This window comes from Lactuca sativa, chromosome 8 (genome assembly GCF_002870075.4).
Source record: "Lactuca sativa cultivar Salinas chromosome 8, Lsat_Salinas_v11, whole genome shotgun sequence".
NCBI classification, from domain to species: domain Eukaryota; kingdom Viridiplantae; phylum Streptophyta; class Magnoliopsida; order Asterales; family Asteraceae; genus Lactuca; species Lactuca sativa.
This window is the reverse complement of record NC_056630.2, coordinates 42,066,291-42,138,379: the sequence shown is the minus strand read 5'-3', so window position 1 is coordinate 42,138,379 and position 72,089 is coordinate 42,066,291. Positions and strand designations below refer to the sequence as shown.

Sequence of the window (72,089 nt, the reverse complement as noted above, 5' to 3'; positions counted from 1 at the left end):
TCATCCATGACGCCCAGAGCCTAAATGTGCATTCACCATCACAACACTTAACCAATAACCTTTTACTGTCATTTTTTTCAATGGAATTGATACCTATTTGCTACAACATAATTACAAAGCATGAATTTTAATTGTTTAAGGTTAGTGAACCTCATACCTAGAATTGGCAACTGCTTCTTCCAAGATATGTCTTCGTTAAACATTGGTTTTCCTTTCACATCTAGGTCATTCTCATCTTCATCGTTTTTTTATCACCTTCTGTGGCATACTTATTTCCATTTGTCTGACTTACTCCTTCATAAGTTACTCATTCCATATTGCTCTGTTGTGGACTCATGAAGTCAGTTAGGTCAATATTGTCTTCCCCTTCGATTGACATGTTTGACTTCACCTAAAAATTATCTTCATTTTCATGTTCCTTAGTTGCGTGCACAATAGTACCAAAATGGTCCATGTAAACAGGCAGTTGTACTCTACATCGATAAGCAATGTCTATAAATTATTGATATTGAAGTTCATTAGAAATCAAGCTTAAACCTTCTGGGATTTGTAAATCGGGTTCACAATAATGAAGTTTTTCACACTTCTCTTGTGTGAATCGTTAATGAAAACTCACATACTCGTTATATGACATACCAGTAAAATAGATATTCTCGAACATATGATGAACACCGTCAGAATAACAAAAAGGTTTGTTGATGAATACACCTTGGAAATGAACTTTGATTGAGAAGAATATAGTCATCGATCTTACTCTGGTGGGACGAGGGGTTTCTTCAATGAGGAGGAGGAGTTTATTCAATGAGGGGAGACGATTTTAGAACACAATCGGTTTATTTAAAACAAATTAATATAAATGTACTACACATGTCCATTTCATTAAGTGACCTGACACTGACATTTCCTTCGTGGCATGTATATTACCTTTTAACCTGGTTTCAGGTAACATAAGGGTGTTTTAAAACAGGGAAATAAGAGTTTATTCTTTTAACGTGCAAAAAAAATAGTTTAGTGATCTTTTAAAACAAACACGATAAGTTTGATTAGCTAATATGACATTTGCCCTTATTAATTTGAGTACCTTATGCTTAAATGAACTTGTTTATTTAAGGGTAAAATCGTTATATTATGTTATAAATTTATGCCCAAACATACTTGTTTATTTAAGAGCAAAATCGTTATATTGTGTTATAAATTTATTTAAATTTAATTTAAAGTTTAAAAAGTAAGATAAATTTAGAAATTATAAACTGTTAGTTAATCAATTGCATTTTTACTAAAATGATATATTAATAAAAAACGGTATGAAATATTATTATGTTAACCTATAAAGTTGTTATATTGTGTTATAAATTTATCTTTTATGATGTAAATAAATTTTAATATACATAATATAATGAGATTTGAAATATTAATTTAAAACTAAAAATTTTAATAGTAAAATATTGTTATAGTATTAATTGTTTTAATAAAGTAAACTATAATGAATTCTACATTTAAGTTGGAAAAATTAAAATTTTGATCACATATCTAATAAATTTAGTTTACATTTTAAAAAGGGAATAACAGAGTTAAATAGAACTCAATAACTAAAAGAAAATATTAGGATATCATGTGTCAATTTATAAATAAATTGAAAATTAAATATAAACTTTAGAAAAATAATATATGGCATATAAACATTTTTATTTATTAGGTAGTATAGATTATAAAACATACTATATTAAAGGCTTGTTTTAGCCCCTCCCAATATCCATGTTAGCATCTAAGTTCCACATAAGAGATAAATCACGAAATGCTATTAATATTTCAGGTGTGTCATGATTTAAATCATATATATTTTGTATGGAACTTCGCATACAAGGTCAAAGCTAAGATTTTAGAATAATTAAGGTTTAATATGGACGATGAGCTTTAAATTATAGTAAATTGTAGATGGTTATGAACTTGTAGTTCAATTTAAAAGATAGATTAGAGAGGGTTCAACACCCACATGTCTCCCTACTAGATCAACCATTCTTGGCACGTCAACTATTAGGCTCACATCACATATGTTACATTAGATATGTCTACATCTATCATATTTAATAGCATGTTATATGCATATATGTTTTATAATAGAGTTCATTCAGTTGATGTTGTAATATAAATAGTTGTCTTCTACCGTATTAATTTGATTTTTTAAATAGTATGAGCGAGTATTGAAATGTATACGTCCAAAGTTTATGATATCGATCATGAAATCAAAATTGTTGGTTCTTGAGCCGATCACAACGACTCTTTGGATTGATCATACAATGGATATATTTTCAAATATCAATTAAGAACAATAAAGAATAAAGATATTCAGAAAATGGTTTTATCGAACATTTGTTTTCTCTTAAATTCTATTTTTCATACGACATGGGATAAAAAAAAAAATTTAGAGTCTTTACTTTTTTATATGTTTGTTTTGCCTTTAATTATGTTTTCTAGAGAATATGAGATTAAAAGACCCAAGGGAAATAGAGAAAATTTGTGAAACGACAAAAAGGAGGGGTTTGAGAAAAATGACCAAGAATTTTTGTTTTTCGGAAAATGACCATGACTTCCGCAGAAATGAGCTCTGCGGAAGTCCTTATCTTCTGAGAAATGGACTTTGCTTTGAGGAAATGACGTGTCATAGAAAAAAGACAAAAAAAAAATCATGGTTTCTCAGAGGGTACATTGGTTCCGCAGAGATGCCCTTTGCGGATCTGTTCTTCAGATGTACTCCTCTGAGGAAATGTTCTTCGCAAAATTTTTCAGGGAAGAACATTTCCTCAGAGGAGTACCTCTGAAGAACAGATTCGCCGAGGGCATCTCTGCGGAACCAATGTACCCTCTGAGGAACCCTGAAATTTTTGTCTTTTGTCCATGACACGTCATTTCCTCATAGCAAAATTCATTACTCAGAAGATAAGGACTCCCGCAAAGCTCCTCTCTGCGGAAGTCATGGTCATTTTCCGAAAAACAAAAATTATTGGTCATTTTTTTCAAATCCTTCCTTTTTTTTTGTCATTTCACAAAATTTCTTAGGTAAATACCTTATCTAAAACATCTTATATATGTGGGAAAACAAAAGCCGGAGAGTGGAAATCACAATGCATAACATAATGCGCCAGTTTGATTGTAATTGTTCATAGTATTAATGTCAAATATACAAATTTGCATCTTGGTAAAAAAATATGAAGTTCTTTGTAGAACATCTAATAGTTTAAGGGACTAGTTTGTAATTTAATGATAGTATGGGATGTTGTTGAAAATCTCCGGATAGAAGAAGTACTATATCAATGCTCGTTCTCGTGTCCCCTATTGCGGTGCCACCTTGTTTACCCCCGTTTTAATATTAAGAGGTGCATAACAACTATATTTTCAATTTCATTAACTTAACAATAAATACACTTCTTTATTTCAATCTCAATCATTATTGGATCATTTAATGTTTTATAACGTATAATTTATCATGATTAGTTATGTTAGATTATATAGATTCTATCAACTTTGATCATAAATCCTGTCAATTTTATCAATATATATTTGTTCATAACTATACAAATGACCGATAGTTGTTGCATAAATGTGCTCTAAATGCTAGAATTTGTGTAAATAACATAATTCGATTAATGTCCCACTCAAAAGTGATAAATGCATATAAGGTGTTGCGACCAATGAGATTCTAGCATGTGTTTTTCCTCTTTGAGGTCGAAATTCAAGTCTCGTCTAAAACATAGGTGACCTAACGATATTAGTAGTTTAGAAATAGATTGGATTTGTCGTTCAAAAAACTTATGTATTATGTTGTAAAGCTATATAGTAATTATTTATAATCATTTTTACACATATGACCCAACAAAAATAGTTTAAATGCACGAATATCTACACATATATCTCAATATTATGCACGTATTGGACATTGCTTGTATATGTAAACTATCTGGTTTCTACTTGTGGATATATCGTGATTGTTTTTTTAAGCGATCAAATGATATTTGAGCATTCAATCATAAATTAATGATATAAAAGTGTCATTACATCCTATCAAACTAGAAATTTGTTGGTCTTTATCATTTAGTTATATTGCTTATTGACCAAAAGTAATAAACATCACTACTTTCTTTTTATAATTGAAAAAACTTTTGACTAATCTATCCTAATAAATGAAAATGTTATTGCCACTTGTCATTCTCTCATTTAATTTGCCACATGTCATTTTGTTATAATTTTGAAATATATTTATTTTCCACTTGTCAATTACATCATTATTCATTTCCACTATATCATTAATTTAGTTTCTATAAATTAAACCTACTATAATAACTATTAATTTCAAATTTGAAATTTGAAATTTCAATTTCAATTTCAAATAAATTTACACTTTAAACCATTGTATTTAACATTTTATTATAATAACTCATTTAGTACACGGGTCTAACAAGTAAACACATAATTTTAATTAATTTATTTTTTGCATGTTTTTTTTTCATAATTTTCACTTATTTTATATTTCAAACTCAAATAAACTTCTCACTTAATCGCTCTTATTTAACATTATGTTTTAATTAACCCGTATAATATACGGGTTTCACAACTAGTAATCAAATATTGAGAAACTTATTAATAGGAAGAAATTTGTGGATCAATAATTAATAACTTATAAATGATTTAATTTGTAAAAGATTTATTTATCGAAGTCATTAAATAGTAACACATCTCTTTAGTTTTTATGATTAGGTGACTCAAAACACTTAATGTTATCTTTGGGGATTAGCTGAAAAGTCAATTGATAGGTAGCTACAAAGTTAGCTAGCTTGTAGCTGATAAAAAATAACGTCAGAAAAAACTAGTTAATAAATTAGCTAAAATATGTAAAAAGACATAAAATGATACATAAAAGGTTGTGTCTTTTTATAATTAATAAAATGTATATTTGAAAGAATGATAATAAAACTCAATAAGCTCATTGAAAAGTTAGTATGCGTAGCTTTTTAAAAGGCTGATTTATAAACTACTTTTTGGTTTGTCAAACATGACAATCTAAAAAATTCCGGAAAATAAGCTAAAGTTTAAGCTAGTTATGGTGTGTTAAACATAGACTAAGTTTTAATTTTGATATACCGTTTTGAATTTTATTTTTATGTGACTTTCAACGAAAGTTCAATGGTCTCTACAAACTTTTGGCAAAAATTATTGAAATATAGAATAAAATTGATAGTTGTGTTGCAACTAATGAGGAAATTAAGGAGCTTTTGGTCATTATTAATAAACATGAGTTTTAAGTTGCGGGTTGTGGCGAGAGTTTAAGTAACAATTTTTGTGGTATGATATGTTCGGTTGATGTATTAAGACATTACATTTCGAAAACATTATACATTTCGGTTTTTTTCTTATTAAGACATTACACTCCAAAAATCTAACATATTTATATATTGAATTTCTTTTTCATATTTAGGCACTAAATGTTGAAACTCTAAAAAGATTATAATGATGTACTTGGATTTAACCTATTAAGATATTATTCTCTTGTTATAACCAAAATACATTTTACATATATAAATCACATTTATAGCATCACACTTTCATAGATTATTATTCATGGGTCATACAATACACTAATGGAATCATACTTTCATTATTTATAACTAAGAGAATATACCTTTTAAAAATACATAATCATCCAAATACAAAGAAAATTTTATTTTCATAATTGGGTGGATTTTTCGAAGTATAATGTCATAATAAGAAAAAAAATACAAATTATATGCTATAACTGGGTGGATTAAAAAAAAGTCATAAGGAAAAAAATGAAAGTAAATTGTTGTATCATAAATAAATAAAAGAAGGATACTATCATAACAAATAAACAAAAATATTTTGTTCTTTCTGGTTTTAGACCTTTTTTGTCCTGTTAAATGTAAGAGTAAATTACACGAATGGTCGTTATGGTTTGGGGTAATTTGCGCACTTGGTCCATAACTTATTTTTTAACTCAGAAAGTCCCTACTGTTTGTTTTTGTTATGTGCTTCGTCCCTACTGTTTGTTTTTGTTACACGATTGGTCTCTGTCTTACCTAAAAAGACTATTATTTAAATAGGAAAAAATTGTCGGATAAGTAAGGTAAGATGAGGGGGTTGGGTTTGAGGTGTGTTTATTTAAATATTTTCAAAAATCAAAGGCAAAATAGTTTTTTTTAGGTAAGACGGGGACCAAGTGTGTAACAAAAACAAACAGTAGGGACCTTCCGACTTAAAAAAATAACTTAGGGACCAAACATGCAAATTACCCTAAACCATAGGGACCATTCGTGTAATTTACTCTAAATATAATAAAAGCAACATGTTTTCATTAATTGGTATAATATAACATCAGACTTCTTTTTCTCCTTAATACACCATTTTATATTTGTCATAATTATTTCATAAAACCATTAAAAAAGGATTGCAACATTTTGTAGATGTACATACCCGTTTCTTGCTTTCTTCTATGCCATTGATCTTTTCATTATATTGTCATAATGATTTCGTATAACATTTTGTGATTAAGTACTTGTTTCTTGCTTGTTTTTTTTTCCTTCATGGTGAGGCAAAAGTACAAATAGGGGACATATGTAATATCCTTAGTTTGGGCTTTGAGTTTTTGCCCATTTTTAGCAAAAATATTTCTTTTTGGAAAACAATAAAGTAAAAATAAATAAATGATATAATGATATAATAGATCATATTAGTTAGATTTGACAGGAATTAAAACTTATAGAAAATTAAAGAAATATGGTTTGCAATATTTTGGTTTAATGTGGTATAAATAGATAAAAGTTGAGATTTAACCTTAGGTTAATTTATTAACCATACGGGACTTAAAAATGTTAGAATAAGGATAGGAAAGGTTTATGAGTAAAAATATATATAAAAGTTTTAGTTAATAAATTATTCATATGATGGTCAATGTGCAAAATAAGGAACTTAAGGGGTTGTCAAGTAAAATGTCTCAGTATATAAGCTAGTGATTTCTTCCATCCTCTCTTAAACCATTCATTCTAGAGAAGTGTCTAGAACTATGAAATGGATATTTCTTCTATCATTAGTAATTGAAGCTTCTTTGTTGAAGATCCAACCATTGTTCATCATCATCTACTAGCCTTAAAGGTATAATCTCTCTATAGAACTTTGTATCTTCATGTATAAGGTTTGATTTTCAAGTCAAATCTGATTTGCATGTTTCTTCCATTAATTCTATAGAATTTATAGTTGCTATCTCTTCTCTATAACATCACTTTATCAACAACTCTCCATATAGTTGTTTGATTGAAAATTTGATGGCAAATTTTAGGTTTTTCAAACCCGAATATTCATAAACTGAAATTTAAGGATTCATTTATGATTTGGATTAGGTTTTGAATTTTTTTTACCATACTCTAAAGTATCAATGCATCACTATTCTACCCAGAAAATGGTTGATTCCATCTTCAATGATTGAATGTAGCGATTTGGAACCTTAAATTTATGTTTGATTTGTAATTAAGCTTGTTAGAGTTGTACTTAGTTTATAGATGAAGTTATAAATTCAAATATAGGCTTCTATATGGAGTTATAGAGTTAATTGTCCATCTGTTGTTGATCCTTATGATGATTCCTTAGTTATATGGATATTATGTGAGTAATTGATGATTCTAATGGTGATTCACCATTAGAATGCAACTAAATGGTTTCTAAATCACCGTTAACATATAAAATCATTTTTTTAAACTGTTTAAAGGAGTTAATGATTTCTAGATTAAATGGAATTACATGTTTTAAAAGTGATTAAAAGATCTAGTTGAGCTCACAAATGTTTTATACGAATTAAAGCCTCATAACTCTACATTTGGAATTGGGATCATGTATTAAGCATGGAATCAATAATTTAAAGATTAGATTAGAAGTAATTCAATTTTTAACTTGAACAAAGGAATGTCATATTGAAAGTCATGCTTCTATTGGTGTCAATTGTGTTTTGGTGGATTTTTATCTCCTTGTGTACCATCGAGTGTTAGAACTTAATGATAACTAATGATTAATTCTTTGACCCTTATAATATCTTAATTTATGGTGTTTAAAGTTCTTTATCATGTTTTTTTTTGTAATTTGGTTGAAATTTATAAGTCAAAAGTAGTGGAAATGACAATGTTGAGACCATGTCTCTATTGATGCTTCTATTTGAGTTTATGGAGTTCCTTGTCATCTAATCTCAAAATTAATAGTGATAATAATCATTTTATCATTCTAAGGTTGTTGTTAAAGTGTTATAATCATTACTAAGAGTTTAAGAAGCTATTGGAACTATACATGAGGCGTTAACAAAGTGCATTACATTTATGAGAAAAAAATGTGTGCTTTTGGTACCCAATATGTATCACAGAGAATGTGTGGCCTTCTAGAAGATTTTAAACATATGTTTGATTATTGGTCATTCAGTTTCTCTTTCGGTTACTTCCATTAGTACTCTAATGTTAAGTAATGTATGTTCTATGGTCATTATGATGTTAGAAATTTAGTAATCCTAAATTACTTAATAATAAAAGTAAATGAAGTATTCTTATTTATAATTAACTTGTATAGGTTAAAATAATTTGCTCATCCATTTGGGGAGTTTAATCAAGACCTTGTTGTTATATTTAGGTGAGTACTTTACCTTGGAACACTTGCCCCCACTATATGATGTACTTTAACTTATCTTTTCCTTTTGTGCAATGTTATATGTTTTTAAATTTCTTGGATAATATATGTATAATGTGTGACTTTATTTGCTTGATGTTACAGTTTATGATTTGGGGGTGTCCTTTATTGATTAAATGACATATTTTTCTATATAAGTTTTAATGATCGGGTTTTCCTTTGACTATGATTATAGGTTTATATACTATTTGACTTTGATTATAGGTTTATATACCATTTGATTTAAACTTATTGGTTTATATACCATTTGACTTTGGATTATGTTTGAAATTTGCTTATGATTATAAGCATTTATGCACTAGGTTGGGTTGAGACTATAAAGGTCCATATCTAAGATAGATTTGGATATAAAATATAGAAATTCTAATATGATTGATAATGATGAGAAAGTTTATAATTTGTGTGGAGGTCTTAAGGGATAATGTTGAGAGAGATTTGCGCAAGAAAGTGTGTTGAGAAAGAATCAGTGTAAGAAATCTCTTTTAAGCACAATATAAGAAGACTACAGTATGATGTGATCTTATCAACAATTAGTCATTTTGTAAAATGTGATCTTCCAGACTTTTCGTGTAATTTTAATAATTCCTGGTGTACGGATATTAGATGCATTTTGATTGTTGACATGTAGACGTCGAAATCGGTTTTGATGAAATATGTTTTTACACATTTTCTTATCAAAAACTAAAGAAACAGATAATTGTAGGCCATGTCAACGAAATTTACCAAAAAATTATTTAAACAAGAGATGTCTATATTGAAAGTTGTGATATAATAGATAATATTAATTAGATTTGAATGGAATTAAAACTTGCATAAAATTATAGAAATATGATTTGAAATTGTTTGATTTTATTTGGAATAAATAGATAAAAGTTGAGCTTTAACCTTGGGTTAAATTAATTAACCATATGGGACTTAAAATGTTAGAATATGGTTGGGAAAGGACTATGAGTAAAAAGATAAACGTTTTAGTTAATAAATTAGTCATCTGATGGTCAATCTGCAAAATAAGGAACTTAAGGGGTTGTCAAGTAAAAATGCCTAAGTATATGAGCTAAATATTTCTTTCATCCTCTTCCAACCTATTCAAATGATTCTAGAGAAATTTCTTGTTTGTTATTTGGATGTCGAAAAACCTAATCAAACCGGTGTTTGGAATTTTGGATATATTTTTCCTTATGTATAAAGTAACTATTATGGTTTTAAATGATTTTCACAAATTTAAACAAGTTTTCCATTTCTATTCAATCTTGATGTAAATTCTATTTTTTGTTGTTACCTAATTATTAAAATATATGTTTTTTTGGCTAATGTTGGGTAAAAGAATGTTACATTGAGTGAAGTTGGAAAAAGATACTTGTACCTAAATAAGTAGGTGGGTTAGATTGGATTAGTTGATAGTTGGAGTCGGGTGCTATTTGATACATGTTTACTTTATGTTTAATATATATGGTATCATCTTGATTTTACTTTAGTGTTGGAGATTAATAAAAATAGATGGAATAAAAAGTATTTGATAAAAGTTAATATTTTTGGTTGGAAAGTTTGATTAACGTGTGTTAGATGCAATGGTTTTAAAACTTTAATCATTGGTTGGAGTATAAGAACCCAAAATTTAGAAAGATTTGACTTTTAGTAAAATATTGACCAAAATTGAAAAATGGTCAATTATGAGAATTATGTAAGATTATGAAGTTGTGATTTCATGAAAATGGTCAAGATGAGTTTAAGTCACTTAGATGAGATTAGATAAGTAAGTTTAAGATAAGAAATGCATGAGAAGATGCATTTTTGGTCAAAAGGGTAAAATAGGTATTTTATACTTTTTGGGACAAGTTTATAACATAACAGATTAACACATGTATTAAGTCAATAAGAAATGAATTAACTGAGCTGTGGATTTTCTTCCCACCTTTGCGTGGATATAAAGAATATAGAAAACGGGTTAGAAACGAAGAACATATGAAGGTTTCAAAATTGAAGAAAAATATCCCAATGCTAGAATGGAATTAGCCTTGAAGGTTGTTGTCATACATCCACCACAACATAGTGAGGACTTCACCATAGTACGGGGAAGGAAGATAGTGATTTAGACATAGTTATTCTTCGTAAGAGGAGGGTAACCTACTTTGCACCACAGTGTGGTGTATGGGCACCACGACGCGGTGGATAAAGTATGTTGCTAGTGCAGAAAGAGCCCCACGACGAGACAAGTAGATCGCCACGACGCGGTGGCGTAAGTGCTGCCATTGACCACGGGTAAGTTGGTCACTACGACGCAGTAAAGAGCCTACCGCGGCGTGGTGTCGCATAAATTAAACCCCCTGATCAGTCTTCATTCTTGTTAAAACACTCCGCATTCCTTATAAGGTGGGTCAAGTGGCGATAGGGAATGTTTATGGCTTGGATTAGGCATCAAAAGCGTATGAGGTAATCATTTCCTTCATCCTTAAGCTCTTAGGGCTCTAATGGTGATTTATGGAATTAAATTAGATATGAATGATTACTCTTAGTAAGCATGTTATTGATGTTATTAAGAGTGTTTAGGAGCTTTGAACAAACTATATATATGATTTCCAAGGTGAAATATATAAATGAGAAGTTAGGGGTTGAAACCCTAACTAGTGGTAATGTTGAATTGATACTTTAGAGATTAAAGTGTAATGAATTACATAGTATGTGATGTCTAGTTCAGTGTTTGGATTGAATTTAGAAGTAGAAAATGAAATGTTAGAATTATGATAAATAAAGTGATCATTTTGACATTAAGAATTACATAAGATCTTAATAGGCTAAGAAAAGTTATAAGGAACTTGAAATGTTGTATGAATAGGCCTTGAGCAAGAGGATGAGCCAAGATGCATCAATTGGAGATTTAGATCCAAGTTGTATTTAGTCCTCACTAACTAACTGGTGTGTTTATTTATGCACTAGTTTTAAATTTATAAACCCTAATTTATCACTTCTAAGCTAATACACACTAGGCAGTGAACCTAATCATATAGTAGTATAGTTATGGTTAGAAAGGGTGTTGAACACTAGGGAAATAGGAATGGTTTAGATCAAATAATTCAAATGTTTATTAAACTAATAACAATAAAGTAAAAGGGGGGGGGGGGGGGGGGGTAAACCAAATTAAACTTGGTTTTAACACTCAAGTAAACAAATGAAGTAAATAACTATATTAAAACAATAGATAAGAAGTATTTCCACTAGAATTCGAATCCCTCGAGTTCTTATGTTTTATTTATTAGAAGTGCAATTGACTAATGAGTTGATTACCAAATTGTAATATGACTAATTATCTTGGTCGGATTGCTAATTATCTTGGTCGGATTTCCTAGTACTAGTAATTAATGAACAAATAACACAAAGGTAATGTAATTAGTGAACACAATTAACTGAATAAATTCGAACTATGAACAATATAATCTAGCTATGTCTTGTCAATGGTCATGACCATCAATCGAAGCATAGCATGGTTATCTAATACTCTCTAACAAAATCAAATTTAAAAATTAATATTTCCTAACCCAAGGATTTGATCAATCTCTAGTCCTAATAGTTTAATGGTCATAAACTAATTTAGATTCAAGTTAATGTAATTAGAGTGGTATTCTTAATTACACATAACTCATCAATAGAAGTAGGCGGAAAACTATAAAAATGTGAAAAAAGTAATTTGTGTGGGACATTTCCACAACGCGTCGAGTAAAGGACCACAAGACGGTCTCGGTAAAATTTTGAACTTTTGTCGCGATAAAATCTTCGCCGTGGCGCGCAGTGGGAATTAACGTGTCGCGCTCTTCATATGTTGGGAAACAAGTTGAGATGGAATTGTTAGCCGCGTCGCAGGGTAGTTAGGCTCGCGACGCGGTTTCATGAAAGGTTGAATTCTTCACCGATAAATGAATTGACCAATCTGGAAGTAACTAATTTCTCAATTAGTCTTCGTATCAGTTTTTTCTAATATGTGACAGTGATAGCTTCGTAGACTCCTTGATATCGAACATGCACTCCACACTTATTTTTTTGTCAAGATTCTTGTTTTCTTGTCGTAGTAATCCACCCCGCTCTTGTATTTTTGGCGGAGATTACTGCCAAGTTCAGGGAAATGGCACTTCTCGTTCCTCAGTACGCAACTGATGAGGAATTGAAGAAGGCCCGTTATCATGAGATGCTGCGGAGTGACATCCACCAGTTTGTGAGTCGGTCCAGCTGTAAAACGCTAGATGACATGATTGCTAGGGCGAGAGAGAGAGAGAGAGAGAGAGACCTTGAGATGGAGAGAAAAAGGAAGCCGGAGGCGGCTTCGGGTCCAGGGAGTTCGGGCAAAAAGCCCAAGGTTTCAGATCACAAATCCAGGAGTCAGCAGAGCCACGGTCGGTGTGGCAAGTGTGGGAGATTGCATGACGGGGTGTGCAAGGCAGGGAGTTCTGGATGCTACAAGTACGGTGGGACTGGACATATGAGCAGAGATTGTACAGCCACTACTACCGCCATTGCGGCATCATATCTGATTTGCTTCCAGTGCAATTAGAGGGGACATAAAAAGTCTCAGTGTCCAAGTTTAGCTGCTGCAGGGAAGGTGTCAGCACCTGCTCCTGCTACTTTGAGGATTACAGATGGCCGTCAGGGCCGAGTTGAGACGCCGGTGGCGAAGTGTATGGCTTTTCAGCTGACAGCAAAGGAGGCGTGAGCGACTCCTGACGTTGTGGCGAGTATGTATTTTTTTCCTTATCTCTGCATTTATTATTGATTGTTTCTTATGGTTATATGTTTTGTATAGGGTCGTTCTCAGTGAACGACATTTCAGCCACGGTACTGTTTGATTCGGGGGCTACCCGATCATTCGACTTTCTTGCGCTTAGCAAGAGGTTTAGCAGAGCTCCTGGGGAGCTAGATTGTCCACTTGAAGTTGAGATAGTAGCTAACAGGACCATTAGGGTGGCGAGAGTACACAGAGGATGTTCTCTACAGTTATTCGATGAGCAGTTTTTGGTGGACTTGGTCCCTATTCCCCTGCGAGGGAATAAGGTCATAATAGGCATGGATTGGCTGAGCCCCAATGGGGCGGTGATAGACTGTGAGCTGTAGTTAGTGAGGGTTCGCACTCCCAGTGGGGGAGAGTTAGTGATTCAGGGCGAGAGGCCACATCGCGGACCAGTTCTATGTTCAGCAGCGAGAGTGAGGCGCTATTTCCAGTAGGGTTGCGCCGGTTATATTGCCTATGTTCTAGATGCCCGGAAAAAGGGCAAGGCGACGGTTGATGATGTTCCGGTAGTGCAAGACTACCCGGATGTATTTCCAAAGGATTTTCCTGGAATACCTCCCGAGAGACAGGTCGAGTTCAGGATTGACTTGGTCCCTGGTGCGGCTCCGATAGCCAAGGCACCGTATCGGTTGGCTCCCCCAGAGATGCATGAGTTTTCTACGCAGCTGCATGAGCTGCTAGACAAGGGTTTTATCAGGCCAAGCAGTTCGCCCTAGGGAGCACCGATTTTGTTCGTGAAGAAGAAGGACGGGTCGCACCGTATGTGTATAGATTATCGGGAGTTGAATAAGGTAACAGTGAAGAACCGTTACCCACTCCCGAGGATTGATGATTTGTTTGATCAGCTGCAGGGAGCGTCTTGGTTTCCCAAGATCGATTTACGCTCCGGGTATCATCAGATGCGAGTCAGAGATGAGGATGTGCAAAAGACTGCTTTCAAGACCTGGTATGGTCATTATGAGTTCGTGGTGATGCCGTTTGGGCTCACCAACGCTCCAGCCGCGTTCATGGATATCATGAACCACGTTTGTCGGCTGTTGTTGGATCGGTCAGTGATAGTATTCATTAATGACATTTTGGTTTATTCCAAGACTCAGGAGCAGCATGTGGAGCACCTGAGGAAGGTGCTAAAGATTTTGAGGAGGGAGAGACTTTTCGCAAAGTTCTCCAAGTGCGAGTTCTGGTTGCGCGAGGTGCAGTTCCTTGGGCACCTCGTCAATCAGAAGGGTATTTTGGTATATCTGGCCAAGATAGAGGCTGTGATGCAGTAGGAGGTCCCGAGATCTCCATTTGAGATTCGGAGTTTCCTAGGGTTGGCAGGGTACTACAGGAGATTCATCCATGATTTCTCCAAGATAAGTTGTACCACTCACCCGACTGACTAAGAAGTCGGTGGTGTTTCGCTGGGGGCCTGAGCAACAGGCAACAGTTGAGACCCTCATGCAAAGATTGTGCGAGGCACCGATCCTTAACTTGCCAGAGGGAGTAGAGGATTTTGTAGTCTACTGTGATGCTTCGATCACAGGTATGTGAGCAGTGTTGATGCAGCGAGGCCGTGTGATAGCTTACGCCTCGAGACAGTTGAAGCCTCTCGAGGCTAACTATCCTATGCATGATTTAGAGCTGGGGGCAGTGGTGTTTGCTCTCAAGAATTGGAGGCATTACCTTTATGGGGTTCGTTGTACCATCTACACGGATCATAAGAGTCTGAGGTATCTCATGGATCAGCCGAATCTTAACATGAGAAAGCGGCGGTGGTTAGACGTGGTAAAGGATTATGATTGTGAGATCCTTTATCACCCAGGGAAGGCCAACGTAGTGGCCGGCGCCCTGAGCCGCAAGGCGGCAGCGGCCCCGATCAGGGACATATGTTTGAGGATGACAGTAATTACTCCATTGTTAGAGAAGATCAGAGAGGCTCAGGTCGAGGGCCTCAAGGAGGAGAGGCAGAAGTGTGAGAGGATTGTGGGGCGAGTAGCTTCCTTCGACTATGATAGTTGAGGATTGTTGACCCTTCATGGGAGAGTTTGGGTACTGTACTGGGGCGGAGTACGGAAAGTGCTAATGGACGAGGCTCATAAGTCTCAATTTTCCATCCACCCAGGGGCAACGAAGATGTATAGGGATCTTCGACCCGACTATTGGTGGCCCTGCATGAAGCGGGATGTCGCCTGGTATGTGGAGAGGTGCCTGACATGCAGGAAGGTTAAGGCGGAACACCAGAGGCCTCACGGCAAGATGCAACCGTTAGACATTCCACTGTGGAAATGGGAAGATATCACCATGGATTTTGTCACTAAGCTTCCCAGGACCGCACGTGGAGTGGATTCGATTTGGGTTATAGTGGATCGGTTGACGAAGAGTGCTCATTTTATACCGATCCAGGAGAGCATATCGGCTGAGAAGCTAGCCGATATTTATGTGCGAGAGGTTGTGGCATGACATGGAGTGCCTGTTTCAGTGGTGTTAGACCAAGATGTTCGTTTTACTTCCAGATTCTAGAAGCGGTTTCATGATGAGATGGGTACTTGTCTCCATTTCAGCACCGCTTTCCACCCTCAGACGGATGGGCAGAGCGAGAGGACGATTCGGACTCTTGAGGACATGCTCCAAGCATGTGTCCTAGATTTCGGTGGCAGTTGGGATACGTATCTTCCGTTAGCGGAATTTTTGTATAACAACAGTTATCATGCGAGTATTGACCGCCCTCCCTTCAAGATGCTCTACAAGAGGAAGTGCAGGACCCCAATTTGTTGGGGCGAGGTCGTTCAGCGTGTCATTGGGAGCACCGAGGTGGTGCTCAAGACGACAGAGTTGATCCGGCAGGTTCGTAGTAGACTGCAGACTGCGCAAAGTCGACAGAAGAGTTACGAAGACAGGAGGCGATCAGACTTGGAGTTTCAGGTAGGCGACATGGTCCTCCTAAAGGTATCACCCTGGAAGGGTGTCATCAGGTTTCGGAAAAGGGGCAAGTTGGGCCCCAGGTTCATCGGTCCTTTCAGAGTTTTGGCCCGGGTGGGTCAGGTTGCTTATCCGTTGGATCTTCCGACAGAACTTAGCCAGATCCACAACACTTTCCATGTTTCCCAGTTGAGGAAGTGTTTGGTAGATGAGTCAGCAGTTGTACCCTTGGAAGATATTCAGGTTGATAGCAGCCTGAATTATATTGAGAGACCGGTTGCGATTTTGGATCGAAAGACGAAGACCTTGAGGAACAAGGTGGTTCAGTTGGTAAAGATGCAGTGGCAGCACCGGAAGGGGTCTGAGTGGACGTGGGAGGCCGAGGAGGAGATGAGGGAGCAATACACGGAGTTGTTTCCAGATGCAGCATCAACAGACTTCGAGGACGAAGTAAGTGGGGGAGATTTGTACCACCTGGTTCCTGGTATGTATTTTAATCTAAGTAATTTTTGGCATTTTTCGCTGGGACTCGGCGAATTGTAGGCCCGAATCGCCGAGTAGAGACGAGATTTTGAGCACGTTTAAGTTGGCGACTCGGCGAGTCCATATCCTGGACTCGGCGAGTCCGCCAGTCTGGAAGAAACCCTAGATCCACGGGTTTTGCACCCTATTTAAACCATGTTATGAGCCCCAAACTCACCTCCTTCACCCTCAGAGCATCATTTAGCAAACCCTAGCCATTCCTTGAGCATTTTGAGCATTTTTGTGTGAATCTTGAAGTTTTAAAGAGAAGAAGGAAGCAAGATCCAAAGGAATAGAAGGAGATCCAAGATCTTGCACCCACTACAGAGTATATTGAGGTAATAATCGGATTCCTTCTGTTTCTATGAGTGATTCTCCATTGTTAATCACATTTAGGCCATTTTATCCATTTCTTAGCTTGTTTATAGTAGAGACATCACATTGGCTTGATTAGCCTTCGGATCTAGCCATGTTTCAGTTCCAAAAATGTAGATCTAACACCTTTATGGAGCCATTTTGCATGAAAGCCCTAGATCTACTCTTTTAAGTGTCTTTTGAGCCTTTAAACCCCTTTTCATGCATATGTACACGTAAAGTTGGAAACTTTACGTGGTAAACAAGCCTTAAGAACCCAGATCTATAAGTTGTATGCAGTGGTTTTGAGCAGAATCGATTGTATAGAAGTGCATGCAACTAACTCGGCGAGTCGTTCTTTAGACTCGACGAGTCGGGTCACGAGTCCTCGAGTTTTCCCCCTTCTATGTTTTATGCCGAGTGGAACCAGTGAGTTTTAGGTGAACTCAGTGAGTCGGTGATTGTACTCAATCATGGAGAGACTCGGCGAGTCAATGCCCTGACTCGGCGAGTCCAAGGCAATCTTCATATCTCAAGAACAGACTCGGTGAGTTGTTCATACAACTCGGCGAGTCCCAGTTGGAGTGTTCATATGATGAAGAAGAACTCGACGAGTTGTTCATACAACTCGGCGAGTCGGATGCAGATTGACTAAGCGTTTGTATCAAAGAAGAACTCATCGAGTCTATGCCAAACTCGAAGAGTAGTAGCGAGCAGAATTGAGAAATGAGAACAGGGACTCGACGAGTTGGTGGGCCAACTCGACGAGTGAGGTCAACTGTATGTTGACTTTGACCAGGGGTAAAATAGTCATTTTACCCTCAATATAGTTATCAATATTTGATTGAGTGTATTTATGGAAATTGTAGTCGGGGTGAAACCGGAGCAGCAGCAGACAGATTCCAGAGCAGTTCATTCAGCAGCTAGACAACGAGGTGAGTCTTCCTTCCAATAGGAACGGGTCTACGGCCACAAGTTAGCAGTAGTTCCGGACCTCGGTCCGATGCAGTAGTTAGATTGCTTGATGTCTTTGTGATTCAAGTATGTTTTGTATTATGTGTTCCGGACTTCGGTCCGATGCAGTATGTAGTATATGTGCTTATGCTAGTTGATATGTTTATGTTATGCCATGTTATGCTCAGTCAGTTTTCGGACTTCGGTCTGATGCAGGGGATAAGGTCCCAGTCAGTTCCGAACTTCGGTCCGATGCAGGGGACAAGGTCCCAGTCAGTTCCGGACTTCGGTCCGATGCAGCTTTCGGGCTTCGGTCCGATGTAGAGGGCAAGGCCCTGGTTAGTTCCGGACTTCGGTCCGATGCAGTTTCCAGACTTCGGTCCGATGCAGTGGGAAAGGACCAGTATGTGTTTATATGTTATTTTATAGTATGTGGTAGTTTGGGGGGGCTCACTAAGCTTCGTGCTTACAGTTTCAGCTTTGGTTTCAAGTACTTCAGCAAGTAAAGGGAAGAGCTCGGGATGATGGCATCGCACACACCACAGCTTTAGTTTTTGTCCTGGGAGTTGATTAGCTTTTCATTGGCATGATTTGATACAGTCTTGATACAGTTTTCTTGTGATACTTGTTATGGTTTTGGATACATTTACGTATGGGTTTTATTTTATGGTATTGATCTAATGATTTTAGTAATGATTAAAAAAAATTTGGGTCGTATTTTGGGACGTTACAGTATTAGCCAAACTCACATAATCCTACTAACGAAATTAAAGCAAATTAACGAGGGTTCATCTAAATCTAGTGAAAGTAAAGGTTTTTACATCATAATCAGTAAAGTAACGCAAAAAAACATCACCAAAAGGATGTGAGACACAATCATCAAGCAAACCCGAAATGAAATCACGAAATAACACTTGAATATTTAAATCCTTACTCCAATCGACTCTTTAGCTTCGAAATCAACCATAAGGGGTTTCTAGAAGTCAAAAACGAAGTAAAAGTTGCAGCCTAAGGCTGCCAATGGCTGCACCTCGATTAGGGTTGGAAAAATAGGGTATTTATAGAAAATAGAGGGACCACGGCACGGAAGTGTCTAAATCGCGGTGTGTTAAAATTTTGTATCCAATAAAACGTGATTTTTGATTTTTGATTTTTTTTTCCTTTTTTCTGAAGGGACGTAGCATGCCTTTTAAATGGGTGTGGCGCGTCTTTTGCTGATTTTCGTGTTTTTGTCATTTTTCTTCCTTTTCAGCTTCGTTCTCTTCCTTTTGCATCATAGCTCCAAATTTAATTGTAATTAAACATTTTAAAGCATATTAAGTATCATGTATGAGGTATACGTTTAAAAACATGTATAAGAGCATGTGTTTATCCCTAGAGTAAGTATGGTCAGATATGACAAAGGTATTTGTTAAATACCTAAGAGATGTAAAAGAGATGACACGTGATTATATGCAGCATAATCATATAGAATAGTATGTAAGCATATGTAGATGCTAATGGTATTATGAGTAATGCATGTAAGGCTGTAAGATGTAGATGGGAAAAGAATAGGAATATATGCCTTATAATCATATGTATGTATATATGTATACATGTCTAAACATTATGCTATTGTGTAGAATACTTATATATTAATAGACATAGATAAAAATTATGTACTTAATGAGTTAAGTACTAGTTATTTAGTAGAAGATCTCCTTATGAGATAAAGAGACAAAATGTTCATGGGACAATGTATTATGTGATGGGCCACATAATATAGAGACAAATAAGTGTAGAAAGATGATTCTTTTGGGAATGAGATAAGAAATTTTTGCAAAATTGTTTCGTCATTTGTACCACTTTGTCATTGTTGTTTGACACTCAAAAACATCCCATTAAATTCCGTCATCACTTTGTTGACATTTTTCCACTTCGAGTAAATTTGTTCATTTTTCTGGTAGTCTCCAAGATTCATCTTCGTGAGAAAACATCATGTAATTTTTCGGAAAAAAGTTGGACTATCTTGGTTGTTTCCGACCACCGATCTTTAGAAAAATCCACCCACGCACGAGCTAACGCCTTTTTTCGGCTGTTGTCCATTTCCTTGGAGCCGCCTTTCCACTTTTCTTGGGTTGTGGTCAAATCTCTTCCGGCTCCGATTCCGTTTCGAGGACGACTTCGGGTTCTCCTTGAGTTTGGAATTAGGTTTGGAAATACATTGGGGAGTCGGGAAGATTGTCAAATGGGTTGAATTCATTTTCCATTTGAGATTGGAGTTAGGATGAGAAGTTCATTTAAGGTTGGTTTTGAAATTGAAGTTGTCTTTGAAATTGATGTTGGTTTTGGAATTGAGGTTGATTTTGGTATTGAGGTTGGTTTTGGGCTTGAAATGGGTAGTAACACCACCAAAGTGTAAATTTGGAGGTGAATAAATAGGTTGGTCGTTTTGGATTTGAACGAAATTTGGTGAAGAATGTGAAAGATTGGATTTGTGTTTTGGGTTTTTCTTTTGGTATATTTTTGAACTTTTGGGTTGGAAGGAGAAACCATTTTTTTCACAAAAATTATGTTGTGTTAGGAATTTAGGGTACAGAAAGTCTAGGAAATTCTGAGAATTGTGTTAAACACTTTCAAATTAGAGTATTTGATTGGTACTCACAATATTCTTTAATCGGGTAAGACTCAGAGAGACAAGAACAGAGAATGTTTTGATGATAGTTTCGTATGTACCAGAAATAGAGACCAAAACCGACTTTTTGATCTTTGTCTAAAAATTGTCATATGATAGTTTCAAACTGTCATAAAACCATAAAAACTGACATAAAAATGAAAGTTTGGATAAGGGTCAAACCAATGGTCAATTCTCTGAAAATCCGATTTTCTGATGCATTTTTAATATAGTAACATACCCTATAAAAAAATTGCGCTGACCTTGCAACTCGACCCCATCCAGGGGCTCTGCCCCTTGGACCCCGCCAGGGCTGCCGCCCCTTAGGCCCCACTCCTAGGGGCGCTGCCCCCGGACCCCTGTTCATTTAAGGGCTTCGCCCCTAAATGACAGTGTACTTTGAAACTTGATCAAACTTAAACAAGTGTGTACTCCATACCCTTCCTTACTTGTTTAATATTTATCAAGATCACTTTTGGTCAACAAAGTAATCTCATTACACTTAAATAATATTGATGATAACAAATCACCAACATGTTGTTTGAGTGAAAAAAATGAAGAATGTGAAGTGAGATGAAATATGGTATGTAATGGTATTTATATAGACTAAAAAGATGGTGTTTTTGAAAAACAAAAGATCATTTTGACCAAGGTAACGTTAAAAAATAAATTAAAACATCCAACCACTTTACTCACTCTCATCGGCATTTTTCCACCGAGTTGCCGAGTCCTCGGCCTGTGTTTGCCGAGGTAACAGAGTGGCTCACCAAGACCACTCCATCCGGTCTTAGGACAATTTCACTAAACAATAACCATATTTCAAATTTATTCCAATTGTGAAATATTAAAAACTAGGGGTGTTCACGGGGCGGTTCTGTTCGGGTAGTAATAAAATTGTGAACCGTGACCACGGGGCGGATACCTGACATGCACTAACCGAAACCGAACCAAATTTTGCAAAAAACCGAACCGAACCGATCCGTATGAAGGCAGGTATCCACGGTTTGGTTCACGGGTACCCGTTAAATAGAAAAAAAAACATAACCATTAATTAAAAATACAAACAACTATTAAGTCATCACCAAAGTTGACAACATTTTATAAAATAAATCACGTACATGTTATGTTCGTTAACAATATTTTATGTGTTTAATTTATGTTGTTTTAATATACATATAAAATATTTATTCTGCTTTCAATAATATTTCTAATCACATAATAAAACAATTTATTTGATGAATGTAGAAACACTTTCTCAATTTCAGCCATAAGAATTTACACACACAAAAAGCATATATCATACAGTTTAAAAGAGTCCCTTCGGGGACATCCGATACAGTTTAAAAAAACAATATGTAAAAAGTTTATAAAGGTGTTAAAAATTATATTCTCGAGTTCTAGACAAATACCATACATATAAATAAAGTTGGCATATGAGAATTGAGATGATACAGTTTATTATTTTATTACGTCTATTTACTTCTTTTATATATATATATATATATATATATATATATATATATATATATATATATATATATATATATATATATATATATATATATATATATATATATATATATATATATATATATATATATATATATATATAGGTTCAGTTCGGGTATCCGCGGATATCGAAATATACAAACCGAAACCGATCCGTATAGAGTCGGTTTTTTCGGTTTCGGTTTTTTTTTTGTTCGGTTTATTTCGGTTCTGGTTTTTTCGGTTTCGGATTGACCGGATCGGCTCGATTTTGCGGTTTTTTTGCACACCCGTATTAAAAACCAAGAATTTGATGAGTGGAACAAATTAAACTTTCTCTTCTATTTCATCTATCTAGTGTCTTCGTATTCAAAATTCTCAAACCTTAGAATGGAAGGAACAGTCAAACATCAAGTCCCTCATCGACATTGAACAACCAAGTGGTGATATTAGTATTAAAAGAATGGATATCACTTAATAATGTATGATTAAACGAAGTTATAATATGTTTGCATTAGTTGTAAAAAAATTACACTAAACTTTATATATTTAAAAACACCCCATAAAAGAACAATAATAGAACTTGATTGTTATTATTTTATAGCAAAATAACAATTTTAACTTTTATTAAAAACAAACTTTATATTCAAAAATAAAAAAATATGACACATGAAATGGGTACATGTTTTAATGCATAAAGTACAACTATACATGTTGAAAAAACGGGTATCCTAGATTGGAGGAGTATGTTCAGGGTGGTGTTGTTCCATAAATACCCCTTGCTCTCTATCCGGCGCAAGTTCCAACAATATCAATGACGAAAAACACTCTCAAGTGAAGCCCAACGACACAAAAACACTCTCCATCTTCTCCTCTGATCGACGCTGGATACAACAGTGTAGAAGAACATGGGAAGATCGACCACATCTTGCTTCAAGATCATATCTTGTGGTGGGGGTAGCAATGAATCTGTTGATAGAGATGATATTGATGCTTCTTCCGAGGTATTTAAATGTGCTTGTTTGGTTGTCCACTTGTCTGTGTTTTTAAATCAATTTTTGTTTTGAAAAGGGCGTCTATGTGTAGTATAGTTTATGTAATTTGTTAATCCACAACTTAATTTTGGTTTTAGACATGGAATTCAGTGTTTTTCACTGATCCGTTGTGTGTGTTTGACTTATACGAGATGCGTGCGTATGTGTGTTCAAACTTCAAATTGTTTTTTTGTGTTAGTGTTTGAGATCTTGATTTGTTTTAGGTAGTTGATTAGGTTGAAAATAACTTGAAATTGAATAGTTGCTTCCTTTTTTTGATTTGCTCGTGTATACGATGGAAGTTTGATGTTCTACTTTTGGAATTTTTGCTTCCGAATGTTGGTGTAATCGAATCTAAAAAGATGTTTGACTTTGATTGAATCTATAAACCTCGTGTGTATCGATGTTTTTTGAGGGTTACCACTCGCGATTCGTGTTTAATGTTTGATTAGGTCAAGTTGATTTTGATCTATTATTTAAATATTGAAGCTGATACATTCAATGATCATGTCTAACGGAAATCTGATGTTCCAAACATGGAGATTGATCGGATCTTTACATATTCAGAGCTTGTATTTCCTTCTGCTTTCAAAAAAAAATATATTAATTATTTGCGTAGTCTATTCCTAGGGTTTGAGATCATCGATCTTAAAAGTACTAAATTTGGTTGTTTACATTTGATAAGTTAGTTGATCTATCTGATTGAATATGGATTAACCTTATTATGATCATTGTTTCCCCTTTATTTTTTTTCCATTCAGCAATCATGACATGAAATTATGAATCTTGATTATGGTCCACATGTTTCCTTCACTTTATCCTCATTACAACAACATTTTAAGCATCAAATCACCATTCAAACATTTCAACATCTTTTTCTTTCTCAAGTAACTTAACAATTTACTTAAACACCCTCCAGAACAAAGATAAACGAGGATGGAGTTTCAGAAAAAGATCAGCCAGACATCGAGTCCTGAGCAACACTGTCATCACTGAAACACCATTGGAGAACAAACCAATCTCAGAACCTGTTCCACTCACTTCTGAACCACAACTCAATTCCTCCATATCAGAAAAAACCTGTGACAGCATATGGACAGAAGAGTCACCTCAATTATCAAATCCAATTACAAAAGATGCTGTTACAATGTCAACAATGGCTACTGATACTTGTGAAGATGACATTAAATCTGAACCTGTTGTTGATGAATCAGCCATCCTTGTCATACAGTCTGCTGTTAGAAGATTCTTGGTATGTAATATGTAATACTAATATGTATACATTTTAAATCTGATATCTATCTGTTTAGTGTTTTAGAATTGTGGGTATTTTTGTAATTTTGCAGGCTCAAAGAGAACTTGTGAGGTATAAAAATGTTGTGAAGTTACAAGCTGCTGTGAGAGGGCATTTAGTCAGGAATCATGCTGTGGGAACTTTAAGATGTGTTCAAGCTATTGTCAAGATGCAAGCTCTTGTTCGTGCTCGACGTGCTGACGTGGCATCTGAAATAAATTCGGATCCAAAATATATTTCCATTGAGAAGCTACTAAGTAACAGTCTTGCTCGACAGGTAAACAGAATTACCATTTTACCCTTTTATCATTTTGTTATAATAATTGGAAAAAGTAACATGTTTTTTTTTGTTCAAAAAGCTACTGGAATCTGCACCGAAGAACAAACAAATCAACATCAAATGTGTCCCTTCAAAATCTGATTCCGCTTGGAATTGGTTGGAGAGATGGATGTCTGTGTCTTCACCAGAAACAGTGGAATCACGCACTCCGGAACAGAATCAAGATCAAGATCAAGAAAAGGTCATTAACAACACCGAGAATCAAGTGGAAACTGTGATTCCTGATTGTGAATCAAGGGAATTGGAATCTAATGTTGGAGAAGAAACAGTGTTTTCTGATGAAAAAGTCAACTTGGTCAAAGTCAATACTGAAGAAAAGTCAAATGAAGAAGAAATTCCTCAACCTGAATCCATGGATTTGATTGTTGAAGAATCTGTATTAGAAATCGAACCCAAACGTGTAACAAAAAGACTTGCAACTGATGAAGCAGATTCAGAAGGAAGAAAATCAGTTTTTGGATCAAGAAAACCAATCAATCCATCTTTCATTGCTGCTCAGTCAAGGTTTGAAGAGTTGACTTCCAAGAACAACATCCCATCAAAACCATCCGATTATTCATCTAAACAAGAAAATGACGATTTTACCCCTGAACACATCACCCCATCAAAACCCATCAATACTTCTTCTAATCAAGACAATGACGTCGGTACCCCTGAAGATGACACATCAAAACCCATCAACAATTCTTCTAACCAAGAAAATGACGATTTTACCCCTGAAGACATCATTCCTTCAAAACCCATCAACAATGTAATTTCCTCTGTTACCCCTGAAGAATCTTTAGTTTCAGAATGTGGGACAGAACTTTCCATCACATCTACACTCGATTCACCCGATCCATCCGAAGTTGAAACCAAGAAACTTCCGGAAGATTCCAAAGTTTCAAATCAAGAAATCGATGACACAAATGGTGATAATATTGAAGAACACAACAATGTTGTTGAAAACATTGAGAAACTTCCGGAAGATTCTAAAGTCCCAGAAGACACACCATCTGAAGCCGACATTGAAATTAATCTGGAACCCAATTCCAATTCTGATTCCGTCCATCAGATTCCGGAGTCATTATCTCCAAGAAGCCACATAACAGCTCCGGAATCACAAGGGACACCTAACAGTCAACTCTCAACCAACACCAAGAAAAGTAGTACTAAAAACGTATCAAGTCAAAAACGAAAGTCTTGGTCAACTAGCAAGAAGTCAACCGTTGACTCGGGTTCAAAATTGGAGAGTTTACCGAAGGAAACGAAACCCGGGAAACGGAGGAATTCGTTTGGGTCACCTAAACCTGACAATTCCGATCATGAAGGGAATGGGCTATTACCGAGTTACATGCAAGCAACGGAATCAGCAAGAGCAAAAGCAATTGCAAATGGGTCACCAAGGTCAAGCCCTGATGTGCAAGATAAAGAGATTTATTTAAAAAAGAGACATTCATTACCTGGTAATGGAAGACAAGCGTCACCTCGGATTCAGAGGTCTGTTTCTCAGGCATTGGAATCCGCAAAGGGGAATGGGAATCAAGGTAATTTTTTATAAACTTTTTTTTTTTAAAGTATAAAATGTTGTTGTTGTGCTTATTTATGGATTTGTGTTGTTGCAGAGAAGAAATGGCAGAGATAAAGTAAAGTAGTGATGGGAGTGTGTGGTTTATGTGGTTATTTGTTATTAATTTTTATTTGAATTTTTATTTGTGTTTTTTTTTTTTTAAACAGTGGTTGTGCCATTTTGTTTAATTTTTTTTTTTTTTTAAATATTTGGTTTAAACGTGATATATATAATATTTCGAGCTAGAGTGCCTTGGTGTGGTTTGAGGATATAAGCTAATAAAACTGTTGAAATTAAGTTTAGGCAAGAATGATTTCGTTTCATGTGTTTGATCTTTGATTTTCATCTTGTGAAGCTACTACTCCCAATTTATATTAACTACTGATATGATCATTTTTTACAAAATATAATTATAGTGTAACTATTAAAATAAATAATAAAGTATTATAAAGACATTAGATTATTAAAAGATGGTCATTTTATATGGATAAATTCATAGCAAAACTGAAAAGAAATGGATAGAATTTTGTGATATGTGGTTTATTGTGGGATGTATAGATCCAAAAGTATTTTTGTAATTGTTTTCTATCCAATAGTTTCATTTTTTTTATTATCCAGCTAGAAATTTACATCCCCGCTTCTCACATCGGTAGTCAACTTATTTTCGTTTTTCAGGAGACGTGATCTATAAAAAAATTTTATTAAGCAGTGACTATTTTTCTATTTTTTTTTAAACACATGGATTATTTGTTGTAAAAAAAATTCCTGCACAATGGCCTTTTAAATTACGTGTATAATTTTATAATTTATTTTCTAAACATAAATCAAACTTGCCGATATACGAAGGTCTTATAGTCAAATCAAACTCAAAGAGTACTATTTACACACGTGAACCATTCTTGTAAAAAAAAAGCGTAGGGACGTTTTCTGTAAATTACAAGGACAAATTTTATCTACACAAAAAAAAAAACGGATACGGACATTTTCTGTAAATTACAAGGATATTTTTTGTAATTTATTTTTTATATAGGGACCAAGTCTGCCAACATACAAAACAATTGTGGCAAAAGTCTAATGACCAAAACTATTGTGGCAAAAATATAAAATACAAAAATACCATTCATATATGGGTTACTTTGCATTATATATAATAATTTGGTCCTAATCTATATAAATATGATTATTTTATCGATTATCTACTACTTTTTATAAGGTTGTGAGGAGTAGGTTTGACATGCGTTGAATCAACTATGCAAACACCACCTCTCTGCCTTGGCATGTGGAGAAAATAGTCTAAGTTGAAAAGGGGTTGTCTTTGGGTTTGATGTTTGGCTGAGGTGGTTTTGCAGAAAATAAGATGGCAGAAAATAATAAAATAAAGGGACTATACAAGAATCCAAGTTGAACTGGGAATCTTCAAGTTGACCGAGAATGAAAAATAAAAAATGAAAAATCTCAAATGAAACATAGGGAAGGGGATACAATGTTTCACATCCAATGAAATGTTTTGATACGTACCTACGTCAATATGACAAAAAAAAAGAGTAGATATTGGATATGTTTTTTGTAAATCAATCATGACATAATGATACAGCGAATGTAGGCGATCACAACAGATATATGATTTGGGATGTGTTGCGGGCATAACAAAGTGAGAACTGCGTTGTAGAACCTTATTTACTTGAATAATGAACGATAACACGATATTTGTTAGCAGTGTGTCAGACATAGTCGTCCAATATTCAGATGTCGAAGAACCCGATCCAATGATATCAAAGAATGGCTCATTATGTTAAAATATTCATCGTAAATCATTACGTACTCTCCAAGGTGTGTTATTAGATCGTTGTATAAATCTAACTGAATCTAATGTCAATATTTTTTCACTATAACAAAGAAAAATAACAATAGCCCAAAATCCACAATTTCCACTCCTTTTATATCTTTCTATTCAAACTCTGTTTTGTGCATTGTAAATTGTTTTTTGTAGATACGTTATTCTCATTTCGACTCTTCAACGTCGATAGAATGTCATGTGGGGAGATATTGTTCTTTCTCAATTCTGCAACCATTTGTAATTCATTTTGGATCAACCGTGTGAAACTATTCATTGTCAATATTTTGGATCAACCATCTTCATTGTGAAACTATTCATCGTCTATATATGGTTTTAGATGTGTATAGAATGGTGAAAGCCTTTGGTTTGATAAAAATCTTTTTATCGCAGTTTGATCAATGGTAAAACCCTTTTATTTGTATCATTGGATTCATTTTATTTTATAAGATGAAATTTGATTGTCAATTATATACCCACCGAGTAATCAAATGTCATTCATATAAATCGTCCGTGATATAAAGGGATGAGTGATGAATGGTGAAAGCCTTTGATTCGTATTGTGATTCGATTCGTACTTTTTACTTTTTCATACTTTGCAACAACAAAAGTTATTGAAAAAAAAATTAATATTAGTAATACTTATAATAAATTACTAAAAAAACACTGATATTAGAAGATAATTAAGGATTTTGGAAGTGTATATAATAGCACCCATCATACATTTCTGATTTATGTTGTAACCCAAATAATCCGAGTATCATGAGACACTAAGACCCGATCGAAGTTTATAAACATAAAATGGTTAAATAAATAAAAAAAAAAATTCATACAATCTCTTAATTTATGTAGAAAAATGAAGAAAGCAACTTTATAACTTCGAAAACAAAAACCGTACCATTACCATTAAAAGATACTTGGTCCACCCACACTGTATCCGACCCAGACCCATCAAGGCCACCATTCATATTTCATAAACCTAAAACCAGGTAAGCATCATAAAGCAAAATTTTAAATTTAAAAAAAAAAAGGACCCCATATCTTTGTAGCAAACCCGTAACCAGACGACACGTGTCACATTTACATCACACTGAAAAACTTATGTACCCGTAATCTCCCTACTATCCATTTTCATTCTTTTCGCAGTTTGTGCTTCGGGCATACTCACTCTCTGTTGTGAAACCGAAGAAGTAGAAGAAGAAGAAGAAGAAATAGAAGAATCATGTTGATAAATGCAATTCGCTCCATGCCTACACCCCCTCGTGCTATTATAATAGATACACGTTTTCATCACTTTCCCTTTCGTTTTCACATTATTATTATTCATCATCTGTTCACCTTTTTCTCCACCATGCTGCTGAATCAAGCTCTTGTAATAACTTAAATCCTTCCTCCCCGGACCACTCTCCGCCGGACCAGAAACCGAAACCGCTCCACCGCCTGATCTCGGCGGTGGTGGATAAAGCGGGCCGCCGGAAGAAGAAGACGGCGGTTGGGTCGTGGTGGTGGTGGTGGTGGCGGTGATTGGCGGCAGCAGTGGTCCGTGGGAGGAAACGAGTTTTTCAATTAAGGTTGGTGTGCTGAGGATTTTGATGAGTAAATTAGGATCAATTAGGTTTCCTTGACTGCTTGACATTGCAGTTGTTAAAGCATTATACGCTGCGTTCATTACATCCGGTTCGATGCCAGGTGGCGCCATCCCATTGGACATGTGATTTGTTGTTGTTGGTGGTGGTGGTGGTGGGATTGATGACGTGGCGGGTGATGTGTCTTCGTCTTCGATTGGAGTGATGGGGATGAGAGGAGTGTGGTGGTCGTTGTTGTATGGTGAGTTGTCTGTGTGGATTGGTGATGCGGGACTGAAAAAAAAATGGATTTTGGTGAGGGAGTGAAGTTGTAAGAATAATGAAAGTAGAGGGGGTGTTTGTGTAACTTACTTTGGAGGGATTGCTGATGGGCGTGGGTAGACTGCTTCGAGTATTCTCATTTCGCGTTGACTTTCAAAGTCAACTTCTTTGCTTTCTTCTCCGGCTGTTACTTGCCAATTGGGATCCAGAATGAACTGTGATAATTAATTAATTAATTATAGATTATTTTAATATACTAAAGTTTTTTTTTTAAAAAAAACTAAATAAAAATATACAGTTTCTAGTTATTTGTAGAAAATAAATTTTGTAAACTAACGAAAATTCTGATGGAATCTTAAAGGATTTGAATGTGAGATTACATCATGAGAAAAGTTTTATTGTCAAAAGGAAGGAATTGGATTCCTTAAAATTCTGTATTTGATTGATTTGGTCATTCCATAGGGAATTTAGATTCCTTCATCTTTATAAACAAAAAGACATAAACTCGATATAATTAAATAACAAAGTTAACTATAAATAATTATTATTATTATTAACATTATTTTATTTAAAGAATATATGCTCAAATTATTTTTATAATGCTAATGTCCTTATGTAAATAAAGACTATATGTATTCTATAATAATTACTATTAATAACAAAATGCTAGTTCCATTTATCTTCATACTAATGAATATCAGTGAAGGATAACTTTGTCATTTGTTATTATTGACATTCTAAATTCAATTCCATTTTTTTGTCATCCAAATTAGAGACAGATTTGAATTCCTTCAAATTCCAATTCAATTAAATTCAATTCCAAAGATTCCAATTCCCTAAAATTTATAGAAATAACTTACTCTAGAAGGGCATTTCCATTGTATGAGAGTAATTTGAGATAACTTATTCTGAAACAAATTTGCAGGCTGAATTCCTTCAAATCCAGGTGGCAAATTGTCATCAGAATGCCATGATTCTTTAGCTTGAAGATGATCTTGACCACTTAATCCCACTTGTGAAGGAGATTCATCTGATAAAAACAGCTTCACCTGTAATTCAACAATAGTTTTAGTCAATAAATCTGCCAACTAATCCATGTTTAACTTAATAATACGATTGTTCAACTCTTTAAAAAAAAACTATCAATCATACAATTGAAATATGAGATGTATAACATACGACAAGAACAATATATTGCTCTCTAGTATTTTCACTTCTCAATGCAAAACAAAAGCAATGATCCATTTCTACATGCTAAAAACATGGTTCAAAAGTTATTCTCAGAAGCATGAAAGAACTTTTATTCACCAAGTTGAAATGAATACATATACTTGTGATTGAAGAGAAAAATAAATAGGCATATAGAAACCTATTCATTATCTAAACAGAATTCATGTAAACTAAGCTTGATAAATAGGTTTTTGGAGAAAAAGATCACCATTCACCTCTTTCCAGACTATAAAAGTACAATCTAAGAAATGAGAGCTTATAAATGTCATTACAAAGCATTCTCAATACCATGAAAACAATAAAAACACTTCTAGCAATAAACTAATCCAACAAAATATTTTGCAAGCATCTAAATGCAGAAAACTAACTTATTCAAATAGCTTCACATCACATTGAAAGAACCAGATTTAAACTTTGGTGTCAAACATGGTATTCTAATACTGCAATCCATATGATTTTAGTTGGAAACTCAACAGCATCATTTTCTTATTTAGTATTATAAGTTTAGGTTGTAATATGAATATTCAAGTTGAAAGGTTGCCTATTTGACATCAAGAGTCAAAATGCAGCTCAGTTATGGAATGCGGAAGTAATGTATAGTCCAGCAAATCCCCCAAATTCTCATTTAGATATCATCAGCTATAACCGGATATAAATCGAGTATAATCATAGCTGCATGTATAAATCGAAACCATTTTTACCACGTATATTACGTATACCTGACAAAGATTTAAATCTGACGCCCATGAAACCCTTTTTGATTTCTGCAGTCCTCGCATGTTTAATAAAACAAATATAACAAATTCGATTTCCCCAAAATGGATGTTGTTTTTTGCAAGGATTAGACAACACTGATCCGCGGCGACAAGATTAAGGGATTCCGGTAAACTGAAAACCCTAAATTTACTTAATTTTTTTCTTCTTCTAAAACCCTTAATTGACTAACTTGTACACGAACGTTTTAACGTAATCGCGTGAATCTAAGAGCACGGTGGTTTTGATTTAGGGATTTTGGGGTGGATTGATGAGGGCGGCGACAGGCTGTGATGGGCGGAAGACGGTGACGATGGTTGAATGCTAGGTCAAGAGAGAGAAAGGGAGAGGATATATACGCTTTTTAGCCCCTGATGAATACAAAGAAACGTATTTGAGATCGAGAGTCGGATTTCGATCAAGATTTTGACGGAATCGCTTACATCATCCCTCAACTAGTTCTCAACTTTACGTTTGGTCCCTCATAGTTTCCTTCAAAGTTCTAACTTTTATTTATTTTGTTTAAAATTTCATATTATCTATGTTTTTTTATCTTTTAAAAACTCATGTTACATTTCTATATAATATTCGAATATAAATATATCTATTTATTTTAGAAATAAATAAATAATTAAAGTTCTCAATCACAGGGACATCATACACAAAATCATTTTATGTTTTTCAAGAATGTAAGGTTATAAACCATTAGACTAAAAATTTTGTAAATTGTTTGACATGACATTTGTTTATTTAATATAAAAACAAACAAATATAAACAAAATATTAACATTTCATTTATATTTGTTTATTTATGTTTGTTTGATTTATTGACGTTAACAATTTGATGTTTATTATTGATGTTAATAATCATTTTATGTTTTTCAAGAATTTGGGGTTATAAACCAACGGACCAAACATTTTATGAATTGTATCTGAACCATTTGACAAAACGTTCATTTATTTAGTATACAAACAAACAAATATAAATAAAATGTTTTGTTGGTATTTATGAATGTTTGGCTTATCTTCATTCATTTATGTTTGTTTGTTTATTATCGAAGTTAATAATTTGCCGCATAATATATGGTGATTTTGTATGATAGAGATTAAATGTTGAAGTTTTATAAGTTTGAAATTTTGAGAAGGTATATAGTATTCAACGAGGCTAGGGAGCAGTGGCGGCCCTGGGGTGGTGCGAGTGTGCAATCGCACCAGGCCTTCAATCGTAAGGGGCCTTCGATTGAGAATTTTGTTAATATTAATTACTAAAAAATGTTAGAAGAAAATAATAATAATAAGTTAATTAAAATGGAATTGCATGTCACAAATCTCATTTATATTATAAACAATAAAATTTTGTTTGATAAAATAGTGGACTCTTTTTGTCTTTAACGGTAAAAAATTTCCTTAATAATATTTTACAAAAAAGGTATGAGGCCTTATTTAATTTTTGCACAGGGTCTCCAATATCTCAGGGCCAGGTCTGCTAAGGAGTGGAACTTTTCAAGTTTGATTTTTTTTCGGCAAGATATTTGGATGAAGATGATATTTAGACTTTAGTTTTTAGTTATTTTTTGGATATTGGATGTTTTATTTTCTTGTATTTATGTGTAATTCTTTTATTTATGCATGGTAACTCGTTTGTATGTTTATGTTATTTATGTTCATTTCTTATTATTGTTTTTTCTTTGTTTATGATCATATATGTTTTGTTAGTGTTTGTTCATCTATTTTCTTTTATGTTTGTTTCACGTCTCAATAAACAAACATAAACAATGTCATTTTGGTTCATTTACACACCTAACGATATCATGATTGTAATATCATACTGGTATTGGAAGATCCTAATAATATAAACTAGTCTTCAAATTTTCTCGTAAGGTCCTATTTGTGCATTACTCAACGGAAGTTTGAGTTTTTTTATTTTTGAACGGCGGTATTATTATAAAAAAAGAATAACTAGAAGGAAACTAGTCTACCAAAAAAATAAGAACATCAAGAAATAGCGATAATCAGGTTTTGCACCCAATCAATCCAATTAATATTTTTCTCGCTTCTAGCATTACACCATAAATAAACATGTGTAACAATTTTATCAATAACCTCTCCCACATTTCGCTTTTTGATGCCAAACAGACAATCATTCCTGAAACTTAAATATGTCACCACATCACATAGAAAACTCATTCCAAGTACTTGTTAGCGGTTCCATTAAGTCGTAATGTCGATAACCATCCCGACGAACCAGCATAAAAAAACTAGAATAAGCAGATTCCACCACATGGCAACCTAGATACGGAGCAACACATCCATGGAGCAGATAAAGAAAATGTATGAAACAGACTCACTAGTCTCATCGCAAATAGGGCACAATAAACAAGAAATATCCGAACCCCATCTATCAAGAGTAACTCAAGAAGGTAATCTATCCAACGCCAACCGCCAATGAAAAATATTAACCTATATTTTAATATTTTACTAAAATTACTTTACATATTTTAATATTTCATAAGTTTAACTTATAATCTCCATATAATTATCGAATGTTCATCTAGTGTAAAAGTTAAGGCCATATCTCAATTTGAAGATCTAGTAGTTTCTATTGTATATAAACAAGATTTTAGTTTAAAACCATTAGCTCATCACATTCGAATCATAAAAAGGTTTTAAAGCATGTTATCGTGTCTTTTGACTTGATATAAGTCATTTAGAGACAAAATAGATTAAACTATTGGGCCAAAGAGAATTTATAAGTATGATATCTTTATTTGTGCTTAAATAAGCTTTTGAAGCATTAATACATTTAAATAATTAAGTTATTGATGAATGAAGATGTATCAACATGGTGTAACATCCCAAAATTTAAGGCCAGAATTTTGTTTTTTTTTAAATAATTTATAACATAAAAACGAATGGTATAAAAACATTCATAATGATATCTCATGTCACAACCAATATGTCAATGATCCAAAACATGCCACCATAAAACCATTTTGCCAAAAGTAAAATAAATCAGAGTATATTCCCAAGAATCTCATAATGCGGAAATCCAACGTGTGTGTATGATGTGCAGCTACCACGCCAGCTCATTCCCCTTCGTTGAAGAGGTACTTGAAACAAAACTGAAAACTGTAAACACGAAGCTTAGTGAGTTCCCCCATCGTACCACATACCATATAATCACATAACATGCATATATATTGTCAGGCATATCTGGGTGCCCGACCTACCCCTTCGGTCCTCTCGACCGGATACTGCCTAGCATATCTGGGTGTTGGCCTCCCCTTCGATCCTCTCGATCGGATACTGTGGACTATTTCACCTCTCTACTACTACCACATAACATGTAACACATAATCGTATTCTATCTAGCATGACTGGGTATGACTACCCCCTTTTGGCCCTATCGACCGGAAATCTTGGGGACTATCTCCCCTACTGCTACTAGCATATAACATCATATCATACTAGCACATAACATATCAGGTAGTAGCAAGCCTAGATGAATATCACAAAGACAGTCATCTAAAATACGACTCCTACTGGTGGGCCGGCCTTGGTGCCTTAGACCCACCACTACTGGAAGGTAACTCACCTCGTAAGGTTGACTGCTGAAAAGCTGATCTACAGATGTTTGAGTGCTGCTCCGGTGGTCCTCCAGCTATAATTCCCATAAAATACTTAGTCAGACACTGATAATTGCTCTTAGGGTAAAATCATTATTCTACCCCCGACCAAGTCTAAGTCAAAGTTGACTTTCAGTTGACCTGACTCACCGAGTTGGGCCGCCAACTTGTCGAGTCCCTGTCCTTTCATCAGACCCTCTTCACGCCTCTACTCGTCGAGTTTAGTAATGACTTGACGAGTCCTCCTTCTAAAATAACCTCGAATGAACCTTCATCCGACTCGCCGAGTTGTATGAACACTCGTCGAGTTCATCTTTAATGGGTGGGAAATTGCCTTGGACTCGCCGAGTCCGCTCATGCGCTCGTCGAGTCCTATGAACTCCAGGTCTATGACTAATTCCAACATGTTGGGCCACTCCCTTGGACCCTCTAAAACCCTTCTAACACTCAACTGGGTTCCTTTGAACCTTAACAGAAAAGGAGAGTCAAGCCTCGGACTCGCCAAGTCCTAAGAACAACTCGCCGAGTCGAGGTTGTTCAAGTCTCATTTCTCGATTTCTGATGTACAACACTTGTCCAAATGATAGATCTAGGCTCCTAATATCGATCTAGCACGTAAAGTTACGAACTTTACATACATGCATGGGACTAAGAGCTAAAAAACCCTAAAGAAGCTCTTAAGTTGCATGGGGCTATCCATGGGTGCAAAGGCAGTCCCTTTCTGCCTTCTAACTCCTTAAAGATCGTGGATCTGAAGCCTCAACCCCCAACCATGCTTGCAATCATGGTTGGTCACCAAGAATGGCTTATAAAAGCCCTAAATTTCCCCAAAAAGGGATCTAATGCAAGAAGGAGCAAGGTGTCGACTTTATACCTTCCAAGGACTATAGATGATGTACAAGCTTGACTCTTTCTGGTCTCCTCTTGATTCCTCAAGCTTTTCCTTCCTTCTTGCTACCACAAACCACTAAGAATCACCAAAAAGCCCTTAGATCTACACAACACAATTAGGGTTCGAAATGGAGTGTTCTAGGAGCATAAAGGGGCGATGGAGGCTGTATAAGGTCGTTTAAATAGGGTGCAAACCCTCATATTAGGGTTTTGCCCCGCCAAAGCCTACTCGTCTAGTCTTGCTGCCGACTCGACGAGTCCGTCACTTAAACCCCGGGTCCAAGCCGCTACTACTCGACGAGTTGGGCCATCAACTCACCGAGTCTCAGTCCAAAATGCGAAAAAAATACTTGAATGAAATACATACCGGGAACCAGGTGTTACACATGGTAAATTAAGTTATAGGTCTTATTATCTCTATAAAGATCATTTAGAAGATTTATGGGAGGTAGGGAGCAAGGGGATCAAAGTATATTACCCTAAATTATCAAAACCCACGTGTTATTCTTGTTAGGCATTACATAACCGTGTAATATGCAAGACATAAATTACACGACCTGTGTAATTATCTGTCGTTTTCTTTAAAATGTTATAATTTTTTCTATAGTGATCTATTTGACCTCAAACCACTTCCATTACTATTCTAACCATTTAAGGAACATATTTAGCAAATAAAATAAGATTAAAACAATAAATTTAATTATGGTTTTGACTAGTCAGAATCACTTAGATAATTATGGGTGTACACTTTAACTATAGGTGACCACTAGCCAACTATATAAGCATATATGTGAAGTGAGCTTTGTTTTTTGTCTTAAGGTGAGTTTATACGAGGAGGAATGTCCCTAAACTTATTTTAATGATTTAAGTTGAATTCATTTCATTTGATATTATTCTACGGGCAATGTAAGTACTATAAGTAATTTGTTTATTTTAGGAAATCTACTTTTTTTTAAATATTGCTTACTTTGAGAAAACCTTATTGGACTTGGAAATGTTTTGAGTAACCTAATTATACATTCACATAAGATGGGAGACTTCAGGAGCCATTCATGATATCTATATGAAATTTTACCAATTAGAAGTGATTAGATTTTCATATAATCATCACTATGTAAGATATGTGTACCGTGTATAAGCTCATTAACCATCATAGTGAGTTTGGACCGAGATGAACATTAAGATTGGGAATAAAAGCATATGTGCTTTTTTTATTAGCTTTTGTTGAATTATTCCTTTTTGGATCTATTTGATATTTAGGAAATTATGGAATTTACTAAACTATATAATTAGCAATGTTGAAACTTTAAAGTATTTGACTTTAGACTATGGGTATATAGTACTCTCGACTTTGGATTATTAAAATTCCATAAGTAACTTGTTTATTTTAGGAAATCTACTTTTTTTTTTAAATATTGCTTACTTTGAGAAAACCATATTGGACTTGGAAATGTTTTGAGTAACCTAATTATACATTCACATAAGATGGGAGACTTAAGGAGCCATTCATGATATCTATATGAAATTTTACCAATTAGAAGTGATTAGATTTTCATATAATCATCACTATGTACAAGGCTAGCTACCCATTGTATGGTGCTTGTGGAATGGTTCACAACTTACCCAATTTGGATGGGTCATGAATGTATCATGTAAGATATGTGTACCGTGTGTGAGCCCATTAACCATCATAGTGAGTTTGGACCGAGATGAACATTGAGATTGAGAATAAAAGCATATGTACTTTTTTATTAGATTTTGTTGAATTATTCCTTCTTGGTTCTATTTGATATTTAGGAAATTGTTGACTTTACTAAACTATATAATTATCAATGTTGAAACTTTAAAGTATTTGACTTTAGACTATGGGTATATAGTATCCTCGACTCTGGACTATTAAAATTTTGATCACTATAATCTAAAACATTTGAAGTCCTCCTCGGTTATACTTAATAGAATTTACAAAAATAACACTTATATTTGATGGGTTTTTTAGGTTATAAAAAAAATCTGGTGGCGGAAAAAACACTTAAACCCTTAAGTTCACATGTAACTTATAAAGGATCTATGTTTTTTCTCTATTGATAGCAATAACCTATGAACATCAGAAAACCTTATAGAGAGGCTATGAAAATAGAAATTAACATAAATATTAGGGTTACATACCTTTTGATTATTATAGTAATTAATCAAATCAAATCCTCTTGAAGTTCCTTGGAATGCAAGCACCAAAAGCTTGGATGTCTCTAATGGATCACACCTAAATCCTAGAGCTAAAGACAGTTGAGGAGAGAGGGGGAGAGGAAAATTTCGTTCCTAAGGCTTATGGGAAGTGCATGAATGAAATTAAGGTCAAAATGGGTCCTATTTATAGTTTAGGTAACTTAGGGGCCAAGCAAGATTTGAATGAATTTTTAATCATAATCCAAATCTTTTCTTTATATACATCCAAGAGGCTTCTAGAAACCCCAAGGAGGCTCCCAAAACCGTCCATCCCTTTTATGGTTCTAGAATTGCTTCTTTTGTTCAACTATTGAACAATTACAATTCACCCCTTGCACCTTTAATTAATTTCAATTAATCCCAACTTAATTCCAGATTGATTATGATTAATAATTAATTATTTCTAATGATTTCATATTATTTTATTAACCATGTAAATTAACAAATCAATTATTTTAACAACTAATCACATATTAATTTACTAATCACATAATAAATTAATAAACCAACTGTCAATTTCCAATTAATATATTAACAAATCATTTCCTCATAATTTCCAATTATTTTATTAATCGTATAATAATCTAATAAATCATATTCTCTCTATAAATATCATTCTAATCAAGTTCTAGTTATGAGGGCAACCCAACAAGGAATTTCCTTTAATTACAAGAATATACCAATTTAGTTATTGGCTTGGACACCTTAATCCAACAATATTTTTACATGTTTTCATATAAGTACTTAGAGAAGACTGAAGATAGAAAGCACAGGACTTTAGAAGACATTAAGTTGTAATGTCTATACTTGGGCTATTGTTTTGATATGAATTGTTATTTTTCTTGTATTTTTGAACAAACTTGTAACATCTTGTTTCCTATACTTTCTTATTTCAGGGTCGTGGGTCGGAAGTAGATTGTGTAAAGGATTTGGGCCTTAAGGAGGTAAATTTTAATTCTTGTGAAAGGAGGTAATGATGGTTAATGGATTTAACCCTTGAACTGTGTATTGGGCCGTAGGGTAGAAATGAGAAAGTCATAGGTCGAGTTCTTGCATGAAATATGGATTCTTGTTAGACAAGTTTTTAGTCCAAGATATCTGGATAATATTGTAGGGCTCTTAAATACCTTTCCGTAGATATAAAGATCATCGAAAATGGAGTAGGAACGAAGAAGTTATGATCGTTAGAAGTTAGGAAGGTTTTGGGTTAAGGTGAGTACGTTGGGCGTACAAGGTGTACGTTGGGAGCACTAGGCGTGGCTGATTGCGGAGGTTCAACCTGGTACGCTGGGCATACCAGGAGTACACTGGGCGTACGTAAGCCTAATTCAAAACCTAATATTTGGGTCTTGGACCCTATTTAAAGACCTTAACTCATTTCAAACCCTTATTACCTCCAGCCTCCATCCTCTCTAACCCTAATTTCGAAACCATATCCCCATTTGTGAGATGTTTGAGTTTTTAAGTGTTTTGGAGTGTTGTTGGTACATCTTGGAGAAGAAGGAGCTCATTGGAGAAGTGTTGGATGCATTGGAGCTTTTAGATCCATACCTTGTTCACCTTGATCTTTCTTCTGGAGGTATGAAGCTTGAATCTTGATGATGCATTTATTCGATCTAGCTAGTTTTGGGTGTTATGAGTTATGGTCGCTTTAGTGCATAAAGTTTAGATCTTGAAAGTTTGTGACCTTGTTATAGATAAAGTTGGAAACTATATCCATCTAAATATCATATTGATTCAGATTTGAAGGTTGGAGACTTGGACTTAATGGACTAAGTTGAGAAAGATGCAATTTTGGTCCCTTTGAGACTTAAAGACTAGATCTTAGTTGTTTGGACCATCCTAATGGATAAAGTTGGAAACTTTATCATTATGGAGCTATTAGGAACCATAAAAATGTGATATTGGTCCTTCTATCCCTTTCATTCAAGAATTATGATGGGTTAATGGATTCATAAGTTAGGATTTTAGCTTTTTGGACCTTTTATAGCCATGGAAAATCATAAAGTGGAATTTTATGACTTAAGTTGATGTTTTGAGTCAAGATCTGAGCTCTGGACAAAAGGCATTAAGGGATAAAGTGCTTAATGGAGGAGTGAGAACAGACCGCGTACGCTAGGCGTACTTAGCAGCCTTGGACATTGACTTCTGTTGACCATTGACTTTTTGACCAAGTTTGACTTAAGGGGATTTTTGGGTATTTTGAGTTGTGATTTGAGATTTGGTCACTATTTGTTGTATATACGACCTGTAGAGCTAGTATTCGAAGCAGTGTGTTGTTCGACTATTTCGTCAGACTATGAGGTGAGTTTTCCTCACTGTACATGTGGGTCGAAGGCACCAATGTCAACTCACTAGGTTATGCATTTTGGTATATATGACGATGTTGTTGGATTAATGTCTAAGTCCATAACTATAATTGGTGAGACTTGACCCGACCCGGCATGATCCAGTTGGGTTGCATGGCATCATGCATTTGGATAGACTATAATGAGAGAAATAACACTTAAGGATTATTAATATATTATAAGTTCTAATATATTAATAGGATTATTTAATTAGTATTAATCAAGAATTAATCTAGGATTAATTAAGTGATCAAAAGAAGACTAATTAAATATATGAGTTGATTGTGTAAATCATCCATACTTGTATAGTGGGCTAATGCTCCATGGATTATCAAGTTGGGCTAAAACCCATAGGATGCTCCATGGATGCTCCATGGTGTATTTGAACCCATGGATCCAAGGAAATGGAAAGTCATGACAATTAGGGTTTACCTGTAACGACCCAATTTTCACGTCCAAAAATTTCGTTTTTAAAACATTACTTAGAAAACACTAATAATTAAAACATTGTTTAATTAAACCATTTCACATCGAAAACCAAATTTGAAATCCACAACATTTGAACAACCAAAATATCAGAGTATCAACCCCAAAATAAACTCATAACTGCGGAAACAAGAGTGTGTGTGATAGGCCGCTACCGCGCCGGCTCCTTCCCCTTTGAAGCAGAGGTACCTGAAAACCAAAATTGAAAACCGTAAGCACGAAGCTTAGTGAGTTCCCCCACTGTACCACATACCATATAATCACATAACATACATATATTGTCAGGCATATCTGGGTGCCCGACCTACCCCCTCGGTCCTCTCGACCGAACGTTGCCTAGCATACCTGGGTGCTGGTCTCCCCTTCGGTCCTCTCGACCGGATACTGGAGAACTATTTCTCCCCTCTACTACTAACACATAACATGTATCATAATATCAGAATCTATCTAACATGGCTGAGTATGACTACCCCTTCGGTCCTATCGACCGGATATCTCGGGGACTATCTCCCCCTACTGTCACTAGCACATAGCATCATATCATACTAGCACATAAACATAACACTTGTAGTAGTAATCCCTAGATGAATATCACAGAGACAATCATCTACATACAACTCCTACTGGTGGGCCGGCATTGTGGTCGTAGACCCACCGCTACTGGAAGGTAACTCACCTTGAAGTAGTTGCTGATCTGATCGGGAACTGACTGTCTACTGCTGCTACTACTGCTTCGGAAATCCTCCGGCTGTAATTCCCACAACATACTCAATCAAACACTGCTAACTGTCCTTTGGGTAAAATGACCATTTTACCCCTAATCATGCCCTAAGTCAAAGTCAGAGTCAACTTTCAGTTGACCCGACTCGCCGAGTTGGCTCGCCAACTCGTCGAGTCCCTGTCCAATCGACTGGCCTGTATCCCGTCTCTACTCGTCGAGTTAGGCGTTGACTCTACGAGTTCTCCTTCCAAACTAATGTTCAAGTCCTTCATCCTACTCGCCAAGTTGTATGAACAACTCGCCGAGTTCATCTTCATCCGATGAACACTTATGCTGAGACTCGCCGAGTTGTATGAACAACTCGCCGAGTTCATCTTCATCCGATGAACACTTATACTGAGACTCGCCGAGTTGTATGAACAACTCGCCGAGTCAGGGCAATGACTCGTCGAGTTCCTTCATGGATGAGTCCGGCTTCCAACTCACTGAGTCACACCCCGTGACTCACTACTTTACTCGACACAACGAAAAGGGGACAAACTCGGAGACTCGCGAGCAGACTCGCCGAGTCAGATGAATGACTCGCCGAGTCGTTGCCATGCAACCACTAACTATGCGGTTTTGCTCGATTCCAGTCCATGTCATTCACAGATTTGGGTTCCTAGAGCATGAATCACATGTAAAGTTTCCAACTTTACGTTTAGATATTCACCAATAAGGGTTTTAGGGTTCAAAATGCACCCAAAAGGGTAGATCTAGGGTCTTCACGCAATGTGGGTCCATAAAGGCAATATATCTGATCTCCTGGAGCTCAACCATGCCTAGATCTAAAGGCCAATCAACTTATTACGAATTATATTGCACATACAAGCTTGGGGAAGGGCTCAAGAAAGACTTAATGGAGTAATAAGCATAAAAAGAGAGGGAAAACGGGTTATACCTCAAAGGAATCACTGAGAGAACACTAAGATGCTTGGCTTCCTTCCCTTCCTCTTGATCTACTCCACTTCCTTCTCAAAACCTTCAAGAACACTCAATAATGCTTCAAACTCTCAAGGAAATAAGCTTTGAACGAGGGTTGGGGGCACTGAGGGTGAATGGGGGCTGGCTTGGGGCGGACATGAGGCTTAAATAGGGTGCAAACCCCTAAAACTTAGGGTTTCATCCAACAGCGGTGACTCGCCGAGTCTGGAATATGGACTCGCCGAGTCACCAACTTAAACATGTCCCGAGTCCCGTCTCTACTCGGCGAGTCGGACCTATGACTCGCCGAGTCCAAGGCTAAAAATGGAAAATACTCAAATAAGATTTACGTACCAGGAACCAGGTGTTACATTACCCTAATTGTAACACTATATAAAGATCATACTCTTGGAAAAATCGGCTACTATGTAAGATAGAGAAGGGCTAGCCGATTTCAAGTGTTCTACATTTGTCTCAAGGTTATTCCAAAAGCATATGATGTTGTGTGAACCATTTGAGGTGTCACACTTGGGGCACTAGGCACTCAAGCTTCATGAAGATATTCTACATCAAAGAGGTATGTATTCTATCTTGTTATATTCATTGTTTTGTATGCTAGATTAGGATAATACCTTGGAAGTTCATATTTGCATGTATAATAGAGAAAACATATATCCAAGGTATTTAGGGTTGCATGTACACTTAGGAGTGTTAGAATGCTCAAAACCCAACAGTGGTATCAAAACCCAGGCTTGTTTTCTTGTTATACTTGCAAAAGTAGCTGAAAAATCGAGTTTTGATGTTGTCTGCCCAGCAGACTCGCCGAGTCCATGAAGGGACTCGATGAGTCCAAGGCAAAATACATCCAACTCGCCGAGTTGGTTCGTGCACTCGACGAGTTGGACCCCCAGACAGCATATATTCGACTTTTTTGGCTGGAATTGGACTAGGAACATTACCCTAAGATGTTTTTGGACTTATAAACTTATTTTTGATATATTAATGTTCATGCTAATCCAATTTCAAAGATAATTGTCAATAGATTCATGTTTTGTATTAGTTTAAGGCTTAGACTAATTACATGAAAAAGTTTGATTTGAATTATCTTGTTCTTATGAGTTGCTTAGATTAATAGGAAGTTATGTGAAATTGTTGTTTTCAATCCAAATTAATCTAAGAGTTGATTCTAAAATGTGTTTTTGTAACTTGTCCTCAAGTTATATGAAAAGTCACATTTAAGTTTCATAAAACTCATAAAAGTTGGCAAAGGTTACAAAAAATGAAGAGTCTTGTCCTCAAGTTATGGAGGTTCAAGAGTCACTTCATTAAGTAATAAAATATGTAACCTTAATTAATTCCATAAGTTAGAAAAATAAAGAAAAAGTTACATTCTTTAAAAATTTAAAGTCTTCCATAACTTGTCCTCAAGTTATAGAACTTGAAGAGTTTTTGGATTAAAACTACTTTAAACACATAAGTTATGGAATTAATTAGTTTTGAATGGTTTCAAAACTTGCCCTCAAGTTTTGAAATTTATGAATACTTTAATTCCAAGATTAGCCCTCAGAATTTTAAAAGTTAAAATTCAACCCTTATACTTTATAATATTATAAGTTAATAATATTTATATATATGTACAAGAGTAAGGTCAGTCTTACCGTTAGTAGGCCTCATTCACGAAGCCGGTCTATAAGGGGGGTATAAGGTTAGTGCCTATAAAATGACAGTTTAATGGGTGTCCACTCTCACCCACCGCTTCCTTGACCGGTGGAGGGTCGTTAGCCGAACGGGTAGGACAAGGACTAGAATTCTCCCTTCATTAAAAGTATTAATGATAAATACTAAGTAACTAAACCTTTTATTAATACCCAATCTTAGTTACTTAGGAAAAATGTGAATAAGGTGCTAATCCATGAAATTACACTTTGCACTTTGTTTAAGTCGGTTAGTGGAGCGTGTGTGGTTAATCGGCACACTAACTAGTATTTAACAAGGTAGGCAAAGGGTAACTTAATGTTTATCATAGTATCGATAGAGCGTGTGTGGTTAACCGACACATCGATTGAAGGGTAAACACTTAAGGGTACCAAGTAATTTTCATGGTTACTTCACACCTTGTTTTGTGATCCTCAACATCCCAGTCACAAAACCTGAAGGGCACACTCGAGATTGAAACATGCCATTGAACAGTTCAATGAATCTCAAAGATCTAGGAGTTTCAAAAACAATTAAAACCTAATAATACATTTCGTTTATCTTGGTGGAAATTGGTGAATCGTCATTCACCTACCTTCAAATATTTTATAGCTTGGATTACGGCATCCCTCTTCTAAGTTATAAAATAGTTTGTTGGGTCCTAGCCTTAATATTTCATATTGGGTGTTATATTAAGGACTTTACATCAACTATCTTGAATATCTCCCAAAACATGTCTGGTTTAGACATTTATGATCTTCCCAAATCTCTTGAAACAAGCTTTCTTAAATGAAGATGATGTCCCATGGAAATCATACTTCTTTCACCTCCTCCAATTATTCTCCCTAACCCACAAGTTCTTGAAAAGTTTAAGGTCACTCAAGCCCTATTGGCAAGTAAAGGTCAATGTGTGGTCACATCTTGGAGATGTAGTCACATATTGACAAGCCGAGAGAGTTGGGTGTCAAAGTCTCAAGAAAGTTGGTGGCTCAATCACTTTCTAAGTCACATAGTGAGTTTCTTTGGAACTCCTATGAAATAGACTATGACAAGACCCTTAATGATCTTATCTATTTGCTAAGATCATCTTCCTAAAACTTTATGGACATTGACAATGGTGACATTGGATATCCAGTAAAGCTCTCTCTTCCCAATGGAAAGGGATCGGCCATAGTCAACTCGGTTGACCAAATGGTAAAGAGAAAGGCTAAGTCTGTGATAGTCCCATGCTCCATTACGAAAGCGTCCATATGTTAAATTGCCAAAGGAAGGGGCATTGATTGCGAAGCTGCCAATTTTACCTAAGGATGTTAAAGTCAATAAGTTTGACTCTACTTCAGGTAAAGTCCACTATCTAACTCTGCTAAGTTTCTATTCTGAGATTCTTGATGCATGATGTGACTGGGTCACATGTTGATGTTTTAAGAATCAAAGAAAAGTAAAGGAACTTAAAGAAAGAATATGATGAATCTAATCGCATAGATGGATTTCTATCGCATAGTTTGAAGATTGGATTCTTGAGCTACTTCTTAGGAGTTATGAGATATTGCTTAGGAATAGATAACAACAAGTTTTCATATGATTGTAAGGACAAGTTCTTTCGCAGAGTTTTAAAATAAAAGGAAAATTTTGATTTTATTTATTTTAAAATATCCTTACAATGGCATCTGTTGAAATTTTTGTTGCTTATAAAGTTCCATTAAGAGCAAGAGTGGAAATATGAATTTGATTCTTTCATTTGTGGTAGTGTCTAAATTTACCAAATAAGGAATGATTCTCATCACCCAAGTTTCAGTTGGATAGAAACTTGGAATCATGCAAGGTGTATATCATGATGAATGAGAACTTTCAAGCATTGGAAAAATTAAGACTAACTACTTGCTCACATGGATGTGTGAGTCGAGTAACAGACTAAGGGATCGAGTACACATTCTTGTGTACTGACTAAGTCCACCACAAAAGATCGATAAGATTATTCGTCATAATTTACTAAAGCTCAGTAAATATGGTTATACTTACAAGCTTAAGTGTAATTCTGAGACATTGGAAAAGGTTCCAATGTAAGGCAGAGCGAATAAGAAGAATCAACTTAGGCAGAAAGATAAAAGTTTCTCAAATCTGAAAAGATGGGAGAGTACTTTAGTATTAGTTTTGTGATCATCTTAATGATTAAGAAACCATAGCACAATTATTTCTCTAAGGAAATCTTAGTGCATTCTTATGACTAAGAAGAGGAATCTTGAATTGTTGAAATGGTTAAATCAAGAAGATGAGTCATACTTCGTTCCAATACAAGTCTTAGAGTCATACTCCAAGATTGTAATTTGAGTGACATGTCTTAAAGAAGGTTTAAAACACTTGTCAAGTGTAAAAGTAAAAGTTTCCTACTCTGGTACATTTGAAATTGGTAAGTTGTGATGTTTTGGATAAAACAAAGACCAACTAAGGCCAATTGTGTGAAGTGTTTGTCTTGATTAGAATCCGCACTATCTCTTGGATGTTTGACAAGGGGGTCTTATATGTCAAGAGGACAGTGGGAGTCTTAAAGGTCTTGAAAGTCTCAAGAACTAATCAAGAATAAAACTTGAAGTTCTTCACTAGCACACGACTTGAGATTTAATAACCTATCGTGTTGACATATTTTGTGCCCATTCCAGTTAAAGTTGGTTTTGCATATGAGTTCTTAGAGTTCTCAATTTGTTGCACAACAACTTGGAAGCAATGACAGACCCTTGAGCTGCCAAGTGGCAAGAAATTAAGATTAAGTTCAGTCCATATGAGTTTGGATTTGTCATTATCCTTGTCTTGTGACTATGGTTTTGACAATTCACATGGATAAGAACACATACACCAGTAAATCTAAGTGTCATAAGGTTTCTCTCCGATTCATGAAAATGATGGTGAGGAAACACTTTCACTAAGTAGATTTTAGCTAGATAGCAATTGTGACATTTGCATTCTCAAAGTCGTTAGTGGAGCGTGTGTGGTTTACCGGCACACTAACTTGGACTTGTGAGAAGTGGAAAAAAGGTCTAACCATTATGATTACGACATCCCTCTTCATAATTGTTTAGACACAAAAGTGTGCTATCTAAGAGAAGGTGTATGATTTTGATAAAGTTTTATCAAAACAATCTAGTATCAGAAATCTGAACTTTGGTAAGAAGGTCAGCTGATTTCTGAGTACATGTCAAAGCTAGTGGGAGCATAAGTGTTATGCTAATAATCATCATGTTAGTGGGAGCATGATAATTATGATAAGTATTTCAAGTTAGCAATGTTAATTATAGAAAACAAAAGGTTTCAATTGGGAAAAAGTTGTTTTGCTATAATTAAGGGAGAGGAAATTATACTTCATCTCAAATCTAAAAGCTTAGATTGAGGTTTTAATCGTATTTTGTCAAGAATATATATATATATATATATATATATATATATATATATATATATATATGAATGTTATGTTGGAATGGCTCAACATAAGAAAATTCTATATATGGGTCCATTATTTGCGTTCTAAAATTCGATTATGATTACGGCATCCCTTTTCATAATCTGAATTATGAGAACTTGGCAAATAGAAATGGAAATATTATAGCAAAAGACTGGTTTAGTCTTTATGTGAGACATCATGAATCGTGTCCCATATGCTTCGGATATAGGATCGATTACATGTGCTATATTCATCCTTTCTAAAATTTTCCAAATGCGTGGGGCATTAAGAAGGGAAAAGGTCTAGAATTGGATATGACTAAAAGGATTAAACAATTGTCGAGGACAATCTAAGGTTTACTAAAGATTGGTTGCTCAAGGACAGTTGGAAGTATAGTGATAATTCTGGAAGGACCATATTGACATAATCTGTAAGGAGGCAACTCTTGTTCAGAAGTGATAGTCAAAATGGAATCTGGAAATGTTTCAAAGTTAGAAATTATTCAATCTGTGTAAGATTATGAAACTTAATACAAGAAGGATGTTTCCAAGGAGCTGATCTCCTTTGGAATGCTCTGTAATGGTTGTTGTCAAGACTTTTTGACTTTGTGCATAATCATTACAAGAAGATCAATGCATATAAGTTTAGAATCTAACAGATTTCAGTAAATGGCATGAATTTGGAATTCTTGCATTTGCAGTAAAGATTTGGGACTATGAAAGAGGATCATTGGAGTTATGTTCAATTGATCTATTTCATAAAGTAAAAGATCATAGACAAATATAGTATGCATACTTGGTGTGTGGCATGACTAGTGTTTAGAAAATATAGTGTACATGCTTGGAGCATGGGACAACTATTGTTTTAAATTCAAGAATAAAGTTGAAAGCTGAAACAGTATACAATGAATAATGTGTAATCATATGGTGATAAATAAAATGTGTTTTATTTATATTCATAAGTTCTGAGACCATATTGGATTCGATTATTATTGTGTTTCACTTTGCATGTTTTGACTTCCAGAATAACTAGGTCATTGTTCTGATTGACTAAGTTATTCAAACCATCCAAAGTCGGTCATATGTTGGAAGTAGATATGAATTAAGACTGTCATGGGTTGGCCTGTAGAGGTCTAAGATGTTGGACAAAGGGCTACAAAACTCATGAGTGCTCATAAGTTCTGAGTATTGGATTCAACCCGCGTTCATTGGAATCACTTCATGGATTTTATCACGAGTGATCATGAGACGATAATATCTTTGTTGGGTCAAAATATGGTTCATACTTTGCTTTTCTGGGCAATTATATTTTTCTGTAATATTTTTGGAGTTTACGGCCGTAAACACCTTATGGCCGTAAACCCATTTACGGCCCATGTTATCCGGCCCATGTTCTCCAAGTATAATATAGGTGTTAGGGTGAGGAGTAGAGATTGATGAACACGAAGAGAGTTTACGGTCTAGAGAGAAAGGAGCGTTTGTGTGTGTGAATCTTGTGTAAGGAATTTAATTCATATTATCAATACATTGAGATTCATCATCTTCTTCTTCTCCTTCTCTTCTATTTTTATCTGACATCATCCGTTTAATTAAGATTCCGCACCATCAAACGGATCTGATTGATACACGGGCAAATTAGGGACTTACAATTGGTATCAGAGCCAAGTTGTATCAGTCAATTTTGTCAGATTTGGGGCATTATTTGATCTTATTTTCGAAATATTTTTGCGTTTTTGGATAGATCTCGCAAAAATAAGGGGGGTTTGTTCTTCGTGTTTTTCATAAAAAAAAGGTTTCTGATCGAGTTTTGGAGCTTCAAAGTCAAAAAATCAGTGTATTTAATCGGAGTTTGCGGCCGGCGGCTAGGGTTTCGGAGTTCACGGCCGGAGCTTACTGCCGGAAACAGTTCACAGCCGGCGGCTAGGGTTCCCGAGCTTGCGGCCCGGGGTTCACGGTCCAAGCTTGCGGCCTCGTAGATAGCACCTCGTCCTCGCAAGCACTTTCCTCGCCTCGCATCAAAAATAATACGCAAATTGGAGGTGCCGCGGATTGAACCTAGGTCTCTTGAATCAACATCCATGCATCTTACGGTCTTACCACTTGAGCCAAGCTTTCTATTGTTTCAAGCTTCCGTTTTTTTTACTATAACCACTCCTGTCGCAGCAAGTTTTGTTTTTTTGACACTTTTAACCCCAAAACTCAATTTCTTTTAATTTTAAATTCATTTTTCATCCAAAATTTAAAAAAAAAAATTAATAATAATAAATTAAATTAAAATTAATAAATAAAATTATATTTTAATTTTTGACTTTTATTTTTTGACTTTTGATCTTAAATTTTGACTTTGACTTCCAAGTTTGATATTTGATTTTAAACTTTGACTTTTTCGTTTAACTTTTAAATTTTCAAATTTAACTTTTCGGTTTGACCTTTCAAGTTTGACTTTTGAGTTTAACTTTTTAAATTTGACTTTTAAGGTTGACTTTTATAATCAAAGGGTTTGACTTTTAAGTTTGATTTTGGCTTCTAGTTGTGCTTTTTAATTGATTTTAAGGTCTACGAGGGAGTTAAAACATGAAAGAGAGTCGTCAGGATATGTTAAGACAAAATTTCAACATTTTCGATTATATCCCAGGAGAAACCCTCGAAACTCAGTTGCAGCGATTTACTACACTTATTACCGAGATGAATATAGCTGGGATCTTCTTGTCTAAATCTGATATAAACAAAAAGCTATAGAATTCACTTCCAAAATTGTGGGATATGGACGTGGCTATCATCAAGAAGACAAAAGATCTTAATCGTCTTAGTCTTGCTGATGTAATTGAAGAACTTGATGCTTTAAAGTGTGGAAATACAATGAGTTCTGCAAACATCTCGGTCAATGAAGTTTCAAGTTCTCAATCATGTGAAGTTTCATGTACACTATCTAGTGAAGATACGATTAAATTTCTTCGGGAACAAATTGATTTATTAAAAAGAGAAGTTGAGGACCTGAGATATGAATGATATCAACTCAGGAAACGACAGAAACCCCTGAAGGCTGAGTTAGAAGCAAAAACCAAGGACTTTAGGAAACTTCAGGAAGAGTATAGCAACAAGCGTGAAAATTATGATTATGTTAAGAGACAACTTGCTGCTGTAACTGAAGAACTTGACACTTTAAAAATTAAGTGTGGAAAAACTGATGTCAGTTTCAAAAATTATACTGCGTCAAGTCAGACAGTCGAGTCCTTATATGAAACCCAATTAAAATTCAAAGAAAATCAAAACAAGGGTCTAGGGTATGATAGTGTACCTCCTCCTTATAATCATAACTACACATCCATCCCTATGACACAGGACGAAACTGACAGGGAGCCACATCTTCAATATGGCAAACGAGCTGGATTTGTGTCAGGAGGAGTTATTAATGTTGAAAATACTGATGTTTGTGTTACATGTGCAGGTAAAGTAGCAAAGGATGAGAATAAGGAAAGTTCTTCTGAACAAACAAACAACCCATTAAACTCTAGATTTGTTGCTTCTAATCAACCTGCCATTGGTAAATACACGCCACCATTTCAAGCTAATAGAGTGCCTGTTGCAACTGTGCGTGTGGGAAAAATAAGAGACAAGGCAAGGATACGCCACCAGGGGCAGGAAGAAACAATTTCCCAGTGAAGAAAAAGACTTGTTTTCACTGTGGAACACCTGGTCATATTGCCCGAAATTGTCTAAATCACGCATACGTTCCTTACTATGCACAAGGCTGGCAGAACGCGCCAAGAGGGAGATACTCCAAAAGAAACCCCTCAAGGTCATGTTCAGACCATGGTGACTAGAATGCGCAGAAGGCCAAGAATCAAACTCCAAAGGACAAGAATCCGAATCCCAGGGGCAAGAAGGGAACGTCGGCCAAGAAGCCCAATCCAATAGATGCTCCCATGAAGCCAACATCAAAGTCATCTCAATGGCTGTCTTCAAGTTCCAAAGCAAGTGCCGAGGCACCCATCAGATCGAAAAAGAAATGGGTTAAACCCAACTACAAATGGGTTCCGAAGGCTCAATCTCCCAAATTTTCTAACGATTATAATATTTCTATATCTTCTGTTTGTGATAAACAGGATATGTCATGGGAGAAAGTACCGTGCAAGGATGACAAAGGTCGACCCAGTTTCAAAATGGACTGGGTTCTAAAGACCAAGTAATCCCGCTCTGTGTCGGAGCAGCTATGGAGGCATATCATCAGACTTCGGTTTGTTGGTAGTGGCTGTTCCTGACACTTGATAGGAGACATTTCTCAAATGTACAACACTCAGAACATTATTTGGGAGAATGTGTCCTTTGCGGGAAGGGAAGAAAAGAAGTGATCACTCACGGGGTTAGTGCTTAATGACTTGAAGAATTTTCGGATCTGCTCTGAGTTTACGCGTGCTGTTCTCAGACCTTCTGGATGCAAATTCAATCGGTGACTTACGGTTTGAGTTTTCTTCTCTATACTCCTGAGTTTTTCTTAAGTTGATTCGCTTTAAAGACAAATTTTTGTTTTAGGATAGTTTAAATTTGCACATTTACTTTCGTTTCTCTCCTATGCACAAATTTAGGGGGAGAAATAAAAACAAAACAAAAATTAAAAAATTAAAAAAAAATCCAAAAACATTAGAAAATCAGAAAATACAAAAAAAATTGTTGGTTATGAAATGTGCTTGAGGGAAATGTTTTGGGAAGTGATATTATCTAGTGATAACAGGTAACCTGAGTCTGCGTAACGTACCCAAAGTTGAAGGGTCTATACTCTGGTTTAATGCGTCGGTAGGCACGAAAATTTTTAAATGGACTTGACTAGGCAGAGTTGAACTTAGGAAATTTATAGACTTGACAAATCTTGACCTAGTTAGATCCATTTAGCCTGACAATACGACGCTCGGATAGGTTGAGCAGGGAGATATATATGAGAATCTACTCGTCACATTAATTGAACCCGTACTTGGAACCGTGGTTTAACTTTTCCTCGATGTGCGGATTCTGTCCTTAATTCCGATTGGATGGGGCGACTGGTAAATTCCGATAAATTAGGTCTGTAGAATATCATTTTCTTTCTTTCCGTCTGTTAGTCATATGTTGTCTCCTTTGCGCGACTTCCAATCCGACCTGGTACACAACATATGCAACTCTATTTCTCTGCAGGCTATATATGTGAAATACTTCTTATCTGTTAGTCATATGCTGTCTCCTTTGTGCGACTTCTAATCCGGCCTGGTATATAGCATATGCAACCTTCTTCTTCTCAATCCCTCTGAAGTAGTAAGTAATAGAATTCTAAATCTCTCCTCTCTCTGAATGGTTGTCTGCTCACTCGGTGTAAGGAGTACTCTGGAAGTTCTTGATGGCTGGGGCATATCAGGAAGCGGGAAACACGTTCTAGTACACTTACAAATTAAACACATACAGATTGTATGTAGATCTCGCTGCTCGATTTAGGTGGACAACAATATCCCTGGTCGTCGTCAGATGAATGGTCCTTAAGATATAGTGTCTAAGAAATTAGGATCAGATATAATTTTTAGGAACTTAAGTTCACCTTGTCTTGTAACAAATAGTATGTCCTAAATAAGTCACAATTTTTCGTGTTTAAGTGGACAACAATACCGACGATCGACCAGACAAAGATGTGAATATGAAAGGTACCGACAAGTGGATAAAGGCTGTCTAAAAACTTTGATCCCATATCTCTCTTAAAGTTAGATATCATTTTTATTTTTGTTAAATTTGTCATAGTTTCTTCTAATTTAAATATTAGGGGAGAATTAAAAATTAAAAACAATAAAAAAATTAAAAATCCAAAAATAGTGTTAGTTCTGTTTTATTTCTTGTTCAGAAAAATCAAAAATCCAAAAAAATATTTTTGTTTCTGTTTTAATTTGTGTGCTAAGTTTTCTTTTAGTTTTGTTTTGTCTTGAAAAGTGATTTCAGGGATAGATAAGACTCATGGAGTTTGTGTTGAAGATTTCTGAGCCAAGGCTTCGTCCGTGAGCATCGAAGAATTCACATTCGAAGGAGTAAGAAATGAATATTATTTTTTCGACATTCAATCCTTCAACCCCAGAAGCAAGGTGAAGCTGCAATTGAAGATTATGTGACGGATTGCATTGAAGCCTCCTCAATCAGTCTGCTGCTATCTTTGTACCTGCTGAAGTGATCCAGAAGATTTGTTCTCTCTGATGTTCTCTCTGAAGATTCTTAAGCTGAAAGCACTATCTTTCAAGAATCAGTACATTAAGCCTCCTCACCCAACGTGCGTTCAATGCCAAATTCTGAAGAAAAGCCCAACTACTCAAGATGAAGTCATTCATTGATGATTCATCAAGTTCATCTTGAAGTCGTTAAGAATTTGAAGATTAATGCTGAACCCAAGTTCCCAATGAAGATTATCAAGAAAGCCAGCTACTTTTTAGGGGGAGCTTGTTGGGTCAATTAAGAAAAGAAAGTTATAAACCAAGGGTGAGATTTTTGGGTCAAAATATGGTTTATACTTTGCTTTTGTGGGCAATTATATTTTTCTATAGTATTTTTGGAGTTTACGGTCATGTTGACGGTTGAGTTTACGGCCGTAAACACCTTACGGCCGTAAACCCATTTACAGCCCATGTTATTCGGCCCATGTTCTCCAAGTATAAATATAGGTGTTAGGGTGAGGAGTAGAGATTGATGAACACGAAGAGAGTTTACGGTCTAGAGAGAAAGGAGCGTTTGTGTGTGTGAATCTTGTGTAAGGAATTTAATTCATATTATCAATACATTGAGATGCATCATCTTCTTCTTCTCCTTCTCTTCTATTTTTATCTGACATCATCCGTTTGATTGGGATTCCGCACCATCAAACGGATCTGATTGATACACGGGCAAATTAGGGACTTACAATCTTATATTCTTCAAACCTAGATATATGAGTTGTTACTATGAGTTGGTTATACATTGATTGCACGAAAACGCATACGGTAACTCGGTGTTATAAAACGTGCCTTTGTGTATGATTCAACAAGTAGTAGAACAAGCCATATGAGTCAAAGTTTATCCATTCCTTTTATCTTCGGGATAAAAGCGATATTTGTGGGCCCCTCGATGATTTGATGATGACAAATGGAAGTGCTCGGCCGGGCCAGGACTGATTTGATTTGTTCAATTAGTCAGTTGTCATAAATCGGAAATCGGGAAACAACAAATGGACAGAGAGAATGATTATAATCCATGTCTCAGTCCATATGATATCTAGAATGGAGGAATATATGATCCCTTATCTAATGGACAGGTCATTGACAAAGGTCAGAGTTCATCTACAAGGTCAGAGTTCGACAGAAGCTTTTGAGAGCTACGATTGCCAGTCGGTTCTTGAAGTCACACGCAATAATAGTTTTAGACTTATCTAAGTGGGAGACTGTTGGATTAATGTCTAAGTCCATAACTATAATTGGTGAGACTTGACCTGACCCGACGTGGTCCATTTGGGTTGCATGCCATCATGCATTTGGATAGACTATAATGAGAGAAATAACACTTAAGGATTATTAATATATTATAAGTTCTAATGTATTAATAGGATTATTTAATAAGTATTGATCAATAATTAATCTAGGATTAATTAAGTGATCAAAAGAAGACTAATTAAATATATGGGTTGATTGTGTAAATCATCCATACTTGTATAGTGGGCTAATGCTCCATGGATTATCAAGTTGGGCTAAAACCCATAGGATGCTCCATGGTGTATTTGAACCCATGGATCCAAGGAAATGGAAAGTCATGACAATTAGGGTTTACCCTAATTGTAACACTATATAAAATCATACTCTTGGAAAAATCGACTACTATGTAAGATAGAGAAGGGCTAGCCGATTTCAAGTGTTCTACATTTCTCTCAAGGTTATTACAAAAGCATATGATGTTGTGTGAACCATTTGAGGTGTCACACTTGGGGCACTAGGCACTCAAGCTTCATGAAGATATTCTACATCAAAGAGGTATGTATTCTATCTTGTTATATTCATTGTTTTGTATGCTAGATTAGGATAATACCTTGGAAGTTCATATTTGCATGTATAATAGAGAAAACATAGATCCAAGGTATTTAGGGTTGCATGTACACTTAGAAGTGTTAGAATGCTCAAAACATAACAGTTGTTATGTGGTGATGATCTGTTAGATATGTATCCTGGTAAATAGGATGTTGTATGTTGTGATGATTTGTGACATATGTATCCTGGTATATAGGATGTTGATGTGTTGTAGTGATTTGCTAGACCTGTGTATATATCCTTATATGATAGGATGTTGTAGTAGCGGTATGTTGGTTAGAGTGCTAGTAGACTGGTTATCATCTAGTAGAGTGCCCTAAGGGATATATGTAGTCATGTAGGATAACCTGAGAGCTAGTGATCTAGGCTTTCTTGCCTATTCCTTGTTTGGTTGTGGCTCTAGAGTAGGATCATCTGTTTGGTGGCTATCTCACATCTGGTTACTTATGGTTACGTATTTTATGGAGGTTAACTGGTAGCGAAAAAGTGTATTGTGGGAGGACTAGTAGGAGGTAGTGAGTTTTATGATTGATGTTTGCGTGTATTATGTGCCTACTTGATCACTAATTGTTTATATGTCGACCTATGGTGGTAATGGGTCGAGGCAATGCTGCTTTGTGAGGATGGAAACAAACTTTGGAGCAAGTCAGGCATAATTTGTGGGCGCGAGAGGCAAGCCAAACTTATGATATGGGCTCGAGAGTAAGCCAGACATGAGTTGTGCGCTGGAAGGCAAGCTAGACTCATACTGTGGACTCAGGGGTAATCCAGTATGTTAGATGTGGACCCAGTATGCATGCTTATATATTGATCGTATGGGGTATTTTGGGGGGAACTCACTAAGCTTTGTGTTTACCCAGTTGTTTATGTTTTTTAGGACTTATCGATGATCGTGGGAAGGCGAAGACGAGACTGTAAACCCTCATCAACAACATTGAGGATTTCACGTTTCTTATATTACTTTGATTTTTCAATAATGTATTTGGAATAAAAGGTTTTCTTAATAATAGATTTATAATTGAAAAGTTTTACTTTAATATAATGAAAAATTTTTGTAGTGAAAATGAGATGTTATAAAACTTATGTTTATTTGGACTTTGGAACATAGTAATAGACTATTTATAAATTATAAACTTTGCATTGCTGTTAGTTATTCTCTTATAATTTTCATTTTGTTATATGCTTCCAACCTCAACAATTGAATGTGAATGTTTTTCAAGATAACAACATCCTTCCAAACTATATAATTAAAACTACTGGGTGTGGACAACTAGTTATCACATTTAAAAGGTGTCACCACAAATTTCATATCAAAATGGTGTTATAACATCAAATTGAGGAAATTCAAAATAGTGTTATAACATCTTTAACTTTCCACGTCATCATTATTTTTCATTTTCTTTTCTTTATTCAATTTATTTATTTTTTGATTGTTTTTTTTTCAATTTATTTTTTTAATCACGTTGGATTATTTAAAAAAAAAATGAAACATGCAATTTAAATAAACTCTAGATCAACAGTAACATTAAAAACTTAAAATAGCATTACACACCAAAAAAACATTGTCTTAAAAACTAAAAAACGATCAACTAGTCATCCAAATATTGCTTTCGATTTTCTCCTTCATCTTTCGGAGCACTTGCACTTCTCGTGGTCTCATATTTTATTCGTTAGTCCGGAGAATTGCTAAATCCTTTGCTATTTGATCTTTCTCTGCTTGCTTACGAAGAAACTCCAAGTGTCCACGTTGCACATTAACCTTTTGTTGGGCGATCAGATCGTGTTGGTCGAACTTTGCTTTCATTTCTGCCAACTCTTGTGCCCTTCTATCATATTCATCCGCGTGACGTTAAGCGTGTTTTGCTTTCGTCGTGTTCGATCGGTCGGCCGGGGGGGGGGGTCTCTTCGATGTCGTTGAGGATGCCATCCGTGTTAGCTTTGAGGTTGATGTTCATTCATGCGTCAGAAACGTCAAACGAACTACAATTGCGAGACCTCTTTGATTGTGCCTCTGACGAAGTTAGCTCATTAATCCATTTTGGATCTTGCCTGACAATCTCCCATATTTTTTCAAACTTTTAAGCGTGCCCCATTTCGACTTGATATTATTCACACGCAGCTTTGTATACATCAAAATCATTTGCACCACTTTGCTTTTGCGACTCTAGTCTCATGAAAATCCCATTAAACTTTGTGCACCGACGACTGATTAGAGTCCACTTTCTACTAAGCATATCGATATTGTGATATGGTCGATTCTTCATAAGCGTGTGAAATTTTCCGAGCACGACTTCCCAAAACCTAATTCTACGCATATCATTACCGATGGATGAACTCTTTGAAGTCTCGCACCACGCCACCGCCAACGCGTACTCTTCCTCCGGTGTCCACCATAGTGGAGATTCTTCTTCAGTATCCACAAATGCCTTCCATTTCCTTTTCCTTTTCCCTTCCTGTCTCCCTTTCTGACTGCCTCCCGCTTGTGTTTTGGGAACAGTTTATGGTGTTGATTGCGTGGTTGTTTGTTGCATGGAAGTGAAAGCACTGAAAAATTTTTTGTTCAAGATTTGGGTTTTATTGCATGTAAGGGGATGTAGGAAATTGCATTGAGGGTAAGTTTGAGTTGAGTATGTTTATATAACTCCCGTATTGTGTGAGCCCCAATGGGACGGATGCGTTTGTGTTTGGAGGCAGGTTGTTTGGGTTTTGCTCCATATTTGGTTGAAAGGAAAAATGCCTTTTTTTTAAATTGAAAGTAGTATGAAGATGAGAGAATATTGTGTGTTTAAAAATTATGTTTGTGTGTGTATTTATATGTAAAATAAATAATTTTTTTTTACATAATGATTGTTCGTTAAATCGCGTTACAAATCGTTATGTAGGCAACGGAGGGCAACGAAATCGTTGGTAACGGACGAAAAAGAAATGAGGGGGGAGGGGGAAGGGGTTAGCCGTGACCACAACGTTTTGGTCTTTCCACGTTACAAAAACGGATGTGGGTGTTGTCCGCACCGTTTACTCTAACATGTAGCACTAAGGAAGTTTAATTAAAATATAATCTAACTTAAACACTTTACACAAAACATGAATACAGAAAACCTGAGTGTTGATTATCTTTTAGATATGTTCAATGTTATAATGTCATATGAGTCTTTATTCTTGCTCTCACCTTCAATTTTTATTTTTTTCATCATCGAAACAAAACGTCTTCATGAAAGTATCATTTCTCAAGGATCTCTAAAGAATTTTAAATATTATCTCGACATAAGAATCTCACATATTTCGAGTTCTCTGCAAAACAAACTCTTTCTCGTATAAAATATATACTCTTGCGTAAAATAAGAGTTTGGGGAAAATAACCAAACATATTAGAAAATGATAGATCTCCATAAATTTTGTGGATATCCATTGACGTTGCTAAACATAGGGAATGCCATCTACAAAAGGGATAATGACTTGAAAGGGTAACCAACTATACCCTTTGTATATTTGGTCACTTAACTTTTCTTCGTGCACTATTAACCAATAACCAATAAACTTGTTTTTTGTTTAAAATATACCATTATGACCGCTAATAGAGAGTTTTTCTGGTTTCCGATGTCTCTTCTGGCCAAGTATAATTTTCCGGTCATCTTCTCTAGCCAAAATAATTTTTCCGGTGTGTTCTTGAAACATTTTTTAGATTTCTTCTTTCTCTCTTTCTCTCACTTTCTTATCTCGTGTTTCCAGATTCGTGGGTTTTTGTAGGGTTCAATCTAGGGTTTCTTCAAAAACAAAATTCTTCATCAAATATGTGTTTGAGTTAAACTCGATGAAGATGAATGGGTCTAGAAACTAGAGTTGAAATCCACCATATGTGAACTCGAATGGGTCTAGAAAGCAGTGGTGGTGGTGGTTTTCTCGACTGTGGAAAAAGAAGGTGGTTCCGATAATTAAGGTTGAAGACAAAGGCAGAGGTGGTGGTGCTTGATGGAAGTTTTTTCAGGTTCCCGTTTCTAGAACCCTCTATCTTCTTCGAGTTTAAACCCTTCAACACGTATTTGGAATCGATTTTGTTTTTGGAACACACATCTGAAATCAATTTTGTTTCTGATGAAGAAACCCTAACAAGAAACGAACTTGATTTCAGATCTTGTTTCTAAACCCATTCATCTTCGTCGATTTTAAACCCTTCAAACGAAACCAATTTCAAACGCAATTATGAAATCGATTTTGTTTCTGATGGATAATTTCAAAAAAAAACATATCAAAACGAAATCATTTTCAAACACACAGATGAACAATTTTGCTTTTGAAGAAACCTAAATTGCACCCTAACTCATTTTTGGAACCAAATCGAATCTGGAACCAAACAAAGAACCCATGAATCTGGAACCAAATCGAAGTTTGAAGGTTGAACTCGCCGGAATCTAAAACAAAAACCCACAAATCTAGAAACAAAATATGAGAGAGGGAGAGATAGATAGAGAGAGAAAGAGAAAAAATAAATCTGAAAAATGTGTCAAGAACTCGCTGAAAAATCTATTTTGGACGAAGAATATGACCGGAAAAATCATACTTGACCGGAAAAGATGTTGGAAACGAGAAGAACCCTCTATTACTAGTTATAATGGTATATTAAAAAAAACAAATTTAATGGTTAACAGTGCATGAAAAAAAGTTAAGTGACCAAATATGTACAAAATGTATAGTTGGTTACCCTCTCAAGTCATTATCCCTCTACTAAACAAGCACTGAAAAACCCAAGGGAAAATGACTTACGAGCCCAACGAAGTTTCAAACCCGTTCAAAAAACTCCAATAATGTTTTGTCTGTTAAAAAAAAAACCAACGAACTTAACATTTTGTCTAAAAAAACCCAACTAAGTTACACTTTTGTTCAATTCTATGGAAGTCAAAGAAGAGAAACATATGGTGTGGCTTATTATCATATCGGGAAAATCACTTATAAGACCAACAAAGTTTCCAAACCGTTCAAAAAACTACAATCACGTTTTGTCTGTTCAAAAAAACTCAACGAACTTAACCTTTTGAATAGACAAAATATGATTGGGGCTTTTTTGAACGGTTTTAAAACATTGTTGGGTTTTTTAGACAAAAGGTTAAGTTCATTGGGTTTTCTTTAACAGACAAAAAATAATTAAAGTTGTAACATCTCAAAAACCACAAATAATTTAAACTTTTAAAATCAACCCATTTAGTAATAAAAGTGTTTACAAAACCATTGCTTTCAAAACAGAGTCTCCCAAGATCAACAACATAAAATCAGGATGTGTACGGCCCCGCTTTTTCCTTCCCACGATCCTCAGAAGTACCTGAAACCATAATCAAAATTGTAAGCCAACGCTTAGTGAGTGTAACACCTAGTCCATGGTATGTATTTTAATCTAAGTATTTTTGCATTTTTAGCTGGGACTCGGCGAGTTGTAGGCCCGACTCGCCAAGTAGAGTCGAGATGTTGAGCACGTTTAAGTTGGCAACTCGGCGAGTCCATATCCTGGACTCGGCGAGTCCGCCAATCTGGAAGAAACCCTAGATCCACGGGTTTTGCATCCTATTTAAGCCATGTTATGAGCCCCAAACTCGCCTCCTTCACCCTCAGAACGTCATTTAGCAAACCGTAGCCATTATTTGGGCATTTTGAGCATATCTTGTGTATATTTTGAAGTTTGGAGAAAAGAAAGAAGGAAGGACTTGGGAGGTGAGAAGCAAAGACCTAGAGTCCAATCCAGAGTTTGTTGAGGTATAATCCGAATCTCTTCCGTTTCTATGTTGATCTTTCATTAGAAATCCCATCTAGGCCATTTTTATCCACTCCCTAGCTTGATTGTAGTGGAGAAATCGTATTGATTTGAATAGCCGGTGGATCTAGTTGGGTTTGAGCTTCAAAAGCTCAGATCTACCACCTTTATGGAGCCATTTTGCATGAAAACCCTAGATCTACTCTTTTAAGTGTCTTTTGAGCCTTTAAATCCATTTTCATGCATATGTACACGTAAAGTTGGAAACTTTACGTGGTAAACCAGCCTTAGAAACTCATATCTATAAATTGTATGCGGTGGTTTTGGGCAGAATCGATTGTATAGAAGTTGCATGCAACCGACTCGGCGAGTCGTTCTTCAGACTCGACGAGTCGGGTCGCGAGTCCTCGAGTTTCCCCCTTCTATGTTTTATGCCGAGTGGAACCAGTGAGTTTTAGGTGGACTCAGTGATTCGGAGATCGGACTCATTCATGAAGGGACTCAGCGAGTCAATGCCCTGACTCGGCGAGTCCAAGGCAATCTTCATATCTCAAGAACAGACTCAGCGAGTTGTTCCTACAACTCTGTGAGTCCCAGTTGGAGTGTTCATATGATGAAGAAGAACTCGACGAGTTGTTCATACAACTCGGCGAGTCGGATGCAGATTGACGAGTTAGCACAACTGTATGTTGACTTTGACCAAGAGGTTGACTTTGACCAGGGGTAAAATAGTCGTTTTACCCTCAGTATAGTTATCAGTATTTGATTGAGTGTACTTATGGAAATTGTAGCCGGGGTGAAACCGGAGAAGCAACAGACAGATTCCAGAGCAGTTCATTCAATAGTTAGACTACGAGGTGAGTTTTCCTTCCAGTAGGAACGGGTCTACAGCCACAATGTCGGCCCGTTTAGTTAGCAGTAGTTCCGGACCTCGGTCCGATGCAGTAGTTAGATTGCTTGATGTCTTTGTGATTCAAGTATGTTTTGTATTGTGTGTTCTGGACTTCGGTCTGATGCAGTATGTAGTATATGTGCTTATGCTAGTTGATATGTCTATGCTATGCCATGTTATGCTTAGTCAGTTCCGGACTTCGGTCCGATGTAGGGGACAATGTCCCAGTCAGTTCCGGATTTTGGTTCGATGTAGTTAGTTCTGTACTTCAGTCTGATGCAGGGGACAAGGTCCCAGTTAGTTCTGGACTTCGGTCCGATGTAGTGGGCAAGGCCCTAGTTAGTTCCGGACTTCGGTCCAATGCAGTTTCCAGACTTCGGTCCGATGCAGTGGGCAAGGCCCAGTATGTGTTTATGTGTTATTGTATGGTATGTGGTAGTTTGGGGGAGCTCACTAAGCTTCGTGCTTATAGTTTCAGTTTTGGTTTCAGGTACTTCCGCAAGTAAAGGGAAGAGATCGGGATGATGGCATCGCACACACCACAGCTTCAGTTTTTGTCCTGGGAGTTGATTAGCTTTTCATTGACATGATTTGATACAGTTTTCTTATGATACTCTGTTATGGTTCTGAATACATTGACGTATGGGTTTTATTTTATGGTATTGATCTAATGATTTTAGTAATGATTAAACAAAAAATTTTGGGTCGTATTTTGGGACGTTACAGTGAGTTTCCCCCAAAGTACCACCACACAATACACATATCATATACAAACAAGCATGTTGGGTCCAATCAGTCATCAGACTGGAATATCCCCGGGTCCACAACCATTTGTCTTGATTACCCTGGTCCAATCAGTCATTGGACTGGAATGCCAATATACAACATGTCCACTCAGTCATCGGACTGGAATAACAATATACATCGTGCCCACTCAGTTATCAGATTGGAATACCCTCAGGTCCACTAAGCCATCGAGCTAAATACCTTCGATCTGTTGACTCACGCACAAAGTAGCAAAGTCTCAACCCAACACAATATGTCGACATATAACAAATAACAACAAAATCAACATACAGATAATCATGCTGCCAGAAATCATAGGTAGTCCTACAGATCTACCGGTCTATGCATACCAACAACTATCCTATAATCACACAGGTTTATCCCCCACTTAGCATATCATAAATCAATGTATAACAAGATATCAATCCAATGGGCCGACCCTGGTGCCTTCGACCCGTAAGTACATTGAGGAAAACTCACCTCAAAATCTGACGAATGTACTCTGCTCCCAAATACCGGCTCAACCCAACTCCTAAATGCCACAACATTATCCATTAATAATATTTCCCCGAAAATACCCTTGGTCAAAACTGGTCAACGGCCAGAAGTCAAATCAACACCTAGCCGAGCCAACCCGACCGAGTCAACTCAATCGAGCACATTAGGCGTACTCTTCTGTATGCAGGGGCATACTCGGTGGTTGACCAGCTTATGGGGTGCTGACCACGTACGCACAATGTACCACTTAGTACGCGCAACATACATGCTAGTTCAACCCTTTCCCCATTAAGAGCTTAATACTCCATATCTCCCCGTCCAAAATCAAATCCAAGGCCAAAATATCATCAAGAATTATAAAGTTTCAAACTTTATGACTTTGCATGTCCATTAAGTGCTTAAAATTATAAAATCTCAACATCTTAATTTATTAATACCTTCAATAGCATGCATGGAGCAAAACTAACCATCAAGACCACATTTTTATGACTTAAGACCCCTCCTAATGTCTGAAAGGATGACTTATTGGGTCAAGAACATGCCATGCTCAAGAATCACCATATTTGGGACAAAAAGTGTCTTAAACAAAGAAATGTCTAGATCTATAAGATGGAATGATCAAGTTGTAAACTGTATACCTCCTAGAGGTTGCTAACAAGAAGGAAATCTCATATCCAAGATGTTTCCAAGCTCCAAGCTCTTCTCATCACCTTCTTCTTCTTCTTCTTCAAGAACACCTCCAAAACACTCCAATGGGCTCAAAATGCACTCTTCTCAGTTCTCACTTAGGGTTTGCTTAGGGTCGTTTTTCACAGAGGGAGACTGATGAAGAAATGAGACTTGAGGCTATAATGAAGTTCATATATGGACTAAACCCTAAAAACTAGGGTTTGCACATTCTTCACGTACGCCTCGTGTACAAGGTGTATGCTCAATGTACTAGGGCACGCCTAGTACTCCTAGCGTACACAACATATGCTCAACGTACTACACTCGGACCAAACTGTCATATTGTCACTATGGGTAATTTTGTAACACTGAAAATTTCAAAACAATTTTTTCATTTAAAAATAATCGTTTAATTCTTAAAAACACTTTGCTTAAAATCTCATTCATAATCAAATTACAAAACATAACTCCATTTTCACTTGCATAATAAACCAGGATCCTCAAAACATGACTCTTTCTCTGGTGTGTACAATCGATCCGGTGCCGTCCCGTGGTCCTGAGAGAAACCTGAAACACATAACACAAAACACTGTAAGCACGAAGCTTAGTGAGTTCCCCAAAATACCACACATAACACATATTAGCCACTCGAGGCTATAACTCTGTGGGCCCGTAGACCCTACTCTGTGAACCCTCTGGTTCTAAATCTGGGGACATTCCGGTTCCAACTCTATAAACATGCACAACATAAATCACATAGAAATAATGTAGTACAACACATAACATACATATAGCATACAAATACTCTGTCACATAACTCTGATTACCTACTCAAGGTAAAGTATAATGAGAAGACTCACCTCGCGTATCTCGATAACTCGCAAATCCCGGAAATCACTCGCGCTCGATCCTCCGAGCTATAATCCTCCTATAACACAATATATCTCTAATTAACACTTTCACAACTAAGGTTGACTACCCCTATCAAGTCAACACTGGTCAACTCTGGTCAACGGTCAACGGTCAACTTTGACCGGACTCGGCGAGTGCACTAGAGCGACTCGGCGAGTCTATACGTGTTCACTGACTCCCTAGGATCCTCTCTTGACACGTCGAGTACTTCCCTGACTCGACGAGTTCCACCTGGCATGAATCGTGGGGCCACCACGACTCAACTCGCCGAGTCTCAAGAACAACTCGGCGAGTTCCAGCTTGACTCAGTCCACCTGTCAACCCTCTCTGACTCTCCCTGAATCACTGAGTCAACCCTTAACTCGGCAAGACCACTCGCTGAGTGGTTATGGACAATCTTCATGCTACTCGCCGAGTCTGTTCTTCGGACTCGGCGAGTCTAAGCCATGCATGAACTCAAACTCACTTATGAGGTCAGATCTGTTCCAGTAACTCATAGATCCAGTCCTTCCAAGCACATTTATCACGTAAAGTTACAATCTTGGTGCTCATGCAAAGGTCCAAAGGCCTTATTTGATGATATGGTCTCTAGAATGTTATTATAAGCTCATGGCCTCCATTAACACTCATAAAGCTTGAGGGAAAAGAGTCTCTGGACCTCTTTGGGTCCAGATCTAAAGCATCAACACAAAAAGAGGCCAATTACTCCATGAATCATTCCACAAAGAAGCCCTAACTCTAAGATTTACACCAAGGGCTGAGAAAGGAACGAATGGTTACCTCAAATGAAGTCTCTGGACTCAGGAATCACTGGATTAGCACCTCCTTTGGTCTCCTCTTGCCTTGATCCTCTTCTATATGCAAAATCACCCACAAATAATCAAGGATTTTCCTCTTTTCTCTCACAAAACGCTCAAGGACTCTTTTAGGGTTCTCTCTGGGGTTGGTGGCCGCAAATGACGGCCATAAGCCCCTTTAAATAGTTCTCATACCCTGAAATTTAGGGTTTCATTAAACATCGTGGACTCGCCGAGTCCGGACGCGAACCCTTTCCCAAACCGCGATCATACTCAGCGAGTTTGAGCTCCAACTCGCCGAGTCTCCTCACAAAACACCAAAATTAAGAAGAATGAATAATACCTGGGAATCCGGGCTGTTACAATTCTCCCCCACTAGAACTAGACTTCGCCCTCGAAGTCTCGCTCTGCAAATAACTCCGGATGCTGCTCACGCATCTCAAGCTCTGGCTCCCAACTCATCTCGGACCCCTTACGATGCTGCCACTGAACCAAAACCAAGGGTATCTCCTTGTTCCTCAGAACCTTGATTTTCCGATCTCTGATTGCCACTGGTCTCTCAGCATAATTCAGGCTCGCATCCACCTGAATATCCTCTAATGGAACCACTGCCGACTCATCGGCTAAACATTTCCTCAGTTGCGACACATGAAAAGTGTCGTGAATCTGCCCCAACTCTGCTGGCAAATCCAAACGATAGGCTACCCAACCTACCCTCGCGATCACTCGGAATGGACCAATATACCGGGGCCCCAACTTGCCCCTCTTCCTGAATCAAATCACTCCTTTCCAAGGAGAGACCTTCAGGAGTACAAAGTCACCGACCAAAAATTCGAGCTTGGACCGGCGCCTGTCCGCATAACTCTTCTGGCGACTCTGAGCGGTCAACAACCTCTGCCTGACCTGTTATATCTGCTCTGACGTCTGAAGCACGATCTCTGTACTTCCCATCACACGTTGCTCTACCTCTCCCCCGCAAATGGGGTCCGATACCCCCTTCCCTACAACAGCTCAAAGGGTGGCATATTGATGCACTAATGATGACTGTTGTTGTAGGAAAACTCTGCCAAGGGCAAATACGGGCCACAATTCCCCCCCCCCCCCCCCCCCCGAAATCTAATACACATGCCCGAAACATATCCTCGAGCATCCGAATCGTTCGCTCGCTCTGAAGTGTCCGCAGACATCACCATGGTAAACTTTAGCTCATTTCTCGTATTCATCTTCGATACCGAGCACCAGGTCAGCTTTTGGCCCCACAGCTGAACCCCCCAAAGGTCAAAAATAACATGATCCAAAACATCTCACTAACTTCCTCCCCGTGACCACTGTCACGGCCCAATGACACGCAAGTCACGAAATTCCCTTTTCCTCATAAAAAAAATACAATCGAAGATCGACTCAGCTGTAACCTCTGGCGTCTGTTGCGCATATTTTCCCGTGCGCCTCGTTGACCCTCCCGACAGAGACGGAGACCCTAGTCTCGCCCCGGTTTAACCACTAGGCTCCAAAAACTCAACACTAGGGCTACTCAAGCCTAAAACTCTTCTGCATCATGCACTTATCGGAGAACACTCCATCATCACACTCTCTTGCCGTCTAGTGGGTACTATGGCTTCCCGCAACATTACGACAGCCTCTGACTAGTGAGTACTACGGCTCCCTGTAGTATCACAACGCCAACTAACTAGTGAGTACTACGGCTCCCCGTAGTACCATGACTCCCTCCCTCTGACTTGTGAGTACTACGGCTCCCCGTAGCATCACAACACCCTCTGACTGGCAAATACTACGGCTCCTCGTAGCATCACGACTCTCTCTCTCTATCTGACTTGTGAGTACTACGGCTCCCCGTAGCATCACAACACCCTCTGACTGGTGAATACTACGGCTCCCCGTAGCTTCACCCTATACTCTCATTCTCATTACAACGCCACACTATGTTCACTAACTCATGCACCGAAGACTATCATAGATAGTTACACACACACTTGCCCCGATATGCATTACAGACTCTGGCGGCAACCGCCATAACACAGAACCTACCTCTACGGAGATCCACTTCCTTAAATAATCCCTCTTGATGACAATACACGAAGGGCTCCCACTGGAACCGTGGATACATGATACATCACTGGTCATCTTAAACCCAAGACTCTAAATAACTCTGAAATCGGGACGCTATACGCGGAAACCACGGAACACCCTAACAGAGCATCACAATGTCCTGCCTCTACCACTGATTTCCTTACTCCCAGCACCATACACATACAACAATACCTTTCCTCTGAATCCCATAATAATTTCCTATTTCACTCAATGCGCAACTTCAGTGCATCCAAACACTCAATTGGAATACAAGGAAGGCACTAACCCTTCAAAACACACTGATGATCCTCCGAAACCCTTTCCACTACTGCTCAAAATCCAAGCAAGAATACACATCCCAGCCCGGGAGTTGGCTACTCGACAATCTTCTACCCATATTTCAACCCAGAAGTTCTCAACTGCCCATACCATCATTACGAGTCTTCCACTTGAAATGACTCTGACCACCACCAGATTCCTGACCATTGACCACCCGCCGTGGAGACACCCATCCTTCTCTCAGACATATACCACATGCATCATCTCGCCCTGCACCTTTCCTTGATCACTAATGACCCTGATCTCATGAATTCAAGCCGCAGGTTTCCGCATCCAACCCCTAACCGCTCTTGCACAAATCTCTGGTTCTCTCAATAAACCACCCGGTTCTCCCCCACTTAGGGTTCGATCCATCACTATCCGACACATCAACAACCTTACGAACTATTTTCACCAGCAATAACGCACCTGCCCCTGGAAAGTGCTACGCAACACCCGATAATCCCCTTTAAGGAAATCAATCGATCTCATAACTCTGAACCTCAGATGAAACCCTCAAGAACTTCTCGTCACGACTGCCTCTAGTCGTTCCAAGTCTCGTACCAATCCAATACCAAACAACTCAATTGTCCAATAACATTACTGACTCATAGACTGGACCACGAAATCATCATACTCCCCCACCTCGACTCATCAACTGACGTTCCAACACATGGATCATCCCAAGAACAGGGATCCAATCCCATATTCAATACCCAACATAAATAGAAAAACCACTGCACTGATTAACTCGATTGGACTCCCCACTGATACCTCTACAATACGCCCTACTATACTTAAATAGGTGTAACGTGGTCCTCGACTATCTCAGTCCCAACTGACTATCTGCTCATGGTAAATCACTGTCTCGCAGCACACATGCTACCTGATACTCTGATGGAAAATCATCATCAATGACAACCTGCATGGTTTTACCCCCAAACCCGAAACTTAAACATCAGGCCTCTCATGTTCCGCACACGAACATAAATAGCACCCCTCAGGTCATAGAAGGTGACATCTCCTCTATCGACTGATTGCTCAACTCAGACCGAAATTCTCCCCTCCCTCTAACTCCTTACCAAAAATACTCTGATAGGCTCTCGACCTCCCTCTCAAGGAATGCCTCTTCGAACTCAATCATGGCCCACAGGCCTAAAACCCATAGTGTCCAATCTCTACCTCATCAATCGTGACCGGATAACCGGAGAACCACAAGCATCATTCACTACGAACCATGGTACTCATCCCATGACATCTCTTCTCAATATGCTCCGGTGTATAGTACTCGAACCATAACATCACTCCTCCAGCTGTTCCGATGTATGGTACTCGAACCATAACATCACTCCTCAATCCGCTCCGATGTATGGTACTCGAACCATAACATCACTTCTCAATCCGCTCCGATGTATGGTACTCGAACCATAACATCACTCCTCAATCCGCTCTGATGTATGGTACTCAAACCATAACATCACTCCTCAACCTACTCCGATGTATGGTACTCGAACCATAACATCACTTCTCAATCTGCTCCGATGTATGGTACTCGAATCATAACATCACTTCTCAATCCGCTCCGATGTATGGTACTTGACCCATAACATCACTCCTCAATCTGCTCCGATGTATGGTACTCGAACCATAACATCACTCCTCAACCTGCTCCGATGTATCGTACTCGAACCATAACATCACTTCTCAATCTGCTCCGATGTATGGTACTCGAACCATAACATCACTTCTCAATCTGCTCCGATGTATGGTACTCGAACCATAACATCACTTCTCAATCCGCTCCGATGTATGGTACTTAAACCATAACATCACTCCTCAATCCGCTCCGATGTATGGTACTCGAACCATAACATCATTCCTTCATTCACTCCGATTTATGGTACTCGAACCATAACTTCACTTCTCAATCCGCTCTGATGTATGGTACTCGAACCATAACATCACTCCTCAATCTGCTCCGATGTATGGTACTCGAACCATAACATCACTCCTCAATCTGCTCCGATGTATGGTACTCGAACCATAACATCACTCCTCAATCCGCTCATTAGAACCTTCAGAATACTCCCTGTATCAAGTATGGGTCCTCTGCTTTCAGTAGTATGGGCCCATACTACCTGCCACATCTACCCATACTTTCCACACGGACTATCCCGGAGCTCCTAAGTAGCTGCTCGACCTTCTGGTTCACCAATTCCGTCGCGCGCTCGCTCCCCAGCGAAATTCTCTACTCTGCCAGCGCACTCATCTGGCTAAGGTTACTCCCTAGGCTCTTCCTAGATTCCCACACTTCTCTGCCATCAGCTGCTGAAGAGCTCCTAATGATGCCAGCCATTTACCTCCTGAATATCGTCATATTCGCTTGGTAGCTGACTCCCATCATCGAGAGTTCCACAAAGCACGAAGCAAGCAGCATTCGAGCATCGAAGAATATATATGACTCACTCTGGGTGATAACTCCGCTTGCTCTGCTCATCCTCGAAAGTACCACCGAACTCTGCAACTCTTCACCTTGCGGGTTCTAACTATTCTTTCTCTAAGTACCATGGTACTTATCTAGGTATCTCCCCTAGATTACTCCTCTACTCAAATCCCCTAAGGATTCCAACTAAATATTCTCACTCATCACATACTTAAAAGCACATCGCATATAACAGCAATTCCTAGGCTAA

General features: G+C 36.7%; 2 protein-coding genes across 2 annotated transcripts; one reads left to right on the top strand and one right to left on the bottom strand.

The window, feature by feature from the left end:
• Nucleotides 1-23,155: 23,155 nt before the first annotated feature.
• LOC111892712 (protein IQ-DOMAIN 32) lies at nucleotides 23,156-26,916 on the top strand. The gene is made up of 5 exons (XM_023888761.3): nucleotides 23,156-23,380; nucleotides 24,330-24,662; nucleotides 24,757-24,981; nucleotides 25,064-26,570; nucleotides 26,649-26,916. Exons 1-5 carry the CDS (start codon nucleotides 23,285-23,287, stop codon nucleotides 26,666-26,668), a joined length of 2,181 nt encoding a protein of 726 aa, XP_023744529.1. The 5' UTR covers nucleotides 23,156-23,284; the 3' UTR covers nucleotides 26,669-26,916.
• Nucleotides 26,917-29,284: 2,368 nt separating this feature from the next.
• On the bottom strand, nucleotides 29,285-32,640 carry LOC111892740 (zinc finger CCCH domain-containing protein 6). Its single transcript, XM_023888792.3, has 4 exons — nucleotides 32,224-32,640; nucleotides 31,135-31,323; nucleotides 30,365-30,489; nucleotides 29,285-30,286 (listed from the first exon to the last, which is right to left on the bottom strand). Exons 1-4 carry the CDS (start codon nucleotides 32,281-32,283, stop codon nucleotides 29,527-29,529), a joined length of 1,134 nt encoding a protein of 377 aa, XP_023744560.2. The 5' UTR covers nucleotides 32,284-32,640; the 3' UTR covers nucleotides 29,285-29,526.
• Between the last annotated feature and the right edge of the window lie 39,449 nt (nucleotides 32,641-72,089).

Bases quoted from the DNA above. Each gene is read 5' to 3' on its own strand.
- LOC111892712 (XM_023888761.3), top strand. From the start codon at position 23,285: ATGGGAAGATCGACCACATCTTGCTTCAAGATCATATCTTGTGGTGGG. The intron at 23,381-24,329 runs GTATTTAAATGT...AACACCCTCCAG, and splicing joins ATATTGATGCTTCTTCCGAG to AACAAAGATAAACGAGGATG. The intron at 26,571-26,648 runs GTAATTTTTTAT...GTGTTGTTGCAG, and splicing joins AAAGGGGAATGGGAATCAAG to AGAAGAAATGGCAGAGATAA.
- LOC111892740 (XM_023888792.3), bottom strand. From the start codon at position 32,283: ATGCGAGGACTGCAGAAATCAAAAAGGGTTTCATGGGCGTCAGATTTA. The intron at 31,324-32,223 runs GTATACGTAATA...GTTGAATTACAG, and splicing joins CAGATTTAAATCTTTGTCAG to GTGAAGCTGTTTTTATCAGA. The intron at 30,490-31,134 runs GTAAGTTATTTC...TAATTATCACAG, and splicing joins AATGGAAATGCCCTTCTAGA to TTCATTCTGGATCCCAATTG.